The sequence below is a fragment of the Capra hircus genome, chromosome 7, assembly GCF_001704415.2.
Source record: "Capra hircus breed San Clemente chromosome 7, ASM170441v1, whole genome shotgun sequence".
NCBI lineage: Eukaryota > Metazoa > Chordata > Mammalia > Artiodactyla > Bovidae > Capra > Capra hircus.
In genome coordinates this window covers 103,893,899-103,957,032 of record NC_030814.1, presented here as the reverse complement: position 1 = coordinate 103,957,032, position 63,134 = coordinate 103,893,899, and the positions used below count along the sequence as shown (strand labels likewise).

The following is a 63,134-nucleotide window of genomic DNA, read 5'->3' as shown; positions in this document are numbered from 1 at the left end:
AAGCTGACTGAGCCCCTTTGTAACTGTTGTCAAAAGTCCCTGATGATCACTAACAAGCTTCCTGACTCCCAGTTAGGTGAAGATGGCCACTCCAGCAACACCCTATATAGCGCCCCAACCAATCATCTAATGCCAACCGTCTGGCAGGAATTTTCTTCGTCTTGAGGCTGTTAACCCATGAAAATGTTGACTCTCCCTGGTCAGGGTCAGGAGGTCGGCACTGCACTCGCAGTGCCCACTTTATCTCTGTCCCTTGTTCTTAATAAACGCACTCCCTTCTGAAATGCTCTGTGCCTGGAAATTCTCCAACCTGCGCTTGGACTGCCTCAGCAGGTGTGATATGTTTGCAGGACATATATTAAGTTAACCTTAAAAATGCATTCCAATACACAGTGTGTGTGTGTGTGCGTGTGTTCAGTCGTGTCCATCTCTTTGCAACCCCAGAGACTGTAGCCCACCAGGCTCCTCTGTCCATGAGATTGTCCAGGCAAGAATACTGGAGTGGGTGGGCATTTCCTCCTCCAGGGAATCTTCCCGACCCAGGGATCGAAACGGAGTCTCTCGTGTCTCCTACATTGCAGGCAAAAATTCCTTACCACTGTGCCACCTGGGATTGATTCCACTTGTGGGAAGTACCTAGAATAGGCACATTCATAGAGTCAGAAAGTACATTGGTGGATGCCAGGGACTGGCGGCTGGAGGAGGCAAGGGAGTTAGTGTTTAACGGGAAGAGTTTCAGTTTAAGAACGTAAAAATTTCGGGAGACGGATGATGTTGGACAACAATGTGAACATATTTAGTGCCGCTGAACTGTATGGTTAAATATGGTTAAAATAGTATGTTTTATGTGACTTTTATCAGAATAAAAACACATTTTTTTTTTTTAAAGCTGTTGTGGGGGCTATTGAGGCCAATTCTGGGAAGTGACCAGGAAAAGCAGAGTAAACAAGGATTTGTTCTGCAGTTTGGGGGGATTTTGTGTGTGTGTGTTTAATTTAATTATTTTTTTTTCGCTACATCGTTCAACTTGCAGGATCTTAGTTCCCCGACCGGGGACTGAACCTGGGCCCCTGCAGTGAAAGCGCAGGGTCCTAACTCCTGGACCTCCAGGTTTTAATTCATGCTTTCTCCATGTAGAAGATTCTCCAGTCCTTTGGAGCCATTCTTATACAAAGGGACCCACCCTTACAAACGGAGATTTCCTTTATAAACGGGGATGGGAAATATCTCTTACAAAAGCATAACTTCTACTCGATTTTCAGAGCTTCTCCAGTATCTGCAGTTTTTTCAGAAGAATCCTTATGCTGAAGAGGCCTCTTCTGCTGCCTTCAGACAGGGCTGAAACACTGGTGATGTCAGGCTTAAAATAGGCTTGCAGTACCTGGGCGCTGTGGGAAGAAGCCAGGGGCAGGGAGGGGAGATCCAGGTTCGAATCCTGATTCTGCCAGTTCCTGGCCGTGGGGCCTTGAGCAGGTGGCTCGGCCTCTCTATGCCACTCTTCCTTCAGCGTCCCGAACCCTGGGCTGGACGCAGCTGTGAGGATCCGCAGGTCTTTCTCCTTGCGCTCGCTGGGGAGGTGTTTTAAAGGAACGCATCTGTTCAGCTATCCATTCACTCCTTATTTGTTCATCCCACAAATATTTCTTTCCCATCTATTATGTGCCTGGACTCCTTTCAAGTAGCAAAAGAAAGGCTCTAGGCATGGAAGAGGGAGAGGAAAGGGTGATCCTGGCAGGGGAACACAGCATATTCAAAGGCCCTGAGGTCAGACAGGCAATGCCAGGCACCGGGCCGGCAAAGGAACTAGAAAGTTGACCTGGGCCCATGAGGCCGTTCACAGCAAGCGGGCCTGGTTCAGATCCCAGTTTGACTTCTTGGCTCTGTGACCAGGGCAAGCAAGCACTTCACATTCTGTAATCTTTTGCTTTTCAAAGGTAGTTTTCCTCACCTGGAGAGGTTTATTTTTTTAAGCTCTTCATAGTCAAGGTAAGTTTAAAAAAATCTGTGAGTGTGTGAATGCACCCCCAAAAGTGCCCAATTGATGGCCAGGGTCACGTAAACAAAGACATAGTTAACAATCGATGTATTATTGATATATTAAGTATATTAATTAATGACTATAGTAGTATCAATAATGAACCATAGTGGAAAATAGTTTTTTAAATTACATTGATATTAGTATTGAAGATCATTCTCTATGCTATACAATAGGACCTCGGTTTTTCGTTTTGGTTTTTTTTTGGCTCCATTGTAAGGCGTGTGGGATTTTAGTTCCTGGACCAGGGATTGAACTCATGTCCCCTACAGTGGAAGCTCAACATTCAGAAAACTAAGACCATGGCACCCAGTGCCATCACTTCATGGCAAATAGGTGGGGAAACAGTAGCTGACTTTATTTTTTTAGGCTCCAAAATCGCTGCAGATGGTGACTGCAGCCATGAAATTAAAAGACGATTACTCCTTGGAAGGAAAGTTATGACCAACCTAGACAGCATATTAAAAAGCAGAGACATTACTTTTGTCAATAAAGGTCCATCTAGTCAAGGCTATGTTTTTTCCAGTGGTCATGTATGGATGTGAGAGTTGGACTATAAAGAAAGCTGAGTGCTGAAGAATTGATGCTTTTGAACTGTGGTGTTGGAGAAGACTCTTGAGAGTCCCTTGGACTGCAAGGAGATCCAGCCAGTCCATTCTAAAGGAGATCAGTCCTGGGTTTTCATTGGAAGGACTGATGTTGAAGCTGAAACTCCAATACTTTGGCCACCTGATGGGAAGAGCTGACTCATTTGAAAAGACCCTGATGCTGGGAAAGATTGAAGGCAGGAGGAGAAGGGGACAGCAGAGAATGAGATGGTTGGATGGCATCACCGACTCAATGGACATGGGTTTGGGTGGACTCCGGGAGCTGGTGATGGACAGGGAGGCCTGGCATGCTTTTGTGCGGCACAAAAGCCCCCACTACTTGTCACTCCCCATGACCCTCCCGCAGCCCTCGGCAACCACTGAAACGGCCTTAGACACCAGAGAGGTGAGAGAAGCAGATGAAGAAGGGCGGGGATTCTTGAGCTTGTCTTGCCAAGCAACACACAGGGAAGCAGCTTGTTGAAACCCCTCTGGCTGTAACCTGCTTTCACGGAGTAAGCTTGCTTTAGCGCTTTTTTCCTTTCACTCTTTTCTTCCTCTCTTGGACTGCCTGCCTTCCCCAGTGTCACGTAGCCCAGTTGCTTTACAGGAACTTGCAGTCAGCGCTTGTCCAACTAAGGCTGATGGGGACCAATGACCCTAAAACTGGGCCTGTGTAGGTGTTGGATGAATGGCCTTTTGACGCTAGAGGATTAGAAAAGTCCACCCTCAGGTCATGCTAAGTACCTCCACGTTTGAAGATGCGGAAGCAGGTAAGCCATACACACCTGTGCAGAACACCAATTACGTCACCTTTTCTCCTACCTCCAAACCTTTCCCCATGCCCAAGACTGCGCTGCTTATCCTGTAGCTATCCCAGCCCCCTCTGTTCTTCCGTCTCCTCGCTTGACTGCCTGGTGAATAAATTCTTTCTCTGCTGCAAACTTCAGGATTTCAGCATTTGGCTTGCTGCGTGCCAGGCGAGTGGGCCCAGTTCTGTAACGCTGGGATTGACATGCGTATACAAGTTTCTGTTTGAACACCTGTCTTCAGTTCTTTTGGGAATATACCAAAGCTTGGAATTGCTGGGTCATGCAGTAATTTTATGTTTAACTTGTTGAGAAATCACCAAGCCTTCTCTTGTCAGTTTAGTTTTTCATCATGAAATATTCCAGGCATACAGAAAGTGTCAGTTATAAAGAACAAACACCCATGTACCTGGTGTCCTGATGAAAAAACATTCCCAAGACAGTTGAAGCCACTGTACACCCCTACCACTCATCAAGCCCTTATCTAAAATTGGGATTTGATCATCCCCTTATATATGTATATATATACACCTGCATGCTCAGTTGCTTAGTCGTGTCTGACTTTTCTGTGACCCCATGACCTGTAGTCCTCCAGGCTCTTCTGTCCATGGAATTCTCCCGCAAGAATACAGGAGTGGGTTGCCATTTCCTTCTCCAGGGGATCTTCCCAGCCCAGAGATGGAACCCATGTCTTCTGAGACTCCTGCACTGGTGGGTGGATCCTTGTCTCTGAGCCACCTGGGAAGTGCGTGTGTACATATAAATATACATGTATATATGTATGTATGTATGTATGTATGTATGTGTGTGTGTGTTACATCGTTTCAGTCATACCTGACTTTTTGCAGCGCTATGGACCATAGCCCACCAGGCTCCTCTGTCCACAGAATTTCCAGGCAAGAAAACTGGAGTGTATTGCCATGCCCTCCTCCAGGAGATTTTTCCCAACCCAGGGTTTAAACCTGAGTTACTTTTGTCTCCTGCATTGCCAGGTGGGTTCTTTACCACTAGCACCACCTGGGAAGCCTATATATATATATACATCTATATACATACATACATATGGTAAGTGTATTTAAAATTTTATCAGCAAAACGGTGCAGTGAAGACGTGGGAATACCAGACCACCTTACCTACCTCCTGCGAAACCTACATGCAGGTCAAGAAGCAACAGTTAGAACCAGACATAAAACAGTGGACTGGTTAAAAATTGGGAAAGGAGTACATCAAGGCTGTATGTATTACCCTGCTTATTCAACTTATATGCGGAGTATATCATGAGAAATGCTGAGCTGGTTGAAGTACAAGCTGGAATCAAGATTGAAATATTAACAACCTCAGATATGCAGCTGACACCACCCTTATGGCAGAAAGCAAAGAGGAACTAAAGAGCCTCTTGATAAAAGGTTAAAGAGTAGAATGAAAAAGCTGGTTTAAAAACTCAATATTCAAAAAACAAAGATCATGGCATCCAGTTCCATCACTTCATGGCAAATAGTTGGGGAAACAATGGAAACAGTGATGTTTTCTTGGGTTCTAGAATCAATGCAGATGGTAACTGCAGCCATGAAATTAAAAGACATTTGCTCCTGAAAGAAAAGCTATGACCAACCTAGACAGCATATTAAAAAGCAGAGATATCACTTTGCAGACAAAGGTCCATGTAGTCAAAGTTATGACTTTTCCAGTAGTCATGTGTGGATGTGAGAGCTGGAGCATAAAGAAAGCTGAGCGCCAAAGAATTTATGTTTTTGAACTGTGGTGTTGGAGAAGACTCTTGAGAGTCCCTTGGGCTGCAAGGAGGTCAAACCAGTCAATCCTAAAGGAAATCAACACTGAATATTCATTGGAAGGACTGATGCTGAAGCTGAAGCTCCAATACTTTGGCCACTTGATGCAAAGAACTGATGCACTGGAAAAGACCGTGATGCTGGGAAAGATTGAAGGCAGGAGGAGAAGGGGACGACAGAGGATAAGATGGCTGGATGGCATCACCGACTCAATGGACATGAATTTGAGCAAACTATGGGAGTTGGTGAAGGATGGGAAGCCTGGCTTGCTGCAGTCCATGGGGTCACAAAGAGTCAGACATGACTGAGCGACTGGACAACAGCAAGGAATATCAAACCTCTCCTTCCCCTACAGGACCATCAAACAAAACTCTCAGAATCCACTTTGTTAGAACTCTGGAGAACAGACATTTGCAGCAACAAAGCGAACGTTGAAACAAGAAAAAGGCAACTTGAAAATGGTAGGAAAGCTTTGCGGCATTTCCACTTGCCCTCACCACACCCACTCTGCAGCTCAGCAGTGGTCTCGGTCACCCCTGTTTCCCAGAACAGGAACCTGGTCCCCGGATCTGGAGGGAGCAGGGCAGATCTCATTCACAGACCATTTTGTAGGTCTATTCTCACCTGCCTGGAAACTTCCTGAAGGACTGGCATGGGCGCTCGCTTCTGAATTGCCTAACTTGAAGCTCAGGCTGGAAAAGTGGTGGGCTTTGCTCAAAAGCACCGCAAGCTGAAACAACCACATACAGACACCTAGGGTAAAAGGTTGTGGGAAAGCATATTAACAGCCGCTTACTCCCTGGGAGGAAAAGCTGTGGGGATATTCTTTAGGAAATTAGGCCATTCAAAAGCATGTGTATATATGGGACTTCCCTGGTGGCAGAGTGGATAAGAATTCACCTGCCAACGCAGGGGACACAGGTTTGGTCCCTGGGCCGGGCTTCCCCGACGGCTCAGTGGTGAAGAATCCACCTGCACACAGGACGCTCGGGAAATGCAGGTTGGGAGGAAATGGCAACCCACTCCAGTATTCTTGCCTGAAAAGTCCCATAGACAGAGGAGCCTGGCAGGCTACAGTCCATGGGGTCACACAGGGCCGGACGCAACTGAGTGACTAAACAGACACTCACTGGGATGATCCCACTTGCCACAGGGTAACTAAGTCCAAGCACCACGACTACTGAGCCCGCGCTTCCTAGAGCCCACGCTCTGTAACAAGAGAAGCCACCACCAGGAGAAGCCTGCACAGCACGACTAGAGGAAGTCCAGTGCAGCCGTAAGCAGCGTACGAACAAAACTGATGGTCAATTATGCAGTCATGAAGTTGAGTCTGACCCTTTGCAACCCCCCATGCACTGCAGCAAGCCAGGCTTCCCTGTCCTTCACTATCTCCTAGAGTTTGCTCAAATTCATATCCATTGAGTCAATGATACCATCCAACCATCTCATCCTCTGCCTCCCCTTTCTCCTCCTGCCCTCAATCTTTCCAAACATCAGGGTCTTCTTCCAATGAAAAGATCACCTTTTGCATCAGGTGGCCAAAGTATTGGAGTTTCAGCTTCAGCATCAGTTCTTCCAGTGAGTATTCAGGATTGATTTCCTTTAGGATTGACTTTTTTGATCATCTTGTTGTCCTTTTAAAAGTCTTCTCTGGCACCACAGTTTGAAAGCGTCAAGTCTTCGGTGCTCAGCCTTCTTTACAGTCCAGCTCTCACATTGGAACATCTCTACTTGAAAAACCGTAGCTTTGACTATACGGACACTCGACGGCAAAATGATGTCTCTGCTTTTTAATACACTGCCTAGGTTGGTCATGGCTTTTCTTCCAAGGAGCAAGTGTCTTTTAATTTCACGGCTGCAGTAACCATCTACTGTGATTTTGGAGCCCAAGAAAATAAAATCTGTCTCTGTTTCCACTTTTCCTCCATCTATTTGCCATGAAGTAAAGGGACCGGATGCCATGATCTTTGTTTTCTGAATGTTGAATTTCAAGCCAGCTTTTTCACTCTCCTCTTTCACCCTCATCAAGAGACTCTTTAGTTCCTCTTCACTTTCTGCCATTAGACTGGTATCCTGTGCATATTTGAGGTTGTTGATATTTTTCCTGGCAATCTTGAATTCAGCTTGTCATTCATCCAGTCCGGCATTTTCCATGATGTACTTTGCATATAAGTTAAATAAACAGGGTGACAATATATAGCCTTGATGTACTCTTTTCCCAATTTTGAACCAGTCTGTTGTTCCATGTCCAGTTTTAACTGTTGCTTCTTGACCTGCATACAGGTTTATCAGGAGACAGGTAAGGCGGTCTGGTATTCCCATCTCTTTAAGAATTTTCCACAGTCTGTTGTGATCCACACAGTCAAAAGCTTTAGCGTAGTCAATGAAGCAGAAGTAGATGTTTTTCTGGAATTTCTTTGCGTTTTCTATGATCCAGCGGATGTTGGCAATTTGATCTCTAGTTCCTCTGCCTTTTCAAAATCCAGCTTGAACATCTGGAAGTTCTTGGCTCTTATCTCATTAAAGCATAGCTTGAAGGATTTTGAGCATTATCTTGCTAGCATGTGAAATGAGTGCAATTGTATGGTAGTTGGAACATTCTTTGGCATTGCATTTCTTTGGGATTGAAATGAAAACTGACCTTTTCCAGTCCAGTGGCCATTGCTGAGTCTTCCAAATTTACCAACACATTGAGTGCAGCACTTTGACAGTAACATCTTTTAGGACTTTAAATAGCTCAGTGGGAATTCCATCACTTCCACTAACTTTGTTCATAGTGATGCTTCCTGAGGCCCACCTGACTTTCACTCCAGAATTTCTAGCTCTAGGTGCCTGACCATACCATCATAGTTATCTGGGTTATTAAGATCTTTTTTTGTATAGTTCTTCTGTGTATTCTTGCCACCTCTTCTTAATTTTTTCAACTTTTGTTAGGTCCTTGTCATTTCTGTCCTTTATTGTGCCTATCTTTGCAAGAAATATTCCCTTGGTTTTTTTTGAAGAAACCTCTAGTCTTTCCCATTCTACTGTTTTCCTCCATTTCTTTGCTTTGTCCAATTAAGGAGTCTTTTTTTTTTTAATCTCTCCTTGCTATTCTCTGGAACTCTGCATTTAGTTGGGTGGGTACATCTTTCCCTTTCTCCTTTGCTTTTTGCTTCTCTTCTTTTCTCAGAGATTTGTAAGATCTCTTCAGACAACCACTTTGCCTTCTTGCATTTCTTTGGGATGGTCTTGGTCACTGGCTGTTATACAATATTATGAACCTCCATTCATAGTTCTTCAGACACTCTTGTCTACCAGATCTTATCTCTTGATTCATCACCTCCGCTGTATAATCATCAGGGATTTGATTTAGGTCATACCTGAGTGTCCTAGTGGTTTTCCCTACTTCCTTCAGTTTAAGTCTGAGTTTTCCAATAAGGAGCTCATGATCTCAGCTCCAGGTCTTGCCCCAACTTGCCCCACTAATGCCAAAGAAGTTGAAGTTCAATGGTTCTATGAAGACCTACAAGACCTTCTAGAACTAACACCCACACACACAAAGATATCCTTTTCATCATAGGGAATTGGAAGGCCAAAGTACCAAGTCAAGAGATACCTGGAGTAACAGGCAAGTTTGGCCTTGGGGTAACAAATGAAGCAGGACAAAGGCTAACAGAATTTTGTCAAGAGAACACACTGGTCTCAGCAAACACCCTCTTCCAATAACACAAGAGATGAACTCCACACACGCACATCACCAGATGGTCAATATTGAGATCACCAATAAAGAGATACAAATTATAAAAAGAAACCAAACAGAAATTGTGAACAGTACAGTGACTTAAGCGAAAGATTCACTAGAAGCACTCAATAGAAGATCTGAGCAGACAGAAGACAGAATCAGCACATCTGATTGAAACGGTCAAGTTGAAGATCAATGATCAATTGAAGAGCAGAAATAAAAAGTGTGAGGAAAATGAATAAATAAAATTAAAAAAAATAAAAAGTGTGAGGAAAGGTGAGCTGAGTCTAAAAGACCTGTAGGGCACCATCAGGAGGGCCAACATGTACACTGTGGGGGTGTACATGTTCCAGAGGGAGGAGAGGAAGGTCAGAGAGAATATTCGAAGAAATAATGGCCCAAACTTCCCAGATTTGATGAAAGATACAAAACCACCCCAGTGAGCTTCCCTGGTGGCTCACTGGTAAAGAATCCTCCTGCCAGTTCAGGAGATGTAAGACAGCAGGTTCAGTCTCTGGGTTGGAAAGATCCCCTGGGGAAGGAAATGGCAACCTGCTCCAGTATTCTTGCCTGGGAAAGAGGAGCGTGGCAGGCTACAGTTGGTGAGGTCACAAACGAGTTGGACACAACTTAGTGACTGAACAACGACAAGTCTGCACATCTCCGAGGCTCAGTGAACTCCAAGTAGCATATACTCAAACGGACCCACACTGAGACACACTGTAATCAAACTGTTGAAAGCTGAAGAGCAACATGAACTCTGAAAGTAGCAAAAGAAAGCTACTTATCAAGTACAAGGGACCCTCTATAAGATCAAAACCAATTTCTTATCAGAAACCCTAGAGGACAGAAAGCAATGAAATGACATATTCAAACTGCTGAAAGAAAAACTGTTGATCAAGAATTCTATATCCAGCAAAACTGTTTCTCAAAAATAAGGGAGAGGGAATTCCCTTGTGGTCCAGTGGTTAAGACTTGGTGCTTTCAATGCCAGGGCCTGGGTTCAATTCCTAGTCAGGAAACTAATATTCTGCAAGCCGTGTGGCACGGCCAAAAAATCAGAGAAAAAGAAAGAAAAGGGAGAAATCAAGACATTCTCGGGTAAGCAAAAATTGAAGGAGTTTGTTACCATTATACCTGCAATGCAAGAAATGCTAAAAGGAGTCTGGATGGTTGAAAGTTACTCTAAATAGTAACTCAGAGCTGTTACTCAATCTAAGAATTGAGAGGAGAAGTAAATAGTTCTATGATAATAGTTGGAGACGTCAATGCCCTACTTTTAATAATGGATAGAACATCTAGAAAGAAGATTCAAGATATGAGGATTGACCAACACTCTAAACTGGCCCCAGTGGACATCTATAGAAAGAACACTCCTTCGGCAGCACACACACCCCCCTATCAAATGCATCTGGGACATGCTCCAGGACAGACCAGTTATTCAGCAAAAAAGAAACTCTCAGCACATTTTTGGGGCATTTCAAATTTTATTTTTATTGAAGTATAGTTGATATAGAGTAGTCTATGTCACAGGTGTACTCAGTAAATTTTAAAAGGCTGACATCATTGCCAACAGCAATGGAGTAAAACTGGAAGTCAATATCAGAAGGAAAGGTGGCATGTTCACAAACATGCGGATATGAAACCACATACTATTCAGAAAACATGTATTAAAGAAGAAGTCAAGAAAGAAACCGGAAAATACCTGAGGATGAATGAAGACAAAAATACCACATGCTAACGAACCCGACGTGGGCCCACACACCCTCACGCAGTAAAGTCCGTCTATTGACACCTGGTTGTAGTGAAGGAAAATGCAGCCTCTGTTGGAGTATACCAAGCTAGTATTCAATACACCTGAACTCCCTGCTAGCTTTCAGTGAAAGGTTTTTAAGGACAAGGTGAGGAAGAGGGATTGTGGGTTTGTGATCCGCTCATGGCTGGTGGTGAGGTAATCAGGAGTCAACATCATCGACCTTCTTGTTTCAACTGTTCCGAGGCCTCTGTGCTTGGGGACACCATAAGGTTAACTTCTTCCACCTGGCAGAGGTTTCACTATCTGAAAACCAGCTCAGAGAACGTGACTCAGGATATTATTTATAGCCCATGAGATGGAACTAAAGATCGCTGACTTTGTTTAATGGCTGAACTATTATTATTTTGTCTTGCTGGGCTATTCTATCTGCCTTTTCTCACATCTCTGATTAAATTTATTCTTTGGAACTTGAGGAAGGACTGGGAGGCTGTTTTCCTATAGACAAAATGCAGCCAGAAGATATGGTGAGGGCGTGCGGGGGGGTTTGTCCCAGGAAGCCCCATAGAGTCCTGATCAATTGCAAACTTACTTAAAGTTATGGGGTGCAGCGAAGTCAGTGCTCATAGGGAAACTGACAACTTTAAATGACTACATTAAAAAAGAAAAAAACTCAAGTCAATAGCCTAAATGTATACTTTGAGGAAGTAGAAAAAGAAGAATAAACTAAAGTCAAAGCTAGTTGAAGAAAGGAAATAAGAAAGATTAGAACAGACACAAATTAAGTAGAGAATAAAGAAATAATAGAATCACAGGAATTTTTGAAACCAAAAAGTGCTTCTTTGAAAAGATTAACAATATCAACAAACTTTTAGCTACGTTGACAAAGGAAAAAGAGAGAAGACTCAGAAAACTAAAATCAGAAATAAAAGTGGGGCATAACCACTGACTCAAAAGAAATAAAACAGAAAAGAGACTTCCCTGGTGGTCCAGTGGTTAAGACTCCGTGCTTCCAAAGCAGGGTACACGGGTTCAATCCCTGGTCAGGGAACTAAGATCCCATATGCCGCGCCACTCAGCACAGCCAAAATAAACAGAGAAAATAAAAAGAAAAAAAAATGGTAAGAGAATATCATGAAAAATTGTATGCCAAATTAGATAACCTAGATGAGATGGAAAAATTCCTAAGAACACCAAATTACCTAAACTGACTCAAGAAGAAATAGAGGGTGTCCCTGGTGCTCTAGCGGTTACAAATCTGCCTTGCAATGCAGGGGACACCAGTTCAATCTCTGGTCCAGGAAGATCCCAGAACCCTGGGAGCAACTAAGCCCAAGAGCCTCAAGAGAGGAGCCCCTACTCACCGCAACTAGAGCAAGCCCCAGCACAGCCAAAATAAATAAATAATTAAAAAAAATTTTTTAAGGGAAGATATAGAAAATCTGGAAAGTGAAAATGTTAGTCCCTCAGTCATGTTCGACTCTTTGTGATCCCATGGACTGTAGCCCTCCAGGCTCCTCTGTCTATGGAACAAGAATACAGGAGGAGATAGACCCATAACAAATAAGGAGATGGAATCAAAACTCAAAAACCCTCTGGGACTTCCCTGGTGGTCTGGCGGTTGAGACCCAGATTCCAATGCAGGGGAAACACGTTTGAGCCCTGGCTGGGGGACTAGGATCCCATATTCCTTGAGGTGCGGCCAGTAAATAATAACAAACTTTCCAACACAGAAGGCCAAGACCAGATGGCTTCACTGGTGAACTCTCCGTCATTTATGGAAAAAACCAATTCTCCTAATTTTTATCATATTCTTCCAAAAAAATGGAAGGGGAAGCAACAGTTCTAACAATGCTAGAATTTCTCTGATAATAATGACAGCTAAACATGCCACCAGAAAATAAAATTATACACCATGAGATAACAGAAAATATATATGTGTATATATCTCTATTGGTCTCTGCCCCCAGGTTCCCAGCACAGAACTCCTGAAACCCTTGCAACTTCCTACTATGAGCATTTTTTGTGCTTATATTTGGTCTTTAACCCTCATTCCCTGCACAGACTTCCTAGATCCTCTGGAATTTCCTGGGTGACAGAAGTGTCTTTCATTGTAATGACGTGACTCTGGCAGGGCGTGTGGATGGCTCTTGGATGGGAGCCTGTCACCACAGGGGCCAAGCCATGATCGCTGCTGCTAAGTTGCTTCAGTCGTGTCCGACTCTGTGTGACCCCATAGACAGCAGCCCACCAGGCTCCGCCGTCCCTGGGATTCTCCAGGCAAGAACCCTGGAGTGGGTTGCCATTTCCTTCTCGGGAGTATGGAATTTTCAGCCTCATTCCCCACCCCCTCCCCCCATTCTCCAGAGAGAGGAGATGGCCTGTAAATGGAGTTAATGATCAATCATGCTGATGTGATGATGCCACCATAAAAATCCCCAAAGTACCAGGTTCAGAGAGCGACCGTGTGGAGGTGCTGGGAAATGGCATGGAGCCCCTGAGCCTCTTCCTGCAAGCCTTACCTTCTACATCTATGTATCTTTTTTTCTTTCTTTTTTTTTTTTTGCTTGAAATAGTAGCAATTTCATTGGAAGGACTAATGTTGAAGCTGAAGCTCCAGTACTTTGGCCACATGATGGGAAGAACCGACTCATTGGAAAAGACCCCAATGCTGGGAAAGATTGAAGGCCAAAGGAGAAGAGGGCAACAGAAGATGAGATGATTGGATGGCATCACTGACTCAATGGACATGACTTTGAGCAAACTCTGGGAGACACTGAAAGACAGGGAAGCCTGGTGTGCTGCAGCCCGCGGGGTGGCAAACGGTCAGACCCAACTGAGCAACCGAACAACAACAACAAGTAACAGCTTATATTTTCATATTTCTGGAGGATACAATCTGCAATCATGGTATCATCTGATAGGGCCCTCTGAGAACTATAGAGAAGAACCCTTCCTTGTGTCTTCTAACCTCAGGCACTTGCTGCCAATCCTTGGTGCTCCTAGGCTGGCAGATCAGTTCTGTTCAGTTCAGTTGCTCAGTCGTGTTTGACTCTTTGCGACTCCATGGATTGCAGCACGCCAGGCTTCCCTGTCCATCACCAACTCCCAGAGCTTGCTCAAACTCATGTCCATTGAGTTGGTGATGTCATCCAACCATCTCAGCCTCTGTTGTCCCCTTCTCCTTTCTCCTTCAGTCTTTCCCAGCATTAGGGTCTTTTCCAGTGCGTCAGTTCTTTGCATCAAGTGGCCTAAGTATTGGAGCTTCAGCTTCAGCATCAGTCCTTCCAATGAATATTCAGGGTTGATTTCTTTTAGGATGGACTGGTTGGATCTCCTTGCAGTCCAAGGGACTCTCAAGAGTCTTCTCCAACACCACAGTTCAAAAGCATCAGTTCTTCAGCGCTCAGCCTTCTTCACAGTCCAACTTTCACATCCATACATGACCACTGGAAAAACCATAGCCTTAACTAGACAGACCTTTGTTGGCAAAGTAATGTCTCTGATTTTGAATATGCTAACTAGGTTGGTCATAGCTTTTCTTCCAAGGAGCAAGCGTCTTTTAATTTCATGGCTGCAGTCACCATCTGCAGTGATTTTGGAGCCGCCCAAAATAAAGTCTGACACTGTTTCCATTGTTTCCCCATCTACCTGCCATGAAGTGATGGGACCAGATGCCATGATCTTAGTTTTCTGAATGATTAGTTTTAAGCCAACTTCTTCACTCTCCTCTTTCACTTTCATCAAGAGGCTCTTTGGTTCCTCTTCACTTTCTGCCATAAGGGTGGCGTCATCTGCATATCTGAGGTTATTGATATTTCTCCTGGCAATCTTGATTCCAGCTTGTGCTTCTTCCAGCCTACCGTTTCTCATGATGTACTCTGCATAGAAGTTAAATAAGCAGGGTGACAATATACAGCCTTGACGTACTCCTTTCCCACTTCAGAACCAGTCTGTTGTTCCATGTCCAGCTCTAACTGTTGCTTCCTGACCTGCATACAGATTCCTCAGGAGGCAGGTCAGGTGGTCTGGAATTCCCATCTCTTTCAGAATTTTCCACAGGTTGCTGTGATCCACACAGTCAAAGGCTTTGGCATAGTCAATAAAGTAAAAGTAGATGTTTTTCTGGAACTCTTGTTTTTTTGATGATCCAGCGGATGTTGGCAATTTAATCTCTGGTTCCTCTGCTTTTTCTAAATCCAGCTTGAACATCTGGAAGTTCACGGTTCACGTATTGCTGAAGCCTGGCTTGGAGAATTTTGAGCATTACTTTACTAGCGTGTGAGATGAGTGCAATTGTGCGGTAGTTTAAACATTCTCTGGCATTGCCTTTCTTTGGGATTGGAGTGAAAACTGACCTTTTCCAGTCCTGTGGCCACTGCTGAGTTTTCCAGATTTGCTGGCATATTGAGTGCAGCACTTTCACAGCATCATCTTTCAGGATTTGAAAGAGCTCCACTGGAATGCCATCACCTCCACTAGCTTTGTTCGTAGTGATGCTTCCTAAGCCCACTTGACACTCCAGGATGTCTGGCTCTAGCTGAGTGATCACGCCATCGTGGCTATCTTGGTCATGAAGACCTTTTTTTTTATGGTTCTTCTGTGTATTCTTGCCAGGGTGGTAGGTGTATCACTCCAATTTCTGCTTCCAGGAACTGCCCTGGCTGTCCAATGGTTAAGACTCCTCACTTCCACTGCAGAGGGTGAAGGTTCGATCTTCGGTGTGGAAATCAAAATCCCACATGCCGTAAGGTGTGGTGCCCCTCAGATGGTTTCTGCCTCCATTGTCGCATGGCTCTCTTCTTCCTGGGTGAACCTATCTCTGTGTCACACTGGACTAGGGGTCCATGCCACTGCAGTAGGACTTCATTATAACTTGATTTCACCTGTCAATCAGCTCTTCAGTGGGTCCTCCGCATGGGGAGGTTGCCCCTTTCACAAGCACTTCCCAAAAAGAAAAGAGAAGAGCTGAGAAAGCACGTCTGAGTTACCCTCTGTAAATCTACCATTCCAGTGAAGTCATTCCAATTTTTCTCTTATTTTCGCCAAATGAGTAAGCAATTTATCTTGGACTGTGTGGCCTTAGGGTTGCAAATTTCTGTGAGCCTTCAGCTCTTATCATGTTCTTTCATTAATATAATAAACAGATCTATACTAAGTAAAGGGTTTCCCTGGTGGCTCAGGTGATCAAGAATCTGCCTGCAATGCAGGAGACCCAGGTTCCATCCCTGGGTTGGGAAGATCCCCTGGAGAAGGGAACGGTGACCCACTCTAGTATCCCTGCTTGGAGAATTCCTTGGACAGAGAAGCCTGGCAGGCTACAGTTCAGGGGTCATAGAAAGTCAGAGACACTAAGCAAACTGTTGTACTGAGTTCTGTGATCTGCTCTGACTAACATAGCCCGGACATGGGACTGTGGGAGACTCCAGTTTATGACCAGTGGTCAGAAGCACAGGTGGCCACCTGGACCTATGATTGGCATCTCAAGTGGGGCCCATCTTGCAAGACTGAGCCCGTAACCTGTGGAATTGGATGCTATCTCCAGGTAGAAAGTATCAGAACGGAGTTAAATGATCACCCAGGTGAGTTGCTTGAGAATTGCTTGTTCTGGGGGAGATACAGAAGCGGTTTTTGGGTCAGAAGTGTTGTGAGGGGGACGGTGGTGAGAGTAAGGGAGTTGCCTGGCGACCCAGTGGTTAAGGCTCTGAACTTTCGATGCAGGGATGCAGGGTGTGTGGGTTTGAGCCCTGGGTGGGGAACTAAGATCCCATGTGCTGGCTCGCTGTGTGGGGTGACTGGAAAAAAAAAAGTGAGAAACAAAGGAGGAGGACTGAGGTTTTTAAGATGCAGATCAATATCCCTCACAAATAAAGATGAAACATTGCTACACCAAATGTTAGCAAACCCAAGCTGAGTCCAAAAGCATATTAAAAGAGTTACCTAGTGGCAACTCATAACCAAGTGGGGTTGATCTTAGGAAGGTTAGCATGTCTCAACATAAGAAAACCAATCAATGTAACACATCCTATTAACGAAATGAAGAGAAAAAAATCCACGTGATCATCTCAATTGATACATTTAAGGCACTTGAAAAAATCCAATATCCTTTTATGATAAAAACCCTCAGAAGAATAGAAAAATTCTTACATGTGATAAAACACATTTATGAAAATGCCATAGCTAACTTCATCATCAACAGGGAGAGGCTGAAAGCTTTCCCCCTAGGACAAGGAACAAGCCAAGAATGTATACTTTTACCCCTGCTATTTCAACGTGATATTTGGAAGTTTCAACGAGAGCAATAAGACAAGAAAAATAAATAATAGACATCTAAATTGGAAAGGAAGAAGTAAGACCATCTCTGTGCACAGATGACATGACCCTATGTCATAGAAAACCCCAAAGAATTTACAAGAGAGCTATAAAATATTTACATATCATATGTCTCATGAGGGTTCATTATCCAAAATATATAAAGAACTCCTACAACTCAACAACAAATATCCAATTTAAAAATGGGCAAAGAATTTTACATCCAAGGAAAATATACAAACGGCCATGAAGTAGGTCAAAAGCTGCTCACATCATTAATCGTTAGGGAAATGCAAATCGAAACTACAATGAGATATCACTTTATACCCATTAGCATGGCTCTTAGGGAAATAGCAAGTGTTGGTGTGAAGAAATTGGAACCCTCTTGTGCCTCTGGGGGGAATGCGAAATGGTGCAGCTGCTGTGGAAAATGATTTGGCATTCCTCAAAGGCTAAACATAGGATGACCATATAATCCAGCAATTCCACTTCTGGATATTTTTCTAAAAGAACCGAAAAGCAGGGACTCAAACTGAGCTTGTACACCAATGTCCACAGCAGCACTATTCTCAATAGCCAAAAGGTGAAGGCAATGCAAACGTCCACCAAGAGCCAAATGGGTAAACAAAATTTGGTGTATCCTCACAATGGAATATTACTCAGCTATAAAAATGGAATAACATTCTGATCTGTGCCACAGTGCAAATGGCCCTTGAAAATTATGCTGAGTGAAATGTCAGTCACAGAAGGACAAACATTATATGGTTCCACTGGTATGAAATGTCTAGAATATGCAAATTCACAAGGCAAAGTAGATGTGAGGTTACCAGCGGCTGGGGGAGGAGGGGGAGAAATGAGGGATTATTGCTTAATGGTTACAGAGTTTCTGTTTAGGTGTGACGGAAAAGTTTTGGAAGGAGATAATAGTGATGTTTTGCGATTTTTTAAAAAAATGTTTGTTTATTCATTTGGCTCCAGGAAGTCTTAGTGGCAGCATGTGGAACCTAGTTCCCTGACTCACTGGACACCAGGGAAGTCCCCAGTGGTTACGTATGATGTGTGTGCTCGACATTGGGAACATACTTAAGTCACTAACAGTCCACTTCAAAATGGTTAAAGTGGCAAATTCTATGTATGTTATACATATTTTTTCACAATACAAAAATGCAAATTAAAAAAAACTTTATAAAAATGGTATCACACTCTTCCAATAATTTTCACTGAATGATCTGAGTTGGACATTTTTGCCTGTAAGTCTGGCCACCCTTTTTCACTGCTGTATAGCACTCCGTTCATGGGAACACACTCTAAACCTTCCCTAGTTTTCAGGTCCTCCTTATTTTGAACCATGCTGCTGGGAAGGCATGCACGTGTAGATTTCTCCGGGGTTCACGCCAAGACCAGACGGCCAGGAGGGAGACTCTAGCCGTTCTCAGCTATACTGGCATGAGCAAACTGTTCTTCTCGATGGTCAATTCTCAGGCCTAATCACCAGTGATTCTGTCCCCTTCCTAAGAGTGAAGAGAAATCTCAGTGATTTCTGTTCACGGATGACTAGATTGAGTTTCTAGTTATTAGTCGTCCTGGGTTCGTCTTCCTGGAATTACCTGTTCATTCCTGTATTGTGCTGAACGTGTGTGTGTGTGCGCTTAGACACTCGGTTGTATCTGACTCTCTGTGACCCCATGGATGGTAGCCCACCAGGGTCTTCTGTCCATGGAATTTTCCAGGAAAGAATACTGGAGCAGTCTGCCATTTCTTATTCCAGGGGATCTCCCCAGTCCAAGGCTCAAACCCACGTCTCTTGTGTCTCCTGCAATGGCGGGTGGATTCTTTACCACTGTGCCACCCGGGAAGCACAATGAGTCCCCAAATTCATGTCCACCCAGAACCTCAGACTGTGACCACGAGGGTCTTTGTTGATGTAATTATTAAGCTGAGGTCATACTGGAGTCGGGTGGGCCCTAAACCCCCGCTACAAGACTGACTTCCTTGTAAGAGGGCACATGGAGATGGAAGCAGATTGGAGCGATGCAGCCACTAGCCAAGAGACCCTGAGCAGTGCCGGAAGCCGTCAGAAGCCAACAGAGAGGCCTGGGACCAATTCTTTTTCATAGCCTTCATCTGTGCTGACACTTTGATTTGGGACTTCCAGCCTCCAGGACTGTGAAGGAACAAAGTTTCTGCTGTTGTAAGCCGCCCAGTTTGTGGTGGTTGTTATGGCAAAAAAAAATACCATTTGCCCATTTCTCTTTCTTTTCTTTGTTTTGGCTGCATCACACAGCTTGTGGGATCTTAGGTCCCTGACCAGGAATCGAACCTATGCCCTGGTAGAGACAGCACCAAGTCCTAACCACTGGGCTGCCAGGGAATTCCTACCATTTGCCCGTTTTTCTGTCTAGTGTGTCTCATGAGGAGGGGGTGGCTCGCACGTCCTGGAAGTTATTTCTTGGTTAGTTAAATGCATCACAGATAACCTCTCTGTCCCTGGATTATCTTTTCTTCTTCTTCTTCTTTTTAATGGATTTCTTTGGTGGCTGGAAAGTTTGAAATGGATCCTAATGGACTATCCCTAAAGCATTCATTTTTTTCCTTATCAAGGGCAGGTTTTTATTTGTCAGGCAGTTAAGTCTAGGGTATGGTTCTCCTCTGTGATGCTTTCAGTCAGCCGTGACTTCCCTGCCTTCTGGGTTTGGGGCTCTGCCAGACCCCCCAAATCAGCGCTTAGTCGGGAAAGGATGAGGCCAGCTGAGTATGAGTCAGCAGGGTGCGCCGGACTGCAGGAGGAAAGGGGGACGGAAGTGGTCAGCTCAGACCCTGGGACCAGCTGTGTGGGTTCCTGGCCACGGCGGGCAGGGGTCACCAAGACAGCCCAGGCCAGGCAGGAAGTGGGTCAGCTGAGGCCTCCAGCTTGAGGCCCCACTTGCTCACTGCCCGGAACCCCAAGCCGCCCCCACGCGGCCTGCTGCAGCCCCCTGGCTTGCACGCCTGTCCCTGTAATGGCTCCACAGACCATGGGCATTTATGGAGCGCCTGCTGTGTGAGCACATGGAAGTCAGCTCCCTGATACAGCGGAAACTGAAGCCCAGAACAGGGCAGCCCCGTGCGTGACTCAGTGTGGAGGTCCCGTCACCCAGTACCCCAGGTCCTCCTCCTTGGCTGGTCTCTGGGTGTCCTCACCCTGCACATGGCAGCTTGGAAGAAAAAACAGCTAGGAGGCGTCCACATCTCTTCTGCCTCCCTTGCTCCCTTTACCCCACCTGGACCTCACTGCATTTTCTATTTTTCAGTTTCTCACCTCCACCACCACAGTGCGTGTGTGTGCGTGCGTGTGTGTGCGCGTGTGTGTGTATGTGTGTGTGTGTATGCACGGGGGTGTTGGGGGGCAGCCTGAACCCACCCAGAAGACCAGGACATGCATGTCCACAGTGTGTGTGTGTGTGTGCGCGTGCATGTGCCGGGGTGTTGGGGGGCAGCCTGAACCCACCCTTCTTGTCTTCTGGGGGACCAGGACATGTCCAGGCAGGTCTGGGCACTTGCAGAAATTGCTGAATGCCTGGCAAGCTGCCAGGGCAGGAAGGAGCCGGTCGGAAGGTTAGAGAGGGTGTGGGAGAAGGACTAGCTTGGGGTTTCTGGTGTGGTACTTTGCCCTTCTTACCATTTCCCAGACCCGTCCCACTCAAAGTGTCCCAAGATGACCTCAGCATCTTCCCCCCAAACTTAGGGTTTTGAGGAATGCATAGGAGTTCTCTGGGAGTAAATGGAGGACGGGGGACTTCCAGGCAGAAAAGACAAACTGGGATCAGCAGAGACCAGGGAAAAGGGGTTCAGATGTCCAGCATAAGAGTCTAGCTTTCTCCTGTGGGCCAACAGGAGCCACTGAGAGTGTGAGAGGTGGAGGGGGGCCCAGGCAAATCGGTAGAACTGGAAGGACACTAGTCTGAGACCCTCACCTTTAAGATGGAGAATATCCAGGCGAGAGCTGACGGAAACTCTGTTGAAGGGGGCCAAGCCCTACCCTGAATGAGCCTCCCTGAATATGCCCCGGACCCTTCAGCTGCCTGTCTGTCCTTCATCACAGCTGGGACCCCCTGTACTGTACCCCCAGACCAGGAGCTGCTGGTTTCCTGGTGTGTCTCCAGTCCAAAGCCCAGCGCACAGTAGGCAATTCTTAGGTGGCTCAGCCAAGAGAAGTCAGGGCTCTAGAGGCAGGGAACTGGCAGTATGGGGCCTCAGCTGGAGGAGGTGCGGACCTTCAGGGGCTCGCCATCCCCGCCCCCTTCCCCAGGCTCCTGAGCCTCCCGCGCCCCCTGTTGGCGGAGGAACGGAACACCCAGCACGCGCCTCTCCTCTCTCCTCGTGAGTGTGCGCTCACTCAGCAGTGTCCGACTCTTTGCGAGCCCCATGGACTGTAGCCCGCCAGACTCCTCTGACCATGGAATTTTCCAGGCAAGAATACTGAAGTGGGTTGCCATTTCCTCCTCCAGGGGGTTTTCCCGACGCAGGGATCGAATCTCGCGCGTGGCTTCCCAGGTTAGCTCAGTGGTAAAGAATCCGCCTGCCAATGCAGGAGACACAAAAGCGACTCGTGTTGGATCCCTGGGTTGGGAAGATCCCCCAGGAGGAGGAAATGGCAACCCAGTGATACCCAGGAAACTGCTGACAGGGGGTTACCTCTGAGATAAAGACCTGGTTTCCAGAGTGGGAAGTGGGAAAGAGACATTTCATCGGAAACCCTTCCGCACCATCTGATTTCGGGGCTTCCCAGGTTTTTATCGCACAGCTGGTACATACCCAGCGCTTCCCTGGTGGCTCAGTCGGTAAAGAATCTGCCTGCAAATGCAGGAGACACAGACTCCATCCCTGGGTAGGGAAGTTCCCCCAGGGAAGGAAATGGCAAGCCACTCCAGTACTCTTGCCCGGAGAATCCCATGGACAGAAGGGCCTGGCGGGCTACAGCCCATGGGGTCACACACAGTCAGACGTGACAGAAGCGACTTAACACACACACACATACATACATATGTGTCTATGGGCTTATACGTACACGCGGGCTCCCAGTTGGCTCTGTGGCACTGGCTCTCCAGAGCAGGAGCCCCAGGAGACATGGGTTCCATCTCTGGTTCGGGAAGATCCCCTGAAGAAGGAAATGGCAACCCACTCCCATATTCTTGCTGCAAGAATCTCATGGACAGAAGAGCCTGGAGGGCTACAGTCCATGGGGTCGCAAGAGTCGGACACAACTTAGTGACTAAACCACCACCACCATCACATACCCTGTGCTGCTGGGTGCAACACTCAGGGGACCCCAGACAGATCTGACTGTGCTCAGGGCTCCCACAGGACCGGTCTGTCACCACCCAGAGCACGCTGGCAGGGGGATGGGGTGGGGAGCAGGTAGCTATGGGAGGCAGAGGAGGTACCTAGACAGCCAGGAGGGCTTCCCAGAGGAGGAAGTAACACTGTCTGTACTTATTAAGTAACTGCTATGTGCCAGGCGTCACGTAAGACACCTGAGTATGGGGAAACTGAGGCTCAGTGAAGTGGGACTCAGATTGTCCCCTACCTCCCGTACCTCACTTATGCATTGGGAGGTGTATATACCCTGGGACCTCAGGGACTTGGAGCCGGTACCTCCTCCCCTAGGACCCATGTTCCCAAAGACAAGCCATTTCTTTATTGCTGAAGCCCCTTCTTCTTAGAAGGCCATTGATCCTGGAATATCCCCATTCTGGCTGAGGACACACACAGGGGGATGACCGAATCCTGTTTCTAGAATTTAAGCTTCTCAGCTTCAGGGAAGCCAGCTTGGCTTCCCATCCTCACTCTTCTTCTCCCTGGGATCAGGCTTTCAACTGACAAAGGCTCGTTTCCCCATCTGTAAAAAGCGGTGATGGCATCTCCACAGGGGGATTCCACACACCCTGGGGATCAACGTGATCATGATTCAAATTCCTGCATGCCCCCTCACCCGCCCTTGCTGTGTGACTGTAGGCAAGTTACTCAGCCTCTCTGGGCATCAAAACAAAGGCAGGGGGTGGCTGTAGGAGGAGGAACACTCAGCACAGAAACGCTTTCACCATCATCCACTCGGCACACTCGCAGCAGCCACTACAAGCCAAGCACCGGGTCTCACGCCAAGGACAGAAACTCTGGCGCTTTGGGGCCCCCTCTGCCAGCCGATGACCCCAGGCTGAGGGTGACCCTGGTGGACGCCAGCTGCTCATAAAGGCACACAAGAGATTGCATATGTTAACTGTTTTATTTGCTTTCTGGGATGTCAAGTTTGGGGTGTCCCAGGGCCTAGCCACCAGCAAAGTCCGGCAGACCCTCGGCCGGCCTGGGGTCCCAGACACGGGGCTTTCAGACAAGGCACTCAAGGGGTCTCCCTGGGGTCGCGGAGAGGCCACCCCAAGGCTGCAGGGGCTGGTCTCTCCTTTGGGGACAGGACACAGGGTCACCTCCAGGAAGCAGGGTTCTTCCTGGAGAGAGATTTAGGGCAAGACAGAAACCTGAGATGTGGAGGGGGCCCTGGAAGCATGCCAGGTACCCCCAAGACCCAGATGGATCTCCTGTGGCCTCCAGCCAGGCCTTGCAGGCAGAGAGCCCAATTCCAGCTTTCCCTGGGGCTTCCTCAAAGCATGCAGGACCCAAAAGCCCCTGGCCCAGGTCCCACCCCTGTGAAGGGCTTGGGTAAGCCCCACCCAGGGAAGCGGGGAGCCCGGGTCTGGGGGTATTTCTCTCTCCTGTCCTGTCTCCCCTCTCTGTGCTGCACGTGTCCTGCGGGGGCAGGCACTTCTGTGGATCTCTGGGCAGCTGAAGGGAAGGCTTGGGTGAGGAGGGGAGGAGGGGAAACTGATTTCAAGTCAGGGGAGCAGCTCAGGCTGGACTGGAGCCCCTGGAGGTCTGGGAGCTCCTGAAACTCAGCTGCGACCACTGCCCTCGAACTGGAGAATGGGGTCTCTGAGTGGCATTCATCCAAGAGGCGACTCACAAGACGTGGAGTTGTGAGGGGGATCCTGGCCTCTAACACACTTTCTTTCTGTGGAAATAGAGACGCTTCTCCTCCCAGTGGCAGCCCCAGGCCCTTTACCAGGCACTTGTTCCAGGAGAAGGGAAATTTAATTGGAGATATAAAACCAAAGCCCTTTGCGGCTCCACAGAAGCCTGTGGATGAAGGCTATGGGGCTCGTGGCCACGAGGGGAGGCACCTCCATCAGTGCCCCATGCAGGCTGCAGGCTCAGGAGAGCTTCCAGTGGTCTCGGGGAGGTGGGGGGGAGGCTGGGGCCACAGAGAAGAATGAGGCTTTGTTCCACCAACCCAGACAATGACAAGGGACTTCTGGGTTCACACACTCCAAGGGGCGGGGAGGTCAAAGGTCAACAGTCTAGACAGCAGCAGAGAAAAAAGAGGCCTGTGTGGAGGGCCGATTTCCAGGAGCAGCTCCCCTCCCCGTCCTAGGTACCCGAGTTGGGAAGGGGGCGGGGAGCACAGGCCTGGGGGGTGCACAGGCACAGCCTCTGGCCTGGCTTCTTGGCAGAAACTTCCAAGATGACAAAAAGGCATCCCATGTATACTTTCTGAGTCATCCCCCTGAGCAGGTCCTTTCTGTTCGAGAAGTTTTCACACCAGCAAAGAGCAGGGTAGCGAAAAACTATTTTTCTTGCTGAAACTATCAGAGAGGTCAGAGTCTGACCTCTCCCCCAAAACGTGGCACTGACTGGGGGTTCCCACCCCCCGCTGCTCCAGGGCCCTGTGTCTCGCAGTGGCTGGGACCTTGACTGTTTCTTGACTGGGCCACACAAGTCGGGTGGCAGCAAGCCCAGCTCACCCACTGGGATCGCTGCTTCTTCCCACCTTGCTTGCTTTCTATCCACTCTTTTAAGCTTCTTTTTCAAACTACATACTCACGTACAGACCGCCGACCTTCTCTTTGGTGGAAAGCGGGGAAGCGAAGGGGCTGAGAGAAGAATAAAGTTACAGGGGGCCGAGGTTCTGGCATCCTAAGGGAGATGTCGTTATCTGACACCACCCCCCACCTCTGTACCCGCCACAGGAGCTTATCAGAGACAGGACCCCCTCCACTTTTCAGCAGCACTTTTCACCTTTCCTCCACCACTCTTCCCACGACATTGCTCAGCCCATCTTTCCACCGTTAACACTCACTGTACCCACGCCTTCGGGCATTGCTCACCTTCATATCTGCCAGGCTGTGCCCACTTCACAGAACTATCCTTTTGCCTGTTCTGCGCCCCACCCCACCCCCACAATCTGAGACTCTGAAATGACAAGGGAGAAGTAATGGGACTTGGCTCCCCTTTTTTACACAAGGACGTTTCAGTCCAGGACCCAACAAATGCAGACAGATGTGCCATGGAGTGAATGGATGAATTTGCCCAAAAGGAAAAAGATAAAAATAATTAAAAACAGGAACATTAAAAAGCTGGTAGGGAGCGAGTGAAATATTTAATGGCTGTCTAATTAAATAAAAACGAGCTATATGCTCGGCATCGTGAAAAGGACAAGGTGTTGGCTTGACTCGCTGAGGAAATCTAACACCGTCGCAGGGACAGAAAATGACACACACACTTGATAATGATCAGACGGTAAGTTACATCTCTAAGTGGCTGAATCTCACGTTGCTTTAAACAGACAGAAGACATGAGGACGAAAGAAAGATGGAAATGCAGAACCTGGGGATGGTGTGTCTGGGTTCCTGTCAGTACCCAGCTTAGCTCAAACCTGACTCACTTCCAGCCCCCCCTCCCCTCTCCAACTTGCCTAGATCCACTTCTTCGTCAGAGTCCCCCAGATCAGACCTTTAGAGAACAGAGCTCATTAGAGTTTAATGCCTTTCTGAATGGGACCTCTGGGAGACCCTCATTTAAAAGAGCCACAAGCTCTGCTCATGGAAGCTGGCTGGCTGAGTGGATGTAATGGCATCCTACGCTCCAGATTCCTCAGGAGACTGCAAACGCAGACTGGGGGTGTGGAGGAGGAGTTTCTGGAAGAGGGAGGGCTGGCGTGGAGGAGGGAGAAGGCCCTGATCATTTCACCCTGCAGAACACGCTCCACACCCACTGCCGTATGCTGACCCCACATCACGCTTCCCTTCCAGAGAAAACACAGGACTCAGAAAATGCATTTCACTCAGAAACCCATCGACCTGGTCTCCGAGTGACACAGCGGCTCAGGGGAGGCAGCAACTACCCTGGGCATCGGAACAGGAGGGAAAGAGGGTGAACATTTAGGAAAACAAAACAAAAATCTCAGCTGTTTTCAAAAGAAGCGCCTGCTGGGAAACACCAACATGATCTAACACATCAGACACCAGCATGCCTCACACAGAGGGAGCAGCTGCGTGTTCTCCAGAGAAACAGAAGAATACTTTCCAAATGGTTGTTTTCCTCACGGTTGCGGCTGCCAGTCCCCTCTCTCTGACGGGTGTCAAGGTCCAGCTGAATTTAGTTGCCTCCTGGGAGATGCGCATCCCTGGCTGGTCAGTTCAAAGTCATCAGGAAGTAAGATAAAAATTTACCAAGTCCAAGGCATGTCCAAAACCCAGCTACACAAAAGCTCACTGGCTGCCCCGCGGCCCTTCCAGCCAAACACACCAGCACACACGGAGCTCAGCCCCCAGACTCCACTCTGTCCCCCTCTTAAGGAAAACAAGAAGCTGGTCCCCAAGACCAAGACTGAAAATCCAGGCCGGATGTGGGGTAGGTTTGTAGTTGCTACACACTTTTACATGTTTAAAAAAAAAAGTGCGTGTTGGAATGACAGCCTGCTTTCCCACCAGCGGTCCAGCTCCGGAGGCCCCGCGGGTGCAGCTCACAGCTCGGCTGACGAGAGGACTAGGCAACCCTTTCAGGCTCCTGGGGCAGCAGCAACCCCCTCTCCCCGTGGTCTGGCCATGGGCCTAGCCTCCACCCCCGCTGAACATGGGGATCTTAATGTCACCCCAAAAACAAAAATGTAGGTCCAGTGTTCAAAGCCAGAGGCAGAAGCAGCTGCACTCCAGGAAAGAGAAAAGACACTTTTGTGTTCGGCTAAAGCCCTCATTTTAACCAAAGGGAATATAAATAACTCTGTGCCCAAACAGGCACTATTGCTTTTAAAAACAGCATAAGAAAGAAAGAAAAAGAACCCATGCCAGATCCCAAGCTGGTCCTTGCCGGAGCTGTCCAGGCTGTTGGGACATGGATCAGGGCAAAGGGTCTTCATGAGGATTTTCAATTTGGGAAAAAAAACAGTCATGGACAGAGGGAATTCTGGAATCCTTCCACCATAGACTTAGAAAAGCAGCTGGCCCCAGCCATAGGATCGCAGAGCAGAGATCCACCTTTTTGAGGTTCTCGGTAGAAATCAGGACTTCCCAGCTTCCTGACTGCCCCAGCTGTATCCCCAGGTACAAAGAGAAATAGAAAAAAAAAAATCTTCAGTTGCTGCCTTCAAACCAACCAGCGCTTACGCAGAGAAAAGGGGAGAGGAGGTGTGCAAGCTGGCATATTTGATCCAAATCAGACCCCCCGCTGGATGGGCTTGTCTTTCCTGGTCAGGGCCCAGAGGGCGGACGTCTCTCTCAGGGTCCTTGGCAGGATGAGGTCTTGGGAGGCCTGAGCAGCAATCAGTGTTCATGGCAACAGTTGATTTTGCCTTCTGACTGCTCTAGGAGGTCCAGCATCTCCTCAATGATGGCCCGAAGCGCCCGGCCCAGCTGGTCTGCATTGTACGGCTTGCCCAGAGGGGGCACGTGAACAAAGGCTGAGCGGCCGTGACTCTGGTACAGCGAAGTATAGTAGGTGAAGTCGCAGAGGTACCTAAGCCATGAGGCGTTGGGGATGGGAGGGAGACCAAAGTGGGGTCAGAGAGTGAATGTTCCATCCAAATCCGTCATAAGACAGCCCCTCAACCTCACCAGTCATCCGCAAGATGGAATACTGCTCCTCCCTCCCCAGGCAGCAAAAATGAAAAAACAAAACAAAACAATAACTCCAAGTGCTGGTGTATATGTGGAGAAAGAAGCAATGAGATGCTGTTGGTTGGGATGCAAACTGCCCCAGGGGAAGGCAATCTGGCAGGCTGGTAAAATTACGGGCGTACAATATTCAATGTCCTGTGATAAACCATGATGGAAAAGGATACAAAAAAAGAATATATGTGTATATATACCATGTACATACACATACACATAGATACGGGCTTCCTAGGTGGCTCAGATGGGCAAGGATCCCCCTGCAATGTGGGAGACCTGGGTTCAATAGCTGGGTTGGGAAGATTCCCTGGAGAAGGAAATGGCTACCCACTCCAGTATTCTGGCCTGGAGAATTCCATGGACAGAAGGGCCCAGCAGGCTACAGTCCATGGGATGGCAAAGAGTCGGGCATGACTGAGAGACTTTCACACATACGCACACACACACATAGATAAGGTGTATGCTGCTGCTAAGTCGCTTCAGTCGTGTCCGACTCTGTGCGACCCCATAGACGGCAGCCCCATAGACGGCAGCCCACCAGGCTCCCCCGTCCCTGGGATTCTCCAGGCAAGAACACTGGAGTGGGTTGCCATTTCCTTCTCCAATGCATGAAAGTGAAAAGCAAAAGGGAAGTCGCTCAGTCGTGTCCGACTCTCAGCGACCCCATGGACTGCAGCCCACCAGGCTCCACCGTCCATGGGATTCCCCAGGCAAGAGTACTGGAGTGGGGTGCCATTGCCCTCTCCAAGATAAGGTGTGTATATATATATATGGTGTATATATATATATATATATATATATATATATCTGAATCACTTTGCTGTACAGCAGAAATTAACACAATATTGTAAATCAACTATACTTTAATCATTTTTTAAAAAATTACAAATGCACAGACTTTGACCTGATGTTTCAAGTTTTAGAATCTATCTCAGGAACCTTGTGCACCAGAGCAGAATGATGAGCAAGGGATCTGGTGCAGCACGACGTGTTGAAACAGAAAGCCAGGAAGCAAACTGCTAGAATGTGAACACTGGGGGTCCCCTCCCAAACTCCTCCACCCTGTGGAGGGCACGGCCAGTCGGCAGTCTGCAACCTGTAGGAAGGCCTCCATCAGAATGCCACCGGGCTGCCACCTTGATCTTGAACTTCCCTGCCTCCAGAATTATAAGCGATAACTTTCTGGTGTTTACAAGCTACCCATCTGGGATTTTTTTTGGTTATAGAGGCCTGAATAGAATAAGATACCACCTAAATGTCCACTGACAGTGAACGTGAAGGAGGCTCAGTCGTGTCCGACTCTTTGGGACTCCATGGACTGTATAGTTCTCCAGGCCAGTACACTGGAGTGGGAAGCCACTCCCTTCTCCGGGGATCTTCCCAACCCAGGGATCTGACCCAGGTCTCCCATATCGCAGGCGGATTCCTTACCAGCTGAGGCACCCGGGAAGCCCGCCCACTGACAGAGGAATGACCTAGAAAACCGGCTCAGCTGCGCAGTGGGGTACTATGCAGTGGCTTACAAGGCATGTGGTGGGCCCACAGGAAGACAGAGCTCACCAAGACCCGGAGCACACGCCCACGAATGAAACCGAGGAAGGGGACTCTCAAGAAGTCCACACCGTATAACCTCATCCACAGAAAAGCAAAGCGAGGCAGAAGAAAACGCCGAAGCAGCATACGAAGTGTCCTACACGTGGACAGAAACACGTGTGCTAAGGAGGAAGTGTCACGATGTAAGTCTGATTTAACAGAGGGACCCCGGGCAGGGAGTGAGGTGGGGAGAGAGAGAGTTCAAGAGAGTCTTTCACAATGGGAACACATGAAAATATATTTCAGAATTATCCGAGCAACTTAAAATTAGCTTCAGGAGAGTTTCCTGGTGGCCGAGTGGTTAGGGTTCCAGGCTTTCATTGACAGGGCCCGCAATGTGTGTGGCCCAGTTCAAAAAAACAAAAAAAGTTTTAAAAAAAGACTAATGGGAGAAGGAAGGGACAATGCAAGAGTAGGGAATTAAGAGGTACAGCTATCAGGTATAAAATAAGCTACAAAAATAGAGCATATATTGTATAACACAGGGAATATAGCCAATATTTTATAATAACTATAAATGGAGTATATACACCTTTAAAATTGTGAATCATCTGTAACGTATAATATTGTATGTCAACTACACTTCAATTAAAAAAAGGAAAAAAAAGACTGATGGTAAATTCAGTTACTTCTTCATTCCGTCAACTGAATTTGCTACCTGCTGCCTTTGGGCTGGTGAGGTGTACACGGTGTTGAGAAACTGAGGCACTTGGTGTCGAGAGCGCATAGAACAGACAAGTTTGGGAGGCAGCGGAGGCCTTCCCAAAGAGCCAACACATGGAGCTAAGACCTGAAACAGTCTTACCAGCGGGAAGTGAGTTCTGAGCAGAGGCCGTAGCATGTGCAAGGGCCCTGAGGCCAGAGTGAGCTTGAGGCATGTGAGGACGGGAGGAGACAGGTTTGCGGGTGTGGAAGGCAACGGGCGAGGGGAGAGTGGAGGCAGGGGAGGCTGGAGAGGCGGACAGGGGCCAGGCCGCCCCGGCCCTGTGGATGGAGGAGAGCTGGGGCTTTATCTGCAGTGCAGCGGGGACTGCAGGGAGAGCTGAGCGAGTTAGGGGCTTCATCTGCCTTAAATCCATAAAAGACTTTGTAATAGGCTGAACAGCTTCTCCTCCAAATTTCTATTCACCTGGAACATCAAAATGTGACCTCATCTGGAGACAGAGTTTTGCCGACATAATTGGTTAAGATGAGGTCACACTGGATGAAGGTAAGTCTTATATCCAATGACTGGTGTCCTTGTAAGAAGGCCATGTGAAGACATATACCAGGAGGAAGCCATGTGGAGGTGAATTTGGAGTAATGTATCTCAAGCCATGGAACATTCAGGGTTGTCAGAAGCCACCAGAAGAAGCCAGGAGAGGGTCTGAGATTCCCCCTCAGGCCCTCCAGAAGGAACCAGCCTTGCTGACACCTTGATTTTGAACTTCTAGCCTCCAAACTGGGAGAGAATAAACGTTTGTTGTTCTAAGCCACCAACATGGTCACTGGCTACAGCAGCCACAGGAAGCTAATACAGAAACTGGCTGCTTAGGGGAGAAGGCCCATCAGAGTTAGAGCAGAGGCGGCAGGAGGTAGAGCAGAGGCAGCCGGGGCCACGGCCAGGGGATGCCAGGGGCCTGGGTTGGGAAAAGTGGGCAGAGCCACACAGAGTGAGTTGCAGATGGGGCCTGTTATGAATACGTACTTAGCTGTGTGCCTTATGCACACTGAGAATTATGTACTGTGAAATCCTATGTAAAGTTTACTGTGTAAAGTATTATGTGTGTGTGCTGGGCTTGCCCGGTGGCTCCGTGGCAAAGAATCTGCCTGACAGTGCAGGAGATGTAGAGATGCTGGTCGGATCCCTGGGTCGGGAAGAAACCTGGAGGCGGCCATGGCAACCCACGCCAGTAATCTTGCCTGGAGAATCCCATGGATGGAGGAGCCTGGCGGGCTTCAGTCCAGGGGGTCACAAACAGTTGGGCATGACTGAAGTGACTTAGCACGTGTGTATGTTAAGTCACTTCAGTCATGTCAGACTCTTCTTGACCATACTATTTAAATAGTCTGTGCTAACCAATACAGTATTGTAAAGTAAAATAAAGTAAAAATAAAATTTTTTTTAAAAAAAATTTAAAAATAAACAAAGAAATAAATAGTCTGTGCTTTGATTTCAATACCTTTAGACCACGAAATTTTTGTACCTTGTTTTATGACCCCGGATATGTTCCAATGTCTCCTAGTTTACAGTCTGTGGGAACGTGAGGAGAATTTGCACCCTACTGCTCTGTAAAAACTGTATAAATCTTAATTCTGTTGAATTGGCTCACAGTGCTTTTCAGGTCTACTATATTCTTCTACTCCTCTGTATATTCATTCTATCAATTTTTGAAGAGTTGATATTAAAATTCCAACCAAAAATCTTAATTTATCCACTTAAAAAATAATTGTAATATATAAAGGAACTGGGCTTCTCTAGTGGCTCAGGTGGTAAAGAATCTGCCTGCAATGCCGGAGACCTGGGTTCGATCCTTGGATTGGGAAAATCCCCTGGAGAAGGGAATGGCAAGCCACTCCAGTATTGTTGCCTGGAGAATTCCACGGACAAAGGAGCCTGGCAGGCTATAGTCCATGAGATCCCAAAGAGTCGGACACAAATGAGCAACTAACACATAGTGAAACTATATGTAACCTTGTTCTGTATCTTCCAAGTCTCCTGTAAATGTGTTTCATAATTTAAAAAAAATTAAAAATAAATAAATAGTCTACCAAGTGGTAAATCAACGACCTTTCCAAAAGTTAAAAACTAACTAAATAAATAAGTTAGCACTTGGCCCAAAGAGGTCACAGTCAAACAGACTTGGCTTATTCAACACTCAGCCTGGGCTGACAGGAGGGAAACCCCATTCACACCTACACCACAGGGGCCCCATGGTGCCTTACCTGCCTGCATCTTGTGAAATGGTCACTGACACATCCAAGCCCAGCGTAGTAACCCTCTTACACACAGCATCCATATCGATGATGGAGTCAATGCTTTCAGGCCCGTCCTCCACACAGCACTGGGAGCCAGGGCAGAATCGGCAGTTGTCCAGGCCCTTGTAACCTTTGTTGTGTCCACACTTCTCCAGTGTGACTGCGGTTGCCATGCCTGACACTCCTACATGCACCACCAGCTGCAGACAGATGGGTACAGCTTAATAAGGTCTGGTCATGGGGCTGGGGAATCCCCCCAGGCCAAGGAAAGGACAGTATCCTCACAGAGCTCTGCTGGTGGTTATGTGCTTTCTGACATCTTGCTGCTGGAACAGATCCTGCAATCACTCTTACAGAAAGAGTGCCGGTTGAAACATGCAAGAACGTGAAGTATGCCAAGATGTTCATAGGAGCTTTGTCATCACAATACTGGAAACAGTCTAATTGGCCATTCATGGGGAGGGGGGTTGACTAAATAAATTATGAGCTACTATGCTCAAGGCAATTTTTTCTGGAATAATCTTCAAGACATATTGCCAGATGCAAAAGGCAAAGTATAATTTCCAAGAATCTAACCTAAAAATAGTCAAAGAGATAATAATCTGCCAATGGTCACTTCAGTGTAATTTATAAAAATGAGAAAAAAAAAACCATGGAATGAATAGCAAGCCTAATAATAGAAGAATGGCTATGTTAATTACTAAATACTACTCAGCTATTAAAATAATGTTGAGGGAGAATTTTTAACGACCTGTGTGATTAAAAGCTCCTGGGCTGCTCTATCTGCTATGAGCTGCCTGGCACTAACACTGTTACCTGGTTCTCCATAAGCCAGCAGCACCAGATAACACGGTGATCTCCTGTGAATGTAAAAACGAACCAGCAGCTGCAGTTTGTACTTTGTAGGGCTGAATGGTGACTCTGCCACCATCACACACACACGAGAAAGGTCTGTCCCCTGTGCTAATACCTAGAAATTGTGACCGGGACCTTCTTTGGGAAAAGGGTCATGCCAGATGCACTTAAGTAAAGGATCTCAAGATGAAGTGCTCCTGATTACCTGGATGGACCCGAAATCCACTGACGAATGCCCTTAAAGGAGACACACAGAGGAGGGACAGAGGGAGAGGGAAGGAGAGAGTCATGTGGAGGCAGGGGCAGAGGACAGAGTGAGGCAATCACAAGACAAGAAACACTTGGAGCCCCAGGAGCTGGGAGACAGGCAGGAGCCTCCCCGAGAGCCTCTGGAAGGAGCCGCAGCTCGGCTGTCCCTGCGGACTTCTGCCCTCCAGGACTGTGTGCAGAGACATTTCTGCTGTTTTAAAATACCTCGTTGGCAGTCAACTGTTACAGCAGGCCCGCGAATCCACGCAGCGCATGCTCAGTCGCTCAGCGGTGTCCGACTCTTTTCGACCCCATAGACTGTAGCCCCCAGGCTCCTCTGTCCGTGGAATTTTTCAGGCAAGAATACTGGAGTGGGTTGCCGTCTTCTGCTCCAGGGGATCTTTCTGACCCAGCAATCAAACCCTTATCTCTTGCATCTCCTGCTCTACAGGCGGGTTCTTTACCCCTTAAACAGTGCTCGCAGGGTGGGCACATTTATAGGCAGACGCACGTGTGTGAAGATGTCAGCGATGACAGTGGCCATGGTACCAGCCAGCCACTGCGAGAGCCCACTGTAGGCCAGGAGTTCTCAACCAGGGCTGCGGCGGTATCTGCAGACATCATGGGGTACCAAACTGGAGACAGAGACCTCCTGGCATCTAATGGGTGGTGGCCAGGTAAGGTGCTTAGCCCCATTTACAGTGCGCAGCACGGCCCATCACAGGGAAGGCTCTGGCCCCAGCGAGGCTGAGAAATCCTGGGGTAGGCTAAGGAACCGTTTATCACCCTTCTGGCCTCGTCTCCTTCATCACCACCACAAACTCAGGATGTTGGTACTGGTGATATTCTGATCTATAGTAAATACAGGGACTTCCCCGGCGATCCAGTGGTTAAAGACGTCACCTTCCAATGCAGGGGGTGTGGGTTTGATCCCTGTTTGGGGAGCTAAGATCCTATATGCCTTGTGGCCAAAAAGCCAAGCATAAAACAGAAACCATATTGTAACAAATTCAATAAAGCTTTTAAAAATGGTCTACATCCAAAAAAAAAGTCTTAGAAAAAGAAAGATTTATTTGTTCTTAGTCCGCTATTCAGGCACAGAGCTCTTAAAACCCCTAGAGTTCCCTAAGGGATGAAAGCAATAACGGTGTCCTGCTGTGTTTTCTGGAGGGTCGCATGGCATCAAGGTCTTCGTTTCCTGACCAGGGATCAAATCCATGCCTCATGCAAGGGAAATGCAAAATCTTAACCGCTGGACTGCCAAGGAAGTCCCCGTTTTGTTAATGAGGTAATTAAAAAGTATGTTTTTAGAATTTGTCTCTGGTTGCACTGGGTCTTCACCGCTGCGGGCCTTTTCTCCAGTTGCAGAGGGCGGGGGCTCCCGTCTGGTTGCAGCGCTCTCGCTGCAGAGGCTTCCCTTGCGGAGCACAGGCTCTAGGTGCACGGGCCTCAGTGCTCGTGTGCACGAAATTAGTTGCTCTGCAGCCTGTGAAGTCGTCCTGGACCAAGGATCGAACCTGTGTCCCTGCACGGGCAGGCAGAGTCCTACCCGCTGAGCCACCAGGGAAGCCCAGTGAGATGACGTCTGGAGAGCACCGTAGAATGGGGGCTAGTTGCCAGGGGAACCAGCCACATGATTAGAGCACTGAACTTTCAACTCCAACCCCTGTCCCCCAGACCTCAGAGGGCGGGAGAGGCCCCGGACGGAGAGTCCAGACGTCAGTGGCTAAACAATTAATCAGACGTGCCTATGTCATGAAGCCTCCATAAAACCCTTAAACAACAGGGTTGGGAGAGCTTCTAAATTAGCGAACAGATGAAGATTTGGGGAGAGTGGGGCACTCAGAGAGGGCGTGGAAGCTCTACACACCTCCCCTCATACTTTGCCCTGTGCATCTCTTTCATCTGAGTGGTTATTCCTGAGTTACGTGCTCTTATGATAAACTGGTAATCCAGCGAGTAAACGGGTTCCTGAGTAGTGAGCCGCTTCAGCAAAATTAACTGAACCCAAAGAAGGGATCTGATTTAAAGTCAACTGGACAGAAGCACGGGTAACAACCTGGAGTTAAGACTGCCGTCTGCAAACTGTTCTATATAAAATGGATAAACAACAAGGTCTATATTCAATATTCTATAATAAACCACAATGGAAAATAGCTTTAAAAAGAAGTGTGTGTATGTGTGTGTGTGTGTATAACTGAATCACTTTGCTATACAGCAGAAATTAACACAACATTGTCAATCAACTGTACTTCAATTAAAAAAAAAAAGATTGGAATCTGAAGGGCAGTCCTTAACCTGTGGAATTTGATTCTTTTTATTTTTTTATATTTTTGGCCACACCCAAGGCACGTGGGATCAGTTCCCTAACCAGGACTCTAACCCACAGCCCCTGCGGTGGCAGGGCGGAATCTTAACCACTAGAGAGCCAGGGCAGTCCTGGGGTGTGAGAACTGAGCTGAGCTGTAGGACTCCCAGCTGCTGTCCAGGAATCTCATGGTGTGCGGATAATCCCCTACACACACTGAACTGGGTGGTAGAATTTCAGTACTACAGTCACCCCTTGGCTTGGTATCTATCGGTGATAGCTTCCAGGTCTCCTCTCTTCCCTTGGATACCAAAATCTGGGGGTGCTCGAGTTCCTTATCTAAAATGGCCTAGTATTTGCATAACCTACTCATATCTTTCTATATACATGACATCACCTCCAGATTATGTATAATACCTACCAGAATGTAAACACTATGTCAATAAACAGCTTCCCGCTCAAGGCAATTCAAATTTTGCTTTTTGGAACTTTCAGGAATTTTTCTTTTTTCTGCACTGCACTCCCTGTAGGATCTTAGTTCCTCAACCAGGGATGGAACCCCGGGTGTGGAAGCATAGAGTCCTAACCACTGGATTACCAGGAAATTCCCTGGAATTTTTTTAAATTATTTTTGATCTGTGCTGGGTTGAATCTTGACTATTATTATTTCCACCTGTCACAGAAGAAAACTGAGGCATGTGGAAGCCATTCTGTACGGTGAGAAGTTTCCTAAAAACATTTTCATGCATGAGGTTTTCTTTTTAACTAGAATAGGCAGGGCTGCATAGACACAGTAGAGGAAAAAGCTCATTCAAAGAAACTTCAGCCAATTCTCGCTAAGCCTCCAGGTTCCCCTCTGTAAAAACAGGCAAATTCCACTTGAGGAGCAATGAGAGGGCTCCTTAAAAAGGAAGATGCCTCTAGCCAACCCTGGAGAATATGAAATAATAGGCTAGAGTGGAAAACTGGGGCCCCCATAGGAGACTGGGAGCTCACTTGTCAGAGATACCAGCCAAGTTCCTACGCAGTTTGTGCCCAGGGTCTTGGCTGGGCCACAGCTACCTCTGGTAGGAGGGTGTGATCCCTGCCTGTCCTGCCTCTAATCCGCCACATGCGGTTAAAAACCACAGCTCCCTCCCACAGCCATTCTCCCTTTGTGAAACACCACCCCCTCTCCCGACTCCTGCACATTCTAGGAGGTTTGGAGAAAGGTGACACCACCCCTGGCCACCAGAGTGGGCATGTGGGATCCAGGCTTCACAAATCACAGCGTTACTTCTTCCCCAGCCAATCATGACTGGCTCAGGGACTGGACCGTGACCCAAGCTGGCCAATGAGAATCAGCTATAGACTTTGGGGAATTATTTGGAAGACAGGTGTTCTGTTTTTGCTGAGGGGCTGAGCAGCAGCCACCTATCATTGCCAAAACAAAAGCAAAGTGCAAGGAAAGATGAGTGGTCAAGAGAGGAGGCTGATGGCATTGGGTGGGCACCTGGATCAGGCTATACCTGAAGCATGCAGACGCTGATGCTCAAGCTGGGTCGAGGTGTGTTTAGACTGCCACTTATAATGAGACATGCTGTGACTGATACAGAGCTCTAGTGGGACAGAATCAGCCTCTGTGAAGTTTCAGATGTTTGCTTTCCTCTCTCACCTCCAAGGGTAACCCAGAAAAGTGTGGCACCTGGGGGGATAAGACTGTGGTGTCAACCACATGATCAGAGCAGGAACAAAGCCACACAAACCATCCATCCTGGGCCAACCACCTGCAGATCCTGATAGGGAAGCGCCTGCCTTTCCCCCACTCACCTGCGCCCCATCACCTGCGCCCCACTCACCTGTGCCCCACTCACCTGAGGACTGTGCTTCTCCCACAGGGCAGGGATGAGCCTCTGGACTGTCTGATACTCCACTGGAATCTCATACACATGTAGATCCACGCTGTCCCCAAGCCCTAGTTTCTCCAGCTCCTGAAAGCAAAAGCAGAGGAAATGCTGTGGTCTTAGGTCCAGGCTGCAGGGATAACACAATCTCTGGGGATAAGCTGATCTGTCCTCAGAAAACAAGCAGGGCTCCTGACTCACGGCAGAACAGGAAGGTACCCGTGCTCATCCACCCCAAAGCTCCTCCCTCAGCCCCTTCTCCACCCATTCTCTCAGCATCTCCGTGGGTGGCAGCATGGTGCTGTGGCCTCTGAAGCTGGGCTCCTGGATTTGAACCCTCCCTGTGTGACCTTGGACTTCCCAGGTGGTATTACTGGTAAAGAACCTGCCTGCCAATGCAGGAGACTCAAGAGACCCAGGTTCAATCCCCGGGTCAGGAAGATCCCCTGGTGTAGGGCATGGCAACCCACTCCAGTATTCTTGCCTGGAGAATCCCATGGTCAGAGGAGCTTAGCAGGCTACAGTCCATGGGGTCGTGAAGAGTCAGAAAGGACTGAGTGACTGAGCACACGTGTGACCTTGGGGAAGTCACTTAACCTCTCTTTGACTCAGTTCTCTCGTCTGTAAAATGGGGATAGTGACGTATTTTCTTCACAAGGTAGTTGTAATAATTGAAGGAACTAATTCACACTCAAGAGTTTCAAGCAATGCTGCAAAGCTTAGCATATTATAAGCGCTCAAATAATACTGGCTACCATCACTACTATTATTTTTGCTCTTTGTTATTATGGTCTTCCTTTGTTATACCTGTTAAGAATTATTTATGATCTTGGTGCATGGTACATAGCAGGGCCCAACATATTTACAGATGGACCCAACTCATTAGAGTCTCTAATCATCTCGGGAATGACGAGGTGCAAGAACATCATGGATTATAAACAAAAATGGGCTGTGATGACCCCAGTGTTCATAGCAGCACGATTCACAAGCTAAGACATAGAGGCAATCTAAATATCTATCAACAGGTGAACGGATAAAGAAGATGTGTGTGTTATATATGTATATAGGTGGAATACTAGTCAGCCATAAAAAAGAATGAAATAACCTCATTCGCAGCAATGTAGAGGGACCTAGAGATTATAATGTTAAGTGAAGTAAGCCAGACAGAGAAACACAAATATTGTATGATATAAGTGATATTCGGAGAAGGCAATGGCACCCCACTCCAGTACTCTTGCCTGGAAAATCCCATGGACAGAGGATATTATCCTTATGACTTACCTGGACGCTAAAAAAAATGACACAAATGAACTTATTTACAAAACAGAAACAGACTCACAGACATAGATAAAAGCTTATGGTTACCAAAGGGGGTGGAGGGGTCAAGGAAAAAGATAAATTAGGAGTTTGGCATTAACATACATGAACTATTATATATTAAACAGGCAAACAATAAGGACCTACTGTATAGCACGGGAAACTAGAATCAATATCTCGTAACAACCTATAATGGAAAAAATCTATATGCATAGATACATGTATGGATATGCATATATTATATATATATATATTTACATAAATAAACGGGGCTTTCCAGGTAGCTCAGTGGTAAAGAATCCACCTGCCTGCCAATTCAGAAGGCACAAGAGATGCAGTTTCGATCCCTGGGTCGGGAAGATCTCCTGGAGGAGGAAATGGCAACCCACTCCAGTATCCTTGCCCGGAGAATCCCACAGACAGAGGAGCCTGGTGGGCTCCAGTCCCTGGGGCTGCAAAGAGTCGGGCCTTGACTGAGCGCACAGGCGTGGACATAAACGTCTGGAAAACAGGGCTATTGATGGGCCACCACAGGGGTACTCTTCTGGGGAAACAGGTGTTTTCTTCAGATTCTCAGTGTGGCAGTGTTCATGACTGGGCTTCTTCCCCCAGACTGGCACAAGGCCCAGTGCACAGCAGACCCAGAAAATCTTCCTGGAGAAGTTGATGGCAACCCACTCCAATATGCTTGCCTGGAGAATTCCATGGACAGAGGAGCCTGGTGGGCTGTGGTCCAAAGTGTCACAAAGAGTTGGGTACCTAACACTTGTGGGATTCACTAGAGGTGAGTTTTTATGGGTTTTGGGTTTTTTTTTTTTGCCATGCCACATGGCTTCTGGGATCTTAGTTCCCCCACCAGGAATCGAACCCAGGCCCCTGGCAGTGAAACTGTGGAGTCCTAACCACTGGACTGGCAGGGACAGAATAGGATAGTTACGCAGGTGACTGTGGAAGTTCCAGGAGGGGGCTATGGACAGAGAGTAGAGAGGGAGACCTAGGAACTTTGGGGAGATTACTGTAAGTTAATGATCACTCATGTAAGCTACTGGAATGTCGTGGAATGAAACAGCATGCTTAACTATAAAGCCAAAAATAAAAGCATGAGATATGCCCCGGGCCATTAGGTGGGAGAAAAATGTCACCGCCCTTTTATGTATGTATATATGCTCAGTCACGTCTGACTCTGTGACCCCATGGACTGCAGCCCGCCAGGCTCCTCTGCCCATGGAATTTTCCAGGCAAGACTATCAAAGCAGGTTGCTATTTCCTCCTCCAGGGAATTTTCCTTACCCAGGGACTGAACGCGTGTCTCTGGAGTCTCTGGCATTGGTAGGCGGGTTCTTTACCACTAGCGCCACCTGGGAGTTGGTGATGGACAGGGAGACCTGACATTCTGAGCGATGGAACTGACTGAGTGCCGCCTGGAGAACCCCACCACCCTTCCCCCGATTTGAACAAGCGTCACAGTATTCTGAGTTGACCTCAGAGGGTCAGATATTCTCCTGCCCGAAATGAAGGAAGAGCTAGTGATGTAAGCCTCACATCTATGTGAGGGAGACAGTCCTCCCCGCCCCCTTTCCTCTGACTGTAAAATTGTAGCCCAGTTAATCCTCAGGGCGGAGCTCCCTCGCTTGCCTGCTTGCATCTCTTCCAAGCATCCTACACTAATAAATCTACTTCTTGCCTCACTTTGTCTCTCACTGAATTCTTTCTGCCATGAGACCTCAAGAACCTGAGCTTCATTAAGTCCTTAAACCAGGTGCTGTGATCTCAGTTGTAAGACCGTGAGTTCTGGCCTGATTCAAGTTGCGGCGCATGGGTTCAAGCCCCAGTCAGAGATGAACGGCTCCAGGAGCACCAGGGGAAGTCCCCAGAGGTGAGTTGTTGCATCTCCTGCGGCGGCTGCAGGATTTCCTTCTCAGTCCCCTTGACCTTGCTACCCACGCTATTCCAACTCTGTGCCCCGTTGACTGCAGTTGCTCTAGAGAGCGTCCAGGAAAGGCGGGTCTCTCCTCACTGATGAGCTGTGTGCTAAGTCACTTCAGTCGTGTCCGACTCTTTGAGACCCCATAGACTGTAGCCCGCCAGGCTCCTCTGTCCATGGGATCCTCCAGGCAAGAATCCTGGAGTGGCTTGCCATGCCCTCCTCCAGGGATCCTCCCAACCTAAGAATCAAACCGTCTCTTATGTCTCCTGCGTTGACAGGCAGGTTCTTTACAGTACCACTAGCATCACCTGGGAAGCTCCCCCTCACTGATAGAAAACTCCAAACTGCTCCCCAAAGAGGGTGTGTCAAGGTCACCTGGAGACAAGGACATCTGGAGGGTGGGGGGGGGGCCTCAAATGCCAACACCAGCAACTAGGACCCCAACGCTCTTGCCAAGCCCAGTGATGTGTAAGACCAGGAGGGGGCCCCCAAGAAATTCCACAGCCGGAGAGATGAGGGCAGAATGCAAACTTGTGCACGGTGAGCTGCCGACACTGGTGGGTAGATGGCTGGGGGGCAAGGCGGTTATATTTTATGTGAAATCTATTTTACAACACACTAAAAAAAACCTTTGTAAAATATGTAATTTCTTGCACAATCATTTTTCTCGGTCACTAATATTTTTATTCTTCATGCTCCCTTCTCCTCTCAACTCTTCGGTCTGTGGAGGTGGAAATCAGGGGGGACTTTCCTTAAAGGTTTGCAGATCCAGAGATGAGACAGGCCTGGTGCTCCTGGCACACCGCCACGATCTCTACCTGACTATACTGTTTTTCACACCATCGAACCCCTGAGAAGAGCTGGAAGTTTTAGCTCTGTGCTCCCTCTTCCCATTCCCATGATTTTATCAACATTCACCCTGTTTCTGCACACTGCATGCCCAGGGCGATTATTCTGAATGGCCACACATTAAAAATAACAAGATTTGGGACTTCCCTGGAGGTCCAGGGGTTAAAGGACTTCCCTGGTGGCTCAGACGGTAAAGCATCTGCCTATAGTGTGGGAGACCCGGGTTCAATCCCTGGGTGGGGAAGATCTCCTGGAGAATGAAATGGCACCCCACTCCAGTATTCTTGCCTGGAAAATCCCATGGACGGAGGAGCCTGGTGGGCTACAGTCCATGGGGTCGCAAAGAGTCGGACAAGACTGAGCAACTTCACTTTCCAGGGGTTAAAACCCTGTGCTTCCACTGAAGGGGGCTCGGGTTCAATCTTTGGTTCGGGAACTAAGATTCCACATGCTGCTCGGTGTGGGCAAAAAAGCAAAAAACAGACATTACAGACCACTTTGCTTGAGGCTTACTGGATACACCCAAGTTTTGTTTGGGCTTCCCTGGTGTCTCAGATGGTAAAGAATCTGCCTGTAATGAGGGAGACAGGGTTTGATCCCTGGGTTGGGAGGATTCCCTGGAGGAGGGCATGGCAATCCACTCTAGTATTTTTTTTTTTTTGGAAAGAAAATCACTTTATTCTAATTAGTTCACAAACAATAACAGCAGCAAAGCACGTTTAAGAGGCCACAACTGCTTCTTCTGCCCAAACCCAAACTCAATACCATCTCAATGAACTTCTATATAGTGACAACGCCCTCTTCCACTGCAATCCTGAAGCACAAAAGCTATTAATGATTAAGGAGAAGTTTAACGGGTGGTCTCACACTTCATATCTTCACTATTAATTTTACTTAAATCGCTAAATCAACATGGTCATGAGAGGTGATTTTTCATGTCTTCAGTTGGCACTTCTTGATTAAGCTAATCCGTTGGCCAATCTGCACTGTTTCAGCGCCTTGATGAAATCCTCGCAAAGTTTAAGGTCACCCTGGCTCTGGGCACACTCTAAAAACTGTTTCACTTTACAGAAGCAGGGGCCATTCTGCTGCAGCTGTGCCAGCTGGGTTCCCTGAGCCTTCTGGTAAGTGATTCAGGCCTTGAGGGCTCAGCACTGCTTCCTCCACTGAAGCCCCCCGTGATGGTGTGACCCAGAAGCCACAGCCGCGCTGGCAGCAGCGGTTGCCAGCTGGGCCATCAGACCTGACTGCTGGGGAGCAGCAGCAGGGGAGCCAGTGGCAGGTGGGGGAGCCGCTGCTGGTGGCTGAGCTGCGGGCACTGGCCTGGGCACTGCTCTCATCTGAGGCTGGCAGGAGGGGCCGTGCAGGAAGTGTGGCCTCGGCTTCCATGAGGCATCTTGACTGCACTGCTAAGCCCACTCTAGTATTCTTGCCTGGAGAACCGCATGGACAGAGGAGTCTGGTGGACTACAGTCCACGGGGTCGCGGAGTTGGACATGACTGAGCGACTTAGCACGCACGCACACCCATCGTCCAGCCCACGGGGTCGCGGAGTCGGACGTGACTGAGCGACTTGGCACGCACGCACACCCCTCGTCCTTAAGGAATGAGAGGAAGAAGCACAGCGCAGCACACGTTTTGTTTGGCAGGTTGATTGGAAACCAAATCTCATCTCCTCTCCTGAACTGGCCCTCCTCTGTATATGGAATTCTCCAGGCAAGAATACTGGAGTGGGTTGCCATTCCCTTCTCCAGGGGATCCTCCCAACCCAAGGCAGAATCTAAAATCACATCGTGAGACTTCCCTGGTGATCTGGTGGCTAAGATTCTGTGCTCCCAACGCCAGGGATCCAGGTTCCATCCCTGGTCAGGGAACTAGATCCCACATCGCACAGCTGAGCGTTCCCATGCCACAGCGCAAGATCTCATGTGCTGCAACTAGGGCCCGGCTTGGCCAAATAAATTAATATTAAAAAAAAAATCACCTCACAGCCTTTCCTGCTTCTTCCCTGCTGTGACTCCTGCCACACTCAGAATGAAACTCTTAACTCCCCGCCACGGCCCACGATGCCCTGGGGGCCTGGATGCTGCCCTCCTCTGCCTTCTGCTCCATTTCCCCAATACAGTCGCCTAGGTACCAGACTCACTCCTGCCTCAGGGCCTTTGCACTGGCTGGTCCTTCTGCGGAAAATGCTTTTTCCCCCTCTTTGAGGAGTCAGTTGACTTCTAGCCCTATGTCTCAGCCTCCCAAGACCTTCTGGAAGCCCAGCCCTCTTTACATGCTCTCTCAACCCCACAGGTCAATGTCCCAGCCACAGCCCAGGATGTACACACATTAGACGCTGATGAATGTCAGCTGAACAAGTGAGCAGCTCAAGCATGGGCTGAGAACAAACACAGAACTAGCCGAGCCTAGGCAAGTACTTGACGCCCCTGAGGGTGCCTTGCTTTCCTTGACTGTAAATGGGTTTGGACTTGGTGTTGGCTAAGACCCTTCTTTCCTTTTTATCCTTTCTTACATCTAAAAGTAGCCTTATCCATATGACCCAGAAATCCCACAACTGGTCATAAATCCTGAGGAAACCATACTTGACAAAGACACACGTACCCCAGCGCTCACTGCTCCACTGTCTACAACAGTGAGGACACAGAAGCAGCCTCGATGCGCGTCGACAGGCGAATGGACAAAGAAGCTGCGGTACATACACACAAGGGAATACCGCTCAGCCCTAAAAGGAGCACATCCGAGTCAGTTCTAATGAGGCAGATGAACCTTGAGCCTATTATACAGAGGGAGGTAAGTCAGCAAGAGAAAGACAAATATCATTTATTAATGCGTATATATTCCATAATCTAGAAAGACGGTGCTGATGAACCTACCTGCAGGGCAGCAATGGAGACGCAGACAGAGAGAACAGACTCGCGGACACAGCGGGGGAAGGAGAGGGTGGGACCAACTGAGAGAGGAGCATGGAAACACACACATTACTGTATGTAGAACAGACGGCCAGCGGGGATTTGCTGCGCGATTCGGAGAGCTCAACCCAGCGCTCTGGGACAGTCTAGAGGGGTGGGAGGGGGTGGGAGGTTGAAGGGAGGTTCAAGAGGGAGGGGACAGATGTATACCTATGGATGATCCGTGCTGATATATGGCAGAAACCAACACAATATTGTAAAGCAAGTATCCTCCAATTAAGAATAAATAAACATTTTTTTTAAGTAGCCTCAGGACTTCCCTGGTGGTCCAGTGGCTAAGACTCTGCACTCCCAGCGCAGCGGGGCCCGAATTTGATCCTTGATCAGGAACTAGATCTAGACCCCATGGGCCACAACTGAAGACTTGGCAGAGCTAAATAAATAAATATTAATAAAATAAAATAAAAGTAGCCTCACTGTTCACAACAGCTGAAAGGCAGACACAGCCTGCTTGTTCATCGATGGATGAAAGGATATAAACAAAACAGCCCACCCACACAGTGGGATTTTACTGAGCCACGAAAAGGAAGGAAACAACGGACACAAGCTGAAATGTGGGTGAACTTTGAACACATCATGCTGTGTGAAGGAAGTTAGATGCAAAAGGTCACATGTTAAGTGATTCCACTTACACGAAATGTCCAGAGCAGGCAAATCCACAGAGACAGAAAGCAGATCGGTGGTGGCCAGGGGCCTGGGGCCTAGGGATGGGGAATGACTGCCAGTGGGGACAGGATTCCCTCTCTGGATGATAAAAGACATCCTGGAATTAGAGGCGGTGGTTGGACAGCATGGTGAATGTAATAAGTGCCCCTGATTTGTATACTTTAAAAGGGTTAATTTTATATTGTGTAAGTTCATCTCAATTTGTTTTTAAGAAAGGGGAAAAAAGCAGCTCTTCACTGCACAGACGGTGGAGGGTGGGAGCTGGGGCAGAGCCTCTAGGGCCCGGGGACCCGGTTTGTTCTCCCCCTACTTCCTGGCTGGGCGACTCCAGGCAAGGCACTCACACTCTGCATACTTTAGTTCCCTCATCTGGAAATGGATGAACAGTGGTGCCCATATCATAGGGGGAAAAAATAATAAAACAATACACGTGAAAGGCCTGGTGCTGAAAAGGGCTCAAAACATGTTAAATTATATTTTAAAACATTAATGTGTTTCCTTAAAAAAAAAAAAAAAAATCGGACTCCTCTGGTGGTCCAGGGGCTAAGATGCCATGCTTCCAATGCAGGGGGCCAGGTTCGATCCCTGGCCAGGGAATAAGGATCCCACATGCCATGGGGCATGGCCAGAAAGAAGAAAAAGAAAAAATTACGCTGAGTGAAAGAAGCCAGACACAAAAGGACAAAAACTGGATGATTTCACTTATACGAGGTCCCTATTACCATCTGAGCCACCTAGGGCTTCCCAGGTGGCTCAGATGGTAAAGAATCTGCCTGCAGTGAGGGAGACCTGGGGTCAGTCCCTGGATCAGGAAGATCCCCTGGAGTAGGAAATGGAAACCCACCCCAGTATTCTTTCCCGGAGAATTTCATAGGTAGTACAGTTCATGGGGTTGCAGAGTCAGGCATGACTGAAGCGACTGAGCGTGCACAGAGCAGTCAGATTCATAGAGACAGAAAGTATTTACAATGATGGGTGTCAGAGACTGGGGAGAGGGGGAGATGGGGAATTAGTGTTTAATGTGGGCGGGGTTTCAGTCGTGAAGATGAAAAAGTTCTGGAGATGAATGGTGGTGATGGTGTGGTGCTAGGTCGTGTCTGACTCTTGTGACCCCATGGACTGTAGCCGGCCAGGCTCCTCTGCCGATCGGATCTCCCCGGCAAGGATACTGGAGTTGGGTACCGTTTCCTCCTCCAGGGCATCTTTTCCAAACCAGGGAAGACCAAACCTGCATCTCTGGAGTGTCCTGCATTGGCAGGCAGGTTTTTTACCAGTAGCGCAACCTGGAAAGCCCATGGTAAGGATGGCTACACAACAGCGTGAATGTACTTAGTGCCACTGATTTGTACACCTACAAATGGTTCAAAGGGCAAATTTTATGTTCCGTATATTTTATTGCAGTTTGAAAAAGAAAAAGCTGGAAGCTACAGTCTGTATCAGCCACTTTACTGAGCAGGGACGCTAAAGGCACCTGCTGCAGTGCCGGCACCAAGGACTCTCAGGCACTTGTTATCTGGAAGACAAACAGCTTCCATCAGGCCTCTTTCCCTGACTGTGGGATCTTAGCTAATGATTCCCTGTGGTCTGAGCTGTTCCCTGCGCAACGGACTCTCCACGTTGGAGATTTCGAATTGGGCTCTTTACGAACTGTACTTCATTTGTTGAAAGCTGGGAACTATTAGATTCCAATCATAAATCCTCCAGAACTTTCTGGGATTCCTTCCTGCTTTTTCTCTCAATCGCAATGGAAAAATCTAAAATCTACACAGGATGGGACTTCCCTGGCTGTCCAGTGGCTAAGACTCTGAGCTTCCGCTGCAGGGGGGGAGGATCCCATAAGATCCCACATGCCGCACAGCATGGCCGAACAAATCAACAAAACAAAATAAAATCTACATAGTAAATGGGCTTCCCTGGTGGCCCAGTTAGTAGAGAGTCCACCTGCAATGCAGGGGACCCAGGTTTGATCCCTGGGTCAGGAAGAACCCCTGGAGGAGGGCATGGCAACCCCCGCCAGTATTCTTGCCTGGGAAATCCCACAGACAGAGGAGCGATGGGGTCACAGAGTCAGACACGACTGAGTGACCAAACCCCCACCACAGAGTAAATATCCGCTTCCAAGGCCTCCACACACTTCCAACAGGAAGGAGGCAGACATGCGAAGGCACCCGGTGTGGAGTCCTCCTCGGTTTCCTTAAATGAGGAACTGTGTCCCTTTGTCAGGATCTTGAACGTGTAGGGGAAATGGGGATGTACAAACTTTTCATTTGCAAGAAATGTGAGTTTCCCAGAAAGCCATGAGTTCAGAGCGCAGCGCACCTTTGCCCCAGCTTCGGGCTGGACAGTCCACCACGTTCAGTTCCTTTTCCCCAGTGGAGCTAATACTACTTAATATTTTCCTCAAGCTCAATCATTTAACTTTTTCCCTTAAATAACTTTAGCCTTATCCCTAGGTGCCCAGGTGGCACAGTGGTAAAGAATCCACCTGCCAATGCAGGAGACACAGAGTTATGGGTTCGATCCCTGGGTCGGGAAGATCCCCTGGAGAAGGAAATGGCAGCCCCCTCCAGTATTCTTGCCTGGGAAATTCCAAGGACAGAGGAGCCTGGCGGGCTACAGTCCATGGGTCACAAAGAGTTGGACACGAATGAGTGACTGAGCACTCGTGTACACACACACACACACACAGACACGCGCACGCAAATACTAGATGACAATACCCGTGAGTTACAGGGTAACTTTAATATAAGATACATTATATTAAAGACGTGTTCTTCGTGCTCAGTTTCACAACTGCCCTATATACAGTGTGCGTATACTTTCCATAAGAGAAATATTTCAAAAAATAGTTTAAAGCACTTCTCTCTTCCTCCAAAAGTATTTTTAAGTTATTCCTTTAAAAATTAACTCAAGTTAAAAAAAAAGAAAAAGAAAACTAACTCAAGCAGATAAACAACAAAGTCCTACTGTATAACACAGGGAACTATATTCAATACCTTGTAATAAACTATAATGGAAAACAATTTTAAAAAGAATATATCCATACATATAATACTGTATGTATACATATACATATCATTTTGCTATACACCAGAAACTAACACAACGTTGTAAATCAACTATATTTCTATTTAAAATAAATAAATAAATAGAACGAACTGAAGTAATCTTTTTGAGCATGGTGTTTGGACTCTGCCCTCAGGTTAAAGACAAAAAGAACCATCAGCAAATACTAAATTCTAGTGAGTAGGTTTTCTCTGGGGGAAGCAATTCTGAAGTTCCTTTCTGTTCATTCTAGGACTGATCAAAGACGTGAACACACTGGGGATCATGGCCCGGGGCGGGTGCGGAGGGGGGTGGTCCACACTGTCAGAGGAATGAGTTATATGTCTGTGATGCTGGATCCAATTTGGAGGCATCCGTGCAAATTTCAGGGTTTTGATACAGAAATGGGTGTGAGTTTCGGTGCTCTCAAAATCCTGCTATTTTTAAAATGGATAGCCAACAATGACCCATTGTATAGCACTGGGAGCTTTACTCCATATAACAACCTAAACGGGGAAAGAATTTGAAAAAAATAGCTATATGTATGTGTATAACTGAGTCACTTTGCAGGACACCTGAAACTAACTGTTAGTCAACTATGTTGGTGGTGGTTACCTGCTCAGTCGTGTCCAATTCTGCGACCCCGTGGACTCTAGCCTGCAGGCTCCTCTGTCTATGGGATTTCCCCAGCAAGAATACTGGAGTGGGTTGCCATTTCCTTCTCCAGGGGATCTTTCCAGCCCAGGGATTGAACCCACGTCTTCTGCACCGCCAGGCAGATTCTCTACCACTGAGCCACCAGGGAAGCCCTAATCAACTGTACTTCAACAGAAAATAAAAAGCGGGTTTTTTTTAAAGAAGGAGGTGCAGGGGTGGGTGAGTGGGTATGAATGCACACACCTCCACTTTCCAGCTCTGTCCACTGACAGAGCTCAGAAACAATGACAGCCTAGTAGCAGTGAGCACACCCAGCTCCCCGATTCCAGCTTTATGATTTTTAAAAATTTTTAATTGAAGGATTTCATTATTTCTTTACACTGTTGTGTTGGTTTCTCCCAAACATCAATGTGAATCAGCCATAAATATACACATGCCCCCTCCCTCTTTCGCCTCCCTCCCAGCCCACCCCCTTCTCGTCCCTCTGGGTCGTCACAGAGCACTAGACTGGGCCCCCTCTGTTATACAGTAACCTCCCACTAGCTATCTACTTTACACACGGCAGTGGATATATGTCAATGCTAAACATACGAATGCTTAACGAATTTGCCCATTAGCCTCGGGTGGAGGCCATGCTAAGCTTCTCTGTATTGTTCCAATGTTAGTATATGTGCTGCCGAAGCGAGCTCCAGCTTTCAGTTTGAAATACTGTTATCCACTAAAAGACTGAAGGCTTTCTCGGAGAAGTGGCTCATTTCCAGGATGGGGCAGGGGGAGTATACAGGTGGACCTGGAGTTACTATCAGTTCCATTCAGTCGCTCAGTCGTACCCGACTCTTTGCGACCCCATGAATTGCAGCACGCCAGGAGTTACTATATGACCCAGTAATTCCCCTTCTGATACAAACACACACACCTAAGGTAAACGAAGACCTTCATCCACACAAAAACGTGTAAGTGAATGTCCATCCAGCATCACTCTTATAGCCAAAACAGGTGGAGATGACCCACATGGCCCTCAACAGGTGAACAAATAAATGAAACACGGTCTCATCCATGCAGTGAAACACTACTCGGCCACGAAAAGGAGTGAAGCCCCGATTCACGCTGCAACAGGGATGGATCTCAAAAATGCTGTGCTGAGTGGATGCAAGGAGATACAAAAGGCCACATCCTGTATGATTCCATTTTTATGAAATGTTCAGAAAAGGCAAATCCAGCGAGACAGAAGGTAAATGAGCGGCTGGGAGGGAAAGGAGGAATGGGAATGATAGTCAGTGGGAATGAGGTGTTTTCTGAGGTGATGAAAATGTCCTGGCCCTAGATCGAGGTGATGGTTACACAACTGTGACTATAATTAATACACTAAATTATACACTTGAAGAGGGTGAAATTTATGGCACACTATTATACTGCAATAAAATTATATATCAACTTTTAAAAAGCACACAAAACATCTGACATCCAACACTCAGGCAGAAATCAGTAAATCTAAAATTACTGGGAAATTAAATATGCATTTCCAGGGACTTCACTGGTGGTCCAGTGACTAAAGACTCCGCGCTCCTGGTGCAGGGGACACAGGTTCAATCCCTGGCCCAGGAAGAGTCCACAGGCCACAGAGCAAATGAGCCTGTACGTGACGACAACTGAACCCATGCTCTGCAACGAGAAGCCGCCACAGTGAGACACCCGCAGGCAGCAATGAAGACCCTGGGCAGCCAAACATAGGCGAACTAAATGATCGTTTTTTTTAAAAAAGTGTATTTTCAAAAAGTGAGCATGGAATCAAAAAAAGAAGAAAGTGCTCAAAAATAGTGGGCTTCCCAGGTGGCACTAGTGGTACAGAACACACTTGAGAATGCAGGGTTCAGCCCCTGGGTGGGGAAGGCCCCCTGGAGGAGGAAACGGCAGCCCACTCCAATGTTCTCGCCTGGAAAATCCCATGGACAGAGCAGTCTGGCGGGCTACAGTCCACGGGGTCGCAAAGAGCCAGACACGACTGAAGCGACATCACACACCCGAGAATGATAGGCACGTGGACTACAGACACAGGAGCCAGCCTCGACAGGCTGCCACGGGCCAAATGTGGGACAATTTGAACATCAAAATTAAGACAGCAAGAAAAGAATCTGGAAAAGAGTATGTGTCTATATATATATATACACCACTGAATCAGTTTGCTGAACACTTGAAACTAACACATTGTCAATCAATTCTACTCCAACATAAAATATAAAATCTTTCTTAAAAAAAATTAAGAGAGGGACTTCCCTGGTGGTCCAGTGGTTAAGACGCTGTGCTCCAAAGGCCCAGGTTCCATCCCTGGTCAGGGCACTGGATCCTGTTTCCCACAACTAAAAATCCCGCGTGCTGCAACGAAGATCCATGTGCCGCAACTAAGATGGGGCGTAGTCAAAGAAAAAATAATTTTAAAAATGAAGAGAGTAAGAGATTATCATCTGTGGAGGACAGTCAGTACCCATGAATTCACACAGATACAAACACACTTCCAGTAGAAAGCCATAAAAAGGATCGAAGGAATTAGAAAACCGTCATTTGGCAACCATCATAGGAAAACAATAACTAATTGAGGTGAGACTCACCGGGAGATCCTAATATGATCTCGATGTAACTCTCTATGGGATACTTTTTCATTACAAAGGGCAAGAAAGTAACTTTGCAGAGAAGAAACCCATCCGCTGACATTTTTAACAGGTCATCAATGCATCCAGTGCCTCCTGATACCATCCCTGCGGAAGGACACAACATCACTCCTGCGGGATTCTTGCCCCAAACGCACAGCCTCTGGTCTAGTCTTGAGGAAACACCACCCCGAGGGACATTCTTAGCCAACAACATCATCTGTGAGACTCAAAGGAAGACTGAGGCACTTTCCAGATCACAAGGGATTCGAGAAATGGAATGACTGAACCCTATGCACAATCCAGAACTCTCTTTCGCCGTGAAGAATTTCAATAGGATGGCGGGCAAAATCTGAATCAGAGCTGTATATTATAGAATTGTGTCAGTGTTCAAGGAGTCTGATTTCGGTCACTGTGCTGAGGTTGTGTTTTAGGAAATATACAGTGACATATTTAAAGATAGAGGGGTCTGGTGCCTGCAACTGACTCCTAAACGACACAAAGCATGACAGTTCCTCAAAACACGAAACAGAATTATCTTATGATGCAACCATGCCACTTCAGGGTGCATACCCACAAAAGCTGAAAGCAGGGTCTTGAAGAGATACTCCCTGTTCACTTCATAGCTGCGTTACTCACAGGAGCTCAGATTTAGAAGCCACCCGAGTGTCTACTGACCCATTAATGGATAAGCAAAATGTGGTATATACACACAATGGACTATTAACCAGCCTTAAAGAGGAAGGAAACTCTGACACGTGTTACTGTAGGAGTGAACCTTGAAAACATTATGCTCAATGAAATAAGCCAGACACAAAAGGACAAAACTGGATGGTTCAACTTATATCAAGTCCCTAGTGTAGTCAGAGTCTTAGTGACAGAAAGTACAATGATAGCTGCCAGGGGCTGCGGGGAGAGGGGAGAATGGGGAGTTAGGGTTTAATGGCAACAGAGTTTCAGTTTGGAAGATGAAAAAGTCCTGGGAAATGAATGACGGCGATGGATGCAAAACAATGTGAATGTATTTAATGCCACTGAATTGCACACTTAATAACAGTTAATGTGGAAAGTTCATGTTATATATATTTTACCACAATTAAAAAAATTACTTAGCAATAAGAAAATATTTTAAACTATATTTATCTACCTACCTACCTATTTATCTATGTGCTCAGTCACGTCTAATTCTTTGTGACCCCACAGACTGTAGCCTGCCAGGTTCCTCTGTCCATGGAATTTTTCAAGCAAGAATACTGGAGTGGGTTGCCATTGCATTCTCCAAGGGGTCTTTCCAACCCAGGGATCTAACCCGAGTCTCCTACACAGGCAGACAGATTCTTTATCACTGAGCCACCTGGGAAGCCCCTAATTATCTATAGAGAAATGCAATATAATGTTAACATTTGGGGACTCCAGGTGTGAAAAGACTTCTTGGCACTATCCTTATAACTTGTCAAAAAATAATTTTTTTTAAATGAATGGGGTTAAAGATGGCTTTCTCTCCCACCACTGCTGAGAGGAGAAATCAAGACCTTTCGACATCCTGTCAACGACAACCTCATTTTTCCTTACCCTCCTGCCCCTTGCAGCTTGAAATTTTCCTGTCCCCTCTCCGGCTTTTTTTCCCCATGGACCTGGCAGCCCTTTCTGGCAACGGAAGATGAAAGGCCAGTAACTGAAAAAAATCCACGACTTCCCTGGTGGTCCTGGGGTTAAGAATCCGCCTGCCAATGCAGGGGACACGGGTTCAATCCCTGGTCCGGGAAGAATCCACATGTAGCAGAGCAACTAAGCCAGTGTGCCACAACTACTGAACACGGAGCTCTAGAGCCTGCGCTCGGCAGCAAGAGAAGCCGCTGCAGGGAGACGCCTCCGCGCCGCAGCCAGAGGGGAGCCCCGCGCTCCACCACCAGAGAAAGCCCGCGCCCAGCCACGAAGACCCAGCGCAGCCGAAAACAATTTGTTAAAAGAATTCTAAAGAAAACAAATCCATCCCCCAGGTTAAGTGAGGACTTCAAAGGATTGCCTTTATTCATTTAGAGTTTCGCTTGGGGACTTGTCCTCAAAACGAGACTGCAACACGCCACCCAGGGTGCAGGCAGGTTAACTGGTGGAGCCATCTCTGCGGGTGGGGGGCTGGGAGACTGCAGATGCTGCTGACTCGGTTAGTACCCAAGCCAGGGAAACACTGGAGGACACAGGAACCCTCTCGGTGGCCGCCATGATGTGATGTGCCAGACGGACACGCAGCAGCCCCACCCTCTGGATCCTCTCTGCCCCTCTCCCTTCACCTAGCAGGCTGGCTCCTGCATGCCGATCACCCTCACCTGCACACGGGAACTCAAGGGTCACTCCCACTGGGTGCTGTTTACCGAGCATCAGTGGGAACAATTGCCCACATCAACTGCTGATGATTCAGAAATCCCCTGATGCCAGCAGGGTGTCATGGAGTGGGTCAGCTTCCAGTTCTAACCTTCTCTCCTCATGTCCTCTGGGTCCTCAGCTACCCCCTCCCCAGCTGGGGGTAAAATAAACTAAGAACACCATCCCTGGGACTTCCCTGGTGGTCCAGTGGTTGAGAATCTGCCTTCCAATGCAAGGGACATGGGTCTGATCTCTGAGTTGAGGAACCAAGATTCCACACGCCCCAGGGCAACTAAGCCCAGGTGCTGAGACTAGAGAAGCCTCAGCACTACAATGAAGACCCAGCACCTCCATGGAGATTTAAAAAGAAAAGAAAATCCTCATTGAAGATACACATCACATGGTCAGCATCCCCGGAGAGGCATCCACCTGCTCATCAAAGACCCTGAGAGAGGCATCCTTGCTGCTTTATTCTTGGGGAGCAAACCCTGAAGGCCCCAGTGCCACTGCCAAGGGGAAGAGGTGGGGTTGGGAGAGAAGACAGCTGTCCCTGCCCCCACAGACAGAGCAGTGCAGGCTGAGCAAAAGCAGCCAGTGTGAGAGGACCACGGAGCCTGCTCCATGGACGACCGCCTTTGCTTGCAGCTTGAGACCAGGCAACACCCATCTGTGGTGACAGAGCTCGGGAAGCAGCTGCCTACAGAGCAGGACAAGGCGATGGGGGGCAGGGGGTGGGCACTGAGCAGGAAAGAATGTTCTGGGTTGATGGGAATCAAACAACTATCTTGCTCAAAGCATTAGTGACATGGGCATAGACACTTTTTTATTTTTACTTTTTTGCCACACAGCGCGGTATATGGGGATCTTCCTGGGCCAGGAACTGAACCCAAGTCCCCTGCAGCGGAAGCACAGTGTCTTAACCACTGGACCACCAGGGAAGTCCTAGGCATAAATACTTTTCACCAAAGTGATGGGGGCATTGAAGACATGGGTACATGACTTTATACAAATGATTCCCCAATTTTAAGAAGGGCAAGAGTGGGAGAGGAATAGCTACACTTTTCATTTGAAGTTTGGAAAAGTTAGGAAAAGCTAAATTCTTGGCCTCTGAATACTTTCTGCTCCAAAAGATCTGGACGGTTCTCTTGGGGGGGGGAGGGTAGCAGTGCACCCCGAGTCCGCCAGGCACATACCGAGAAAGGAAAGGGACTTGGGCGCCCCAGACAACGCATTGTCTACACCCATCTACCTGACAAGACCCTGCTGCTCAGCCGCATCTGACCGATTCCCTTGACCCCACAACAAAGACCCCCTTTGTTCCCTGGTTAATATCCTTAGCAGGTCTGTCTAGACTCACTGTGGCAGTAATTGTTCCGTGATGTCACTAGGACCTGTGACCCAGTTCCTCCTTGCCCTGCTTGGTCAGGGAAGGCTCCTGACATCCCAGCCCTTGACACCCACCTGAGCCTCCTAGGGAGAGACACAGCCACAGCCAGCATCCCATGCTAACCACCCAAGACCTGCGAGGAGATGTGACGCTTGAAAAACCCACTCCCCTCCTGCTTGAGGTGCTGGGCAAGAGGAAAGGGGGGTGCCCCTCTGTCCCCAGAACTCCCACCTCCCCCATGGAGCTGGTGGGAAACAGGTCACCCTCTGCTGGGGCACAACTTCACCCAGGGCATGAAGAAGGAAGGTCAGATGAGAGAGAGAAGAGAGAGAGAAACAGAGAGAGAGAGCAAGAAGCGAGGAGAGGGAGAGAGAAAGGAGGGAGCAAAAGACAGGGATGGAGGGAGAAGGGGAGAGAGAGAGAGCTTGAGCAACAGAGACAGGGAAAGACAGAGACCCAGAGAGGCCACTGGAAACTGGAAGAGAGAGAGACAAAAGGGAAGAGAGAGATGAAGAGAGAAGGGGAAAGACAGAGGTCCGGAGAGCGAGAAACAGAGAAAGAGAGACACCCAGAGAGGAGCCGAGAGAGAGAGAGAGACAAACTCCCTGGCAGAAGAGGAGTTCCTTCCCCAGGTGGCAGCTTAAGCTTCAGGAAAAAGCAGCTGGGACAGGAGGTGACTGCTGTTCACCTCCTCTTACCCAACACCCATCTTCAGCTTGACGTGATGACATCAGTGGTTGCCCACAGCTAATGTCTGGACCACACCAAACGCACTTCTAGGCATATTTTCTTGAGGACTGGGTTGGACCCGTCCAGAGGCTACACCCCTCCCATGGGCAAATCTGTTCCATCCAGAGCAAGTGAGAAGCACCGCCAGCAGCTCCAAGCTGCCTGCTGCACAGAAGGTGTGGGTTTAGTCGCTCAGTCGTGTCTGACCCTTTGTGACCCCATGGCCTGTAGCCCACAGGCTTCTCTGTGCATGGGACTTTCCAGGCAAGAGTTCTGGAGTGCAAAGGCATGGGGCCCAACTGCCAACTGTGCTGACACCAAGTTCTAGAACAGGCAGAACGCACGTAGGGTGGCCATAAAGTCTGCAGAGACGCCTGCACCCGGGTGGGGGGCAGGGGGTGGTGCAAGTAGCTCGGAAAGGACATAAGGGGCTTCTGCAATGCAGAAGAGCAGAGAAGGCGCTGAGAATGTTCTAGATTTCAACTGGGCTCAGGCACCACAGAGGTACACAGGCGTCAAACATCATGAAGTTAGACAGCTGCGTGCACTCAGGGTACCTGGGGGAGGCTCCAGCTTTTTAAAAGGGAAAGGTTGGCATCTTTTTAGCTGGGCAATGGTGGAGAACCCAACCCTGTCTCACAAAGTAAAGGAAGAAAATTGAAAGACTTCTAGAGGCAAGATCTGGAGAGAGGGTTGACTGAAATACAAAGTGGATCTCCCCTCCAGCAGCACGAAGAGAAGCTGCCATCCTTCACCATCCCCGTCCTGATGCTCCAAGGGATTTCCAAAGATTGTTTAATTGATTTTTCTCCTATTTAGATGCAGATCATAGTGTCTGGGGGCCCGGGAACTCAGACACTCGGCTTTGTATCCACTCAGCCCCGTGAAGGCTCCTGTCTGAAACTCGCACAAAGCCAGACACACACGCCTTGAGAAACACGCTGTTTCCTTTTTGTCTGGGGCTCCAGGGAGCGGGTGCAACGAGCAGGGCCTCAGACACGCTCCCATCTGTGGAGTCCCGGGGATCCCGTCCCTCTGTCCTGCTTCCGAAGTGGGGTGAATTTTTTTTTAAAAAAGGGAGATGAATGTGGCTGAGATTTTGAGGTCTGGAAGAAGGGTGATAAAAAAACATGGGGGTTTCCCAACTAGGTGTTGACACACTAAGGTTTCAACTTGGCTTTTTCTCCAAATTCAGGGCTCTGGAGTGGAAAGCCAGGGCGGGGGGGTGCTTTAAATCAAGCAGCTAATGGGCTAGGATTAACACTAGTTTGGCTCCGGTCTCTGCAGATCTGATTTATATAAGGAGAAAACGTTTCTCTCTTTCTCTCTGCCCATTGTTCCCCAGTCTGTCTCTCCAAATGCCCCAGCTGACAAAGAAACTAGAAGGCTTGGGACAACAGGAAGGACTCCCCCCTCCCTGCCCTCAATATGCAGTCTTTGCTTCCTTCAGCTGCCCAGAGGCAACACAGATCACTGCAATCCCTTCTACAAGGTTGCCACAATTCCCAATATTCGCTGGCTGGGGCATGGGAACTCTTGAAGAAAGGCCATTCTGGTTTCTGAGCTGGATGACTTCAAATAGCTCTCTGTGGGCCTCAGTTTCCTCATCTGTAAAGTGGGCACAAGAATAAACACACCTAAGGGTTGTTGGAAGAATTCAGTGCTCTAGGCAGAAAAAAATGCCTGGCGCAGAACAAGCTCTCAACAAACATTACAGCAGTAACTATCTGAGCAGGAATATCTGTCAGACAGGTAACATCTCTCTCCAGGAAGCTTCACGGGAGACGCTCTCTTCGTAGGTTGCTTGCTTTCTTTGGCACCAAATATTGCCAGGGGAAGCCCAGCCTGATTCCTCCCCTCTGGATTCAGTTACCTGGACCGCAATCCAGCTGGCATTCACAGTATGTTCCCCAAAAGGGCCGAATCCTGGAAAAAAAGGTAAGAGCAGCACATCACCACCCAGAGGCCCCTCCTGGCCTGCCCAGGGCCAGGCGGCTGCGTGTGTCCACAAGAACGGAGCGTGGAGCTTCGGGAGCAGCCCTCCCCGGGACAATGCCAGGGGCCTGGTCCAAGTCCTGGGGTGCAGCCAGTGGTCCCTTCAGAGCGCCCTGCCACATAACTATTCTCAACTGAAGTTGTGAGTCCTGTCTTGTTCTCATTCTCACCTGATCTTGTGTCGGCAAGGGGCCAGCACCCCCTTTTTGCTCTAGAAAAGGCTGACTTTGTTCCCCTCTCAGTTTCTTCCCCTATCCTCGATCCCCAGATATAACTGTTTCATCACTGTCTTTGTGCACCTTTCCTGGACTCTGGAATTACAGGGCTGGAGGTGCTCCATGATTCACGGTCTGATAAGGAACGTGGGTATCTCCCAGGTCAGGCTGTCCAGGCACCATCCCTTCATCCTCTTCCCTAGTCACTGGGCCCCATTTATTTACAAACCAGACTGTACCTAAAGATGTCCCAGGTGCTCATGCCCTGTGGCCTTCAGCCCCCCTGTGCCTCCCTTTCAAAGGGTGTTTCCTGACTGAAGCACAGAGAGGTGAAACCAGCTGTCCAAGGTCACACAAGGAGAAGGAAGAGCATGGATTCAAACCCAGACCCAGCAGAGTCTGTGGCCTGCCTCTTCTGACCAACCCAAACACACTAAAACATAAATCTCTTGAAGAGAGGCTGCCCTTGATCACGTGTCATGGGTCACTCCAGCTGGGCCAAGTGCCCCAGGTGGTATCATGGCCCTGGGAGGAATACGGTGGGCTGGAACACCAGGGGGCCCCCATGTAAGGTCAGAATCTCTCTACCCCTTTCCTCCTCCTGCATGGACCAAATATGGGTCCCAGCTCAGCCACTGACAAACAAGGGCACCTCTGTGACCCTCGGTTTCCCCTTCTGCAAAATGAGACAGTAAAGATGTAATAACCTCAGGCCAGAAAAATGTCCCTCCCAGGGCCGCTGCCAGAGTTAGCCCTAAAGTAATAAACAAGCAGACACAGGAGGGCTGCAGGGGAAAGTGACCCTCTGGCAACTTGACACACCTGTCAGGTAAGTGGCTTCTTCCATCTTCCTAGGAATTCCAGGACCAGCCCGGACCTTCCTGGGCCACACACCACCTGTTTGAATCTTGGCCGGATTTCTCACTCTCACCCCTCACGACGGTTCCCCCCTCCCACCCCCCGCAGAGGCCCGGCGGAAGTTGACGCCCACGAGGCTCCGAGGCGGAGTCTCCCAGAGGGGGAGACGCAGTTAGTTTCGGGGAGTTGGTGACAGAGGAGTGGTGGGGGGTGGGGGGAAGCCGGCTTAATCACAAACAGCCCGGGCAGGAAAGATTTTGATCAAGACAGTCCCTGAAACAACCGGAAGAACGGCCGGCAACCCGAAGTTCCCGAACTCCGCCTGCCCCTGCCTCGGGGAAGCAGCCCCTCATTAGCGCAGGGTTCGGGGAGCAGTGTCTGGCAAGACGTTCATTTGTCACCGGGGCACTTCCTGCCCGCAAATCGGCCTTTGTCCCCTGGGACCGGGGGTGGTGTCAAACCCGACCTCGGGAGGGCAGACACCACAAACAGGTGTCCGGAGGGTCACTGTCCCCAACGGGGAAAGGAAGGACGGGCCTGCTCCGCGCGGGGCATTTGCCAGGACCCCCACGTCCTTGGCTGCCCCGACCCCTGACAGTGGGAACACAGGGGCGCCCCCTTCTCCGCGTTCTCCGTTTCGCGCGGGCTGCGCTGGGCTCTCTCGGGCGATGACACCTTCCAAATCTGAGGCGACTTCTAGCACCTGCCCCACCCGGGCCGCCGCGTCCCTCCCCGCGACGCGCCTCGCCGCCTCCCGAGCCGCCCCACCCAGCCCTGCCCCAGGACGCCGCCACCGCGGCCGCCGTCCGCGCGATGCCCTCGTACCCGTGACCACCACCGCCTTCCTGGGTTGCTCCATGGCGGGCTCAGGCTGTGCCTCTGACCGGTTCCCGGTCTGCGCCGGCGAGTCAGCTGCGGCGGCTCGGACCCGCGCCGCCCCGCCCCCGAGCCCGGCCCCGCCCCGCCCCCGAGCCCGGCCCCGCCCCGCCCCCGAGCCCGGCCCCGCCCCGCCCCCGAGCCCGGCCCCGCCCCGCCCCCGAGCCCGGCCCCGCCCCGCCCCCGAGCCCGGCCCCGCCCCGCCAGGCCCCGCCCCCGTTCGGGCCGCCGAGCGTGCGCGTGCCCGGGCCCGAGACGCAGCGTGCGCGCCGCGTCCATAACTCTCCGCTGAGAAGTGCGTGGCTGTTCGCCGTTCGCAACATGTTTCCCCACCTGCAGGATTCGGACGGTTCGCTTCGCAGGCTGTGGCCTCTCGAACTCACTGAGTCATGCCTTGGGGACGAGCTGATCATTTAGTCCACAAATGTTCACAGATCGCTTGCTGTGAATTATATCGGAGCCCCCCTCCCATCTCCCTGTGAGTAAGGCTCTTTTTCCCCGTCCCTTTGATAGAGAAAGCTGAGGCATAGTTCGGAAAGCCACTCAACTAAAGCCTCCTGGGGCCACATATGCGGCATTCAGGCCAGGAGTTTGAGGCGGGGGGAAGGAAATAAAATGAAAACACTGCACAGCTGGGTGGTGCCCTAAGCAGGCTCCTACGTTGAGAAGGAGGCTGATGTGGCCCCAGAGACCAGGCCTTCCCCTGCTTGTTTCTCCAGTACACAGCTGCTGCTCTAACCCCAGGAGTCCTCCAAGGGCCCAGCCTCAGGGCCTTTGCACTTGCTGTTCCCGCTGCCTGGAACGTGTTCTGAAGATTCCTGCGAAACCAAATGCTTCTCCTTCAGAACTCAGCTGGAGCATAAACTCCTCCTAGGTGTCCGCCTCACCTCGGCTGAAATCCCTACCCCACTTCACCACCACCCTAGTAGGTCCATCTCATTTCCTTGTTCCACTCTCTTCAGAGCAGCAATCACATTCAGAAATCATCCCTTTAGGGGCACTGCTGTTCTGATTTATTTCCCACTTCCTGCCCTAAATTCCAGAGCAGGGGCATGTCTCCATTAGAGCCTTGTGCCTGGCACACAGTAGGTCCCCAGCCCACGTTCATCAGAGGTCAGAATTCCTCCCAAGATAGCCAGAAAAATAACGCTGAGTTTCTGGCCACATCCTTAGAAACAGGGCTGGACCTTGGAGCTGGGTCACTGACCTCTCATTCCATGCAGCCTTGGCCTGGATTAACCAGGGTGCTGACCAAGGACCGTCAGTCTCTGACCCAGGCCTCAGAATACCCAATGCAGCATTCTCTGAACTGCCCGAAGCCTTGTTTGTAAACTCAAGCCCGAGATCACATACTTAGTGGCTATTTTGGTCTCTGGCAGCTTCAGGTAGAATTCAGAAAATCTGAGATCTTGCCTGGGCTGGCTTGGGAGTGAGACCTCAGCCAACGGGAAGAAGAGAACAGAACTAAGATCTTCACCAAGATCAGATTTTATCAGTCAAACATGTAATAAGTGTCTGGGATGAAGTGCATGCATTGCTAGAAGCTGGGGCTTTGGAAAGAGAGAAGCCACAGTGGGTGTCATTTTCCCCCCATTGCAATGGGGCAATAATAAAGGGAAACTGTTAACACCCAGAGTTAATGGTGATCAGAGAAACTGAGTCACATGCTACTGCCACGAGTGACTGGGGATAAAAGTTCATGTTCACTGGATGCAGTCCCCGTTTAAGCATATCACTAGTGTTCTTTTTTTCTTTTTAAGGTCTTTTAAAAAAATTATTTGGCTGTGCCAGGTTTTAGTTGCAGCACTCAGAATCTTTAACCTTCGCTGTGGCATGTGGAACCTTCAGTTGTGGCATTCAGGATTTTTAGCTGTGGCGTTCATACGCTTAGTTGCAGCATGTGGGATCTGGTTCCCTGCCCAAGGATCAAACACAGGCCCCCTGCATTGGGAATGCAGGGTCTTAGCCACTGGACCACCAGGGAAGTCCCTAGTGTGTGTGTGTTTGTTTTTAATATCACAAACCCTTGGAGGGAGGAACTGTTCTTATCCCAGTTTGCAAGTGAGGAAAAGGAACCTAGAGCCGCTAAGTCACTTGTCCCAAGTCACATGGAAGGGGCTGGGACATGGATCAGGAATAACGGAGTCCTCAGGGACAAGTGGGGTGAAAGAAAGTTGGCTGAAAGAGCCAAATTGTGAGTTCACAGTCTGGCTTAGCAACAGTGTAACCAGCAGCGCAGGGCCTGTGTGAGAGCCCTAGGTGAAGGGAAGGGGACGGATAGAGAGCTTTTTTTTAAAAAAAAAAAAGATGGTTACACTGGAAAGCCACTCCTGCAAAGTCATAGCTACTGTGGAAAAGTTTGGCAGTTCTTTAAGAGGTTAAACATAGTTACTGAAGGCCCCAGCAATTCTCCTAGGGATGCTCCCAAAATAATTACAAATAAGTGTCCAAATACTGTGAAAGTTTTTGAATGTTCATGACAGTACAATTCAGGATCACCAAAAGGGAGAAAAGAAAACAAATGCTCATTAGCAGATTAAAAAAAAAAAAAGTTTACTTTCCATCATTCCCAACAGTGGAATACTGCTCAGTAGTAAATGAAGCATGGACACATGGTACTGCCTGGAGGAACCTTGAAAATATCATGCTGAATAAAAGAAGTCGGACAGGAAAGACCACATAGTGTATGATTCTAAGTATAGAAAATGTCCGGAACAGGCAAATCCGTGGAGGCAGATAGTGGATTAGTAGTTGTCAGGAGCTAGGGGAGGGGGGATAGGATGTGACTGCTAATGAG

At 48.5% G+C, this 63,134-nt stretch overlaps 1 protein-coding gene and 1 pseudogene across 2 annotated transcripts; both read right to left on the bottom strand.

Moving 5' to 3' along the window:
* Positions 25,454-60,402, bottom strand: PGPEP1 (pyroglutamyl-peptidase I). 2 transcript variants are annotated; one of them, XM_018051434.1, is made up of 6 exons: positions 60,287-60,393; positions 58,267-58,319; positions 44,533-44,653; positions 37,803-37,919; positions 32,505-32,737; positions 25,454-27,831 (listed from the first exon to the last, which is right to left on the bottom strand). In XM_018051434.1, the coding sequence occupies exons 2-6, from the start codon at positions 58,287-58,289 to the stop codon at positions 27,639-27,641; spliced, it is 687 nt and encodes a 228-aa protein (XP_017906923.1). In that variant the 5' UTR covers positions 58,290-58,319; positions 60,287-60,393; the 3' UTR covers positions 25,454-27,638. The 2 variants fall into 2 exon arrangements, with proteins under 2 accessions (XP_017906923.1, XP_017906924.1); XM_018051435.1 differs by lacking the exon at positions 44,533-44,653 and having other exon boundaries at positions 60,287-60,402.
* On the bottom strand, positions 42,599-43,476 carry LOC102170769 (annotated as a pseudogene).

Excerpts from the sequence above, each read along its gene's own strand:
- PGPEP1 (XM_018051434.1), bottom strand. The coding sequence starts at position 58,289 with ATGCCAGCTGGATTGCGGTCCAG. Across the intron at positions 44,654-58,266 it reads CCAGCTGGATTGCGGTCCAG|GGCTGAGCGGTATTCCCTTG; the intron begins GTAACTGAATCC and ends TGCTCCTTTTAG. Across the intron at positions 27,832-32,504 it reads ATTTCACAAGATGCAGGCAG|GTACCTCTGCGACTTCACCT; the intron begins GTAAGGCACCAT and ends CTCATGGCTTAG.